Source organism: Bubalus bubalis, chromosome X, assembly GCF_019923935.1.
Source record: "Bubalus bubalis isolate 160015118507 breed Murrah chromosome X, NDDB_SH_1, whole genome shotgun sequence".
In the NCBI taxonomy this organism is placed as follows: Eukaryota; Metazoa; Chordata; class Mammalia; order Artiodactyla; family Bovidae; genus Bubalus; species Bubalus bubalis.
This window is the reverse complement of record NC_059181.1, coordinates 2,543,432-2,615,520: the sequence shown is the minus strand read 5'-3', so window position 1 is coordinate 2,615,520 and position 72,089 is coordinate 2,543,432. Positions and strand designations below refer to the sequence as shown.

The 72,089-nt window shown below is 42.4% G+C and overlaps 2 protein-coding genes across 2 annotated transcripts in view; one reads left to right on the top strand and one right to left on the bottom strand.

Annotated features, from left to right (window-relative positions):
* The window catches only part of LOC112582285 (odorant-binding protein-like), a 10,773-nt gene extending 502 nt beyond the window's left edge, over nucleotides 1-10,271 (bottom strand). The window contains exons 1-6 of the mRNA XM_044937103.2: nucleotides 10,049-10,271; nucleotides 9,413-9,549; nucleotides 6,730-6,800; nucleotides 2,931-3,041; nucleotides 1,909-2,010; nucleotides 1,434-1,477 (exon numbers count right to left, since the gene is read on the bottom strand). Of these exons, the coding sequence (XP_044793038.2) occupies nucleotides 1,458-1,477; nucleotides 1,909-2,010; nucleotides 2,931-3,041; nucleotides 6,730-6,800; nucleotides 9,413-9,549; nucleotides 10,049-10,126 (519 nt within the window). The 5' untranslated portion in view covers nucleotides 10,127-10,271 and the 3' untranslated portion in view covers nucleotides 1,434-1,457. The remainder of the gene's footprint in view (nucleotides 1-1,433; nucleotides 1,478-1,908; nucleotides 2,011-2,930; nucleotides 3,042-6,729; nucleotides 6,801-9,412; nucleotides 9,550-10,048) is intronic.
* Nucleotides 10,272-49,314: 39,043 nt separating this feature from the next.
* On the top strand, nucleotides 49,315-58,950 carry LOC112582177 (odorant-binding protein-like). Its single transcript, XM_045164472.1, has 6 exons — nucleotides 49,315-49,421; nucleotides 50,928-50,998; nucleotides 55,413-55,523; nucleotides 56,442-56,543; nucleotides 56,976-57,019; nucleotides 58,740-58,950. Exons 1-5 carry the CDS (start codon nucleotides 49,315-49,317, stop codon nucleotides 56,993-56,995), a joined length of 411 nt encoding a protein of 136 aa, XP_045020407.1. The 3' UTR covers nucleotides 56,996-57,019; nucleotides 58,740-58,950.
* Nucleotides 58,951-72,089: the final 13,139 nt, after the last annotated feature.

Sequence of the window (72,089 nt, the reverse complement as noted above, 5' to 3'; positions counted from 1 at the left end):
AATGTGGTTGAGTTACACTCTACTCCTAATTCCACAAATTTTATCTTTTGGGTCTTCAAGAACTAATTTTTTTTTTAATTTCATTTTGGAATACAGGGGATTACAATGTATTAATTTCAGGGGTACTGGAGCCTGATTAATGTATATATACATGTATTAATATCAATTCTTTTTCAGATTCTTTTCCAATTTAGATTTTTACAGAATATTGGATTTAGTCCCCTGTGCTATGCAGTTGGACATTGTTCTCTATCCATCTTGTTGATAATACTTTGCCTCTGCTGACCCAAACTCCCAATCCATATCTTTCCCAAATCCTTTCCCATTTGCAACAACATTTGTTCTCTATGTCTGTGAGTCTGTTTCTGTTCTGTAAATAACCTCCTCCATCTCTTATTTTTGATTCCATATATAACTGACACATATTGCCTTTGTCTATTTCTTTCTGACTTACTTCACTCAGTACAAAAATCTGTAGGGCCATACAGGTTGCTGCAAATGGCGTGGCTTCATTCTTTTTTAGGGCTGAGTAATATTCCATTGAATATTTGCAACTTATTTTTATCATATTCATCTGCAAGTGGGTGTTTTTCTTTGCATTTTTTCTTTCATTTTTTTTTCTCAACAAGAAATTAAAGCCACACTTTAGCTGACATCAGTGTCGTTTTCTGAGGCTGTCCTACTTTTGAAACCTTAAAGATCCCAGTAACAGAAATTACCCTCTAAAGGGGAATATGATTCACATGCATATTTCAGACAGTGTGGCTGGAAGGCATTTAAAAGGTTCTGTCAGAGTCACATGAGATTAAACACTGGTCTTGAGAAACTGTGGCCACTGTTCAATCCTGGTGTTCCTGGAGGACAGGCGTGTGTGGACAACTATCAGGTCAGGACTGACGGGAACACTGAGCAGTTTGCACCCACTTGTGGGGATTCCTGCTTCTCTCTGATGACTCTGGTCTGCAAGATTCCTGCAGGATGAGGCTCTCTCACCAAAGCTGCTCGGCAATAATCAAGCAAACAGTTTGTAATTTCAACTGTCTCAAGACAAGAGAAATTACCTAAGGTAACAGACAAAGCTGTCTAGTGCTAGAATGCACGTTATTGGGACAAATCATTGTTACGTGCAACGTTTGGCGTGTATGAAATAGGCGCAGGTGGTAAAGAACCCGCCGGCTGATACAGGCAATGTAGAAAGGTTTGTTCAATCCCCCAGTTGAGAAGATGCCCTGGGGAAGGAAATGGCAACCAACTCTAGTATTCTTACCTGGAGAATCCCATGGACAGAGGAGCCTGGTGGGCTACAGCCCATGGGGGTCGTACAGAGTCTGACACAACTGAAGCCACTTATTGGGCATTAGGCATAAAATGTCAATGTGTCCTTATTGATTAATCTGGTGGGGCAGCATTAATAATGAATTATGTTTACTTACAAAAAGTGTGGAAGTAAATTTTATTCACTCCTTTGGACAGTCATCTGTGGAAAAAAAAATGGGAGAAATAAAAGAGCCTCTGATTACTACCATTCCCCATATTTTTAAAATTTCTTTTCTTTTTTAAGTAAAGTATTTTTTAAGAGGCGCTTCTCTGGTAGCTCAGTCGATAAAGAATCTGCCTGCAGTACAGGAGACCCAGGTTCCATCCCTGAGTCTGAAAGTTTGCCTGGAGAAGGAAATGGCAACCCACTGCAGTATTCTTTCCTGGAAAATCCTATGGACACAGGAGTCTGTTGGGCTATAGTCCATGGACTTACAAGAGTTGGTAATGACTTAGAGACTAAACCACCATCAACCACCATTCTACATGAGATTGCTTATGGAAAAATAAATTTTAAATAAGTTGATTTGTTTCCTGATATTTACATACAAGGTGAATGATATAGTCAGGAAAAAAGTATAATTTCCTTACCATTATCAGAGAAATTCACGATATTTTCTTCTGGAATCCCTCTGTCCTCTGTCTCCTTTTTGAACTTCCAATTGTCTAGGTATGAAATCCGGTCACGTTTGCCTGAAAGTCACCATGCAAAAAGGAGAACACACAGAAATTTGTGAATATAGAGAACAAGGAATTGAATGTGCCAATCTGATCTCCACTTGTATAATTTAAGAGAGCCTCAAACAGTTCCCACGTCCCATGTTACACATGACTGCTGTCCTCAGATTTAATTTCCCTCTAACTCTGTAACTGAACCCTGCCAGCATCAGCAGCAGGACCCCCAAAGACTTGCAGGAGCTCCATGAATTTGAGACTCAACCCATCACAGTAGCAACTGACTTGCTTCTTTTTCAAACTTCCCAGAACCTGTACCTGTACTCGTGTCTTGCTCTGGACCCCAGTTAGGAAGCAGGGTTTTCCCATTGTGGAGACACATTAACCCCATCACACACCACTTGGGAGACAATTTACTCTTTAGCCAACCATTCTACGCAGTACCGTTTCTGAAATAGACATCTACTGTCACGATGGTACACTCACCTCAGTGTTTCTGTGTGGTCATTTGGGGTCATGTCACTGTTCATAAGAAGAGTGTATTGTGATAATTTAGCATGACGAAGATTTATTTTACAAGTTTCTGTTCCAGGAGTTATAATGCATGAGAAAACTGATATAAAATGATGTAATTCAGGCCATCCTCATCATAGCCATGGCTTGAGCTTAGTTGACATATTTTTTTAAAATACTCTATAAAAATAATTTTTTTTTAATATCAACAGGCAGAGACGAAGTTCTAATGTTTGAGAATTATTTTTGGCCCCTGTTTCTTAGTAGATTACCTTCCAGGATACTTAAGTCAGTGAACACGAATACGAAGACCTTGTACACTGGAGGGTGAATATTGTCAACACCTCGTGATTTTCTGAATGAAAGTTCTGGCATGGACACGTGGCGTGACAATGGCAATGGGAATTTTAGAATGCCATACATACCGATTATTGCAACAAAGACTGTCTCTTTTCCTTCTTCATCCACATTGTGAATAGATACTATTATAGCGTTACGTGACAGATGAAGAATTCTACCTTCGTTTTGACCCGCATCTGTGAGAGAGAGAAGAGATAATATGTACAACCCCGCGTTCATTTGTTGGCAGTGGGGTGTACTGTGACAGGCTGAGGGCATTATGAACGGCACGTGCGGCATTGACGGATGCCTCACTGCATAGGTGCACTGAATGCTACCGTGGTTACAACAGCAAGAGAAGCAGGCAAGACTTTCCCTCATTCTCACCTTTTCCTCTACTTAGCCAGCCATTCCCTGCTGTCCTACTGAGATGCTTTCTAGAACCTGTGTCCTAGTGAAACCAATAGATGTGTTTTTTAACTTATCTCATTTCAATTAATTGTTTGCTACTCTGAATCGTCGTCACTGTCCACAGATTTCTCTACTTGCGTTGACTTGGGGGCCACTCTAGTTGTGGAACACGGGCTTCTCGTTGCAGTGGTTTCTCTTTTGTCGACTAGAGACTGTAGGAGGCGTGGGCTCTGTCGTTGCTGCTGGCCGGCTGTAGAGCACCTGCTCAGTAGCTGTGCCACATGGGCTTTGGGCCCCAGGGTGAACAGGATCGGGCCAGGGATCCAAGCCATGAGTCCTACATTGGCCAGACGATTCTTATCCACAAGACCACTGGGGAAGTCCCCAACAGTGTTTTCAACAGCATGAGGGTGTTACCAAGCAGAAGTTCTAAAAGCCTTTGTATTCCTGTTATCCCAGCCATGGCACTGATTTCTTTCTCTGGACCAAAATCAGCCTACCATTCATACGCTTGTGTTCCTGAGTGCCTAGCTTGTGCCCGGCAACCTCCAGAAGACTTTACATTAATTACTCTGTTTCCTCTGCCCCCTCAGTCTGGGGTATGACAGAGCCCACTGCCTTGTCTGTTGTTCTGAAGACAGTTCAGAACAACAACAGTTTGGAAGATGGCAAACTATTCTGTTTCTCTCCCTTGTTATGCGCTCTGTAAAAATCCAGCTAAAAAGTATTAGAAAAACAAAGGAAACAATAGCAGTGGAAGCATTCATGATTCAGTCAAAGGAAAAAGTAATATGGGAATTATGATGCTGGGAAATATTGAAGGGTGAGGAGAAGGGGATGACAGAGAATGAGATGGTTGGATGGCATCACTGACTCGATGGACGTGAGTTTGTGCAAGCTCCGGGAGTTAGTGGTGGACAGGGAGCCTGGTGTGCTGCAGTCTGTGGGGTCGCAAAGAGTCATGCACGACTGAGCAGATGAACTGAACTGAAGAATATGAGAGCACAGTTTAAAAATTATCGACTATTCGAAATTATCCACAAAGTTTGCTTCTTTGCAGACGTTGCATTTGCAACTGTGCCAATACTTCGTTAAGACAAGGGTTGTGATCATATACGGAAATATTCACATTTTCATCAGTCCTGTACCTCTTCAGCCACTTAAGATTAGGAATGGTGCTTAGAGCCCTCATGGAGGACTTAAGGATATAAATTTTAGCCAGCACCCCCATTGCTTTGAACACGAGCTGCCTTTAAGATTGAACTCAGGATAGTTTCCTTGGATTTAAGTACTTCTACCAAAGTTTTGTCAGATTTAGATGTTGTAAGACCATTTTTTAAAAGTGATTGAAGCCAGTGTGCAAACTCAAGACAGAACCTTGAGACGTCGGTTCACAAGGCTCTTGTAAATTTTCTGTGAGAAACTTCTCAGTCTCAGTTGAGTCACTCAGTCATGTCTGACTCTTTGGGACCCCACGGACTGCAGCACGCCAGGCCTCCCTGTCCATCACCAACTCCTGGAGTTTACTCAAACTCATTTCCATTGAGTCGGTGTTGCGATCCAACCATCTCATCCTCTGTCGTCCCCTTCTCCTCCTGCCTTCAATCTTTCTGAGAATCAGGGTCTTTTCCAATGAGTCAGCTCTTCACGTCAGGTGTAAAAGTATTGGAGTTGCAGCTTCAACATCAGTCCTCCCAATGAACATTCAGGATGTTCACGGTGAGAACCGTACAAAATACAAATCTGACACCCGTGCTTAGTCTCGTTTTTCTCATTGTTTAGATGCTAGGTCACTTCCAACTCTTGGCGATCTGATGACTGCACCAAATCAGGCTCTTCTCTTCTCCACTATCTCTTAGTTTGCTCAAACTCATGCCCATCATGAAGGTGATGCCATCTATCCATCCCATCCTCTGGCCACCCCATTCTCCTTCTGCCTTCATTCTTTCCCGGCATCCAGTTCTTTTCCAACAAGCTGGCTCTTATCAGGTGGCCGAGGGATTGGAGCTTCAGGTTCACCATCAGTCCTTTCAATGAATACTCAGGATTGGTTTCTTTTAAGATGGACTGGTTTGATCTTCCTGCAGTTCAAGGGACTTCAAGAGTCTTCTCGAGCACCACAGTTCCAAAGTACCAATTCTTCGGTGCTCAGCCTTCTTTATGATCCACTCATCATGTGATCTTTTCGCCTCACATCCATACATGACTACTAGAAAAACCATAGGTTTGACTCTATGGGTTGTTGTCAGCAAAGCAACATCTCTGCCTTTAAATGCAGAGTTGAAGTTTGTCTTACCTTTACTTCCATGGAGTAAGCGTCTCTTAAACTCATGGTTGCCATCACCATCTGCAGTGATTTTGGAGCCCATGAAAATAAAATCTGTCACTGCTTCCACACTTTCCCCTTTCTATTTGCCATGAAGTAATGGAACCAGATGCCATGGTATTAGTTTTTTGAACGCTGTGTTTCAAGCCTGCTTTTTCATTCTCCTCTCTCACCCTCATTCAGAGGCTCTTTAGTTCCTCTTCACTTTCTGCCATTACAGTGGTATCATCTGCATATCAGAGGCTCTTGATATTTCTCCTGGCAATCTTGATTCTAGCTTGAGATTCACCTAGCCTGGCATTTCACATGGTGCACTCTGCATATGAGTTATGTAAGCAGGGTGACAATATACAGCCCTGAGGTACTGCTTTCCGGTTTGGAACCAATGCATTTTCCATGTGCAGTTCCAACTGCTGCTTCTTGATTCACATACAGGTTTCTTCAGAAACAGATAAGGTGTTCTGGTATTCCCATGTATTTAAGAATTGTCCACAGTTTGTGGCAAGCCTTTAGTCAAAGGCTTTAGCATAATCAGTGAAGTAGAAGTTAATGTTTTTCTGGAACTCCCTTACTTTCTGCATGATCCAGCAGATGTTGGCAATTTGATCTCTGGTTCCTCGACCTCTGCAAAACCCAGCTTGCACATCTGGAAATTCTCAGATCACGTGCTGCTGAAGGCCGGCTTGAAGGATTTGGAGCATAACCTGACTAGCATGTGAAATTAGTGTGATTGTGTGGTAGTTAACATTCTTTGGCATTGCCCTTCTCCGGGATGGGAACAGAAACTGCCTTTTGCAGTCTTGTGGCCAATGCTCAGCTTTCCAAATTTACTGACATATTATGTGCAGCATTTTAACAGCAATATCTTTTAGGATTTTAGATAGCTCAGGTTGAATGTCATCAGCTCCACTAACTTTTTTCACAGTAGTATTTCCTAAGGCCTACTTGACTTCACACTCTAGGATGTCTGGCTCTAGGCTTGTTGAGTAAACCTCGGTTGTGTGGAGACGGTCTGGTCCTTGACTTCTAATTGTTAGTAGGAGTAGAATGCAGGTGTATGGGGTAATTGAAGGAAGTCAAGACCAAGATTTCCACCCAAACACACTCCTCCCAGTGAAACACTCTTACATTCAACATCAAATACTTACATTCAACTTGATAAACGAAAAATTTTTGCTTTACTCCTGTGACTTGTTTTTTTACACATTCTCCGTCTGACCTTAAAGACAAAATATGTTCAAGTTGTGTGATTAAAATGGCAAAATTCACTATATAATTAGAATTTCTTTTTGTTCCACGCCCCAGATTATGCTTGTGCCACCTTAGTACCTGTGAACACTGTGAACAAAGAGAAGAAATATGTTGTCTAAGATCAAGCGACTATCTGCTGACTAGGATGGTTTCTCTCCACATTAGATCTGACTAGTAGTTGCAAAGAGAAACTTCAAATACAATATAGGCCTTGTTTAAAGCCAGTACACATGGAGACGTCTAGAATTTCAGGAAAGCCTAATAAGAATGAGCCTTTCCTTCATTTAGTTTCTGGAAACTGAGAGGAATAGCCATCATGACAGACCTCGGGCATTCTCTCAAAACCCTGGGAGTGATTCATTAGAGAATGTGAGAACCTAATATCACCAAGAGTTAGAAGAACATTTTTAATTTTCTCAAAAGGCACGCTCTTTATCTATCACAACACCATACAAGGATTAAACTTTAAAGACACATCTATGTATGTATACACATAGACACATACACACAAGCAAAAACACAAGTACACATGATATGCTTATATGCTATAAGGAAATTATACATATATAATATATGTAAAGTATATATTGTTTTATCTATAGTCCACCAAGCTCCTCCATCCATGGGATTCTCCAGGCAAGAATACTGGAGTGGGTTGCCATTTCCTTCTCCAGGGGATCTTCCCAAACCAGGATCGAACCCAGGTCTCCCGCATTGCAAGCAGATGCTTTAACCTCTGAGCCACCAGGGAAGCCCCTAGTATATATTGTCAGCTACGTAACAGCAGAGTTTGGGTGACTTCTCATATTGTCCTCTGTACATGTATGTGATTTAAAAAAAGGTATATTTGGCACATAGAATGAACAGGAAATAAATATTAAAATGGAAATAACTCATCAAGAATTGGGTTAAGTTTTGAACAGACTCCTTGTAAAGGAACATCCACAGTCAATTGAGTTTAATGTTTTCAGTCTTTAGGGAAATACATTGAAGTGACTGAAAAGAATTATAAGGTGGGAACAAAACAGTTTTCCAAAAGCTGCAAATATACAAAATTTTATCTATGCAAACCAAGCCCTTTCATGTGGTTGAAAACCACAGCTCCCTGTATATGCGGACACAAAGTTAAATTTTAAAACCATTGTGCTGAGTGAGAGAAACCAGAGAAAATGATGCAGAGTGCATAACTTTGTCGTCTGAAGATCCAGAAAAGGTGAGGATAAGCTGGTCGCTTCTTATCTGTTGCCCGAGGACTAGATGTTGAATAATGAGTGATGAAAAGGAGCTGTGATGGAGAGCTCCTTTTCGTCACTTATTATTATATATATATAATATATATCACTCCGTTTATATATATATGATATATATATTTAATCCTAATGTGTAGTATTGACTGCGCTGGGTCTTCGTTGCTATGCAGGTTCTTCTCCGGTTGTGGTGAGCGAGGGCTGCTCTGGAGTTCCCGCGCTCAGGCTTCTCACTCTGCAGCCTCTTTTGTGGAGCATGGGCTCTGGAACGCGCGCTCCGGAGCACAGGCTCAGCAGCTGTGTCGCAGATGCCTGGTCTCTCCGCAGCACGGGGGATCTTCCAGAGATGCAACTTGCGTCTCCTGCATTGGCAGGGGGATTCTTAACCGCGAGCCACCATGAAAGCCCAGAATTCTATATCTCGACTGTGGAGCTCATGGAACAGTTGTGGATATGTGAAAGCTCATTGAATTAAGACCTCGACAAAGGGCAGATTAAACATAAATACACTTCAGTAAAGCTGATTTCAGAAAGCGTGGCCACGTGAAAAGTTAAACACAGGGCACGAAAATTGTAAAGACGGCAGAGGACGATAATAGGTGTTCTAAAAATATTAGTGACAACACCCGTGCATACATGTGTGTGTGGGATATATATCTGTGTGTTTGTGTGAGTCTGTATCTGTATGTGGGGTTATACTTTGACTGTATGTATACTATCTCGGCTCAGTGGTAAAGAATCTTCCTGCAATGCAGGAGACCAGGGTCCCATCTCGGGGTCGGGAAGATCCCCTTGCAGAAGGGAATAGCAACCCACTCCAGAATTCTTGCAGGGAGAAATCCATGTTCTTTACCCCTACTACCAGCTGGGACGCTCATTTGCGGCTGTGAGGACTTCAGTGAATTCAGTGGTGATGAAATATCTCGTGAGGACGCCCCACAGAACAGAGCTCACTGTGGGCTCTCTCAGTACCCTCGGTTCTGGGCTCGGTGGGAACCGTCTCTTACGAACTCTGCAGGAAGGGTTGAAGCCCCTGGTTGGTTCCAGGACACAAGCCTCTTCCCGCTGCCGAGTCCCTCTTTCCTTTAATGAGTGGATGCCAGTGGAGCTTCTGGAACTCCCACCCTCTTCCAAGCAAAGACACCAGGACTTCCCCTGGAAGCTCACAAGTGAACTGCCCCCACCCCAGCTCGGAGACCCTGCTCATCCACAACTCATGGCATTACGCTCTCAACATTGTCCAGACAGTTCCCTGCAGATGGAGAAGCCACACCCTCCTCTAGACTCAAGAGCTTAGAGGTTTATTTTTTCCTTCAGGGTGACTTTTACTTACTTGACATAAAAGTCGATGTCAACTGTGTTATTTGCATGAAACTCAACATGACGTACGTACACGTGGAATGGCCCACCCTCAGTGATCTTGTCTTTGTTACTGGCTGCGATGTAATGGGTTTTCCATTTCCCTGAAAACTAAAATCAAATTCCTGTGAGGAAGCTTCGGCCATCTCTGGAAATTCTACCGACATCATCCCTCAGCAGTTTCCCTTGTCCTTTCACTTGGGCAGAAGTTACCTATCTTTATGGACACAGCCCTAGGTATAAAATCATGTGAAAACTCAACTCACATAAAGGAAGGACTGAGGTATTACTGGGATAGCTTGAGCTGTGTCAAGGCAGGAGCTGAGGCATTACTGAGATAGCTTGAGCTGTCTTGTCAAATGCAAGAGCCCTAGTCCAACAGCCGTGAGATCTTCTGTTTTACACGAGCAGGGAACAGGCACGAGAGCCAATGAATGGATGGCAGAGATGATACGGAGGCCATGCACAACAGGTATAGAGCCAGTGAATGCAGCAGCTTTGAGTTGCAGGGAGATGGCCAGACTTAGGGATCCACATGCCCAAACCTCAAAAGGGACACGCACACACGTCTACCCCAAGACCTCCTCCCAGCTTGCACCACCCCTGGTACCGGTTTGAGAAGTAGCTGAGCTTCACCGTGGCCTGCATAAAGCAGACCAAGGACAGCACTGAGCAGCAGAACCTTCATCTCGCCGTCTCTTCTTCTGCGGAAGCTGAGGGTGTCCCAGTGGTTGGAGAGGATGTGAAACCGGTGCCTCTTTTATAGCCTGCATCTGTTGGCGTGATGCATCACGAACCAATGGTTGTTCCTCAAACAACCAAAGTCACACAGATGTCATCTTCAGTTTCCTGGTTGGTAGAGATAAGCTTTTCTCGCACTCCGCCATTTTCATAATGAGATTAATCTTAAAAGAATCTTTCGTAGATGTGGTGTTCTGTCATTTTCATAATGAGATTTGTTTCAAGAGAGGCTTATGAATAAGTGAGAAATCACAGAACACGTGTGAAAATTTCAAAGTCAGGAATATTTACTTTATATCGGGAGATCCAAAATGGGATGAGCTGTCCAAGGTACATACTGCCTGTGCCCTCCCACTCCCCATGTTGCTCACTTAACAGAGGAGAGTGTTTAAAATTTATTATGTAAAAGTAAATATTGACTGTGTGCATTAGCCAAGGAAAATCTGTTTTGTGAGTGACCTTTGGAAAGTCTCCTGTTTCTCAAAAGTGAGGAGCATGTCAGCACAAAGCATCCCACAGTGGTCTCTTTCTTCCTAATTTCTAAGGGAAGAACCATTCAAATGTCCTTAACCTTATATGAAGAAGGGATGTCAACAATTCATTTTCATTACCCCTTTTCCGAACACCTTTTAACCACCTAATCTGTCATGCAGTAATTACTCAGTAACTCTGTGGTTTCTCTGGGTGTGTGAAAAAGCAGGATAGTAGTTCTTATAATTTTTAGAACTTAAATGGGAAAAGTAAATTTCCTGACTCCATATTTCTAGTTATTTTCCTAGCTTCATATGAAAGAATCTATTGTTTTGTATTTTTAATCAAATTTTTACTTATGTTCATCTTCATTGACAGTGATTTATCAAGTAAATACATTAAAAGATGAGATTTTTTTCTGAGTGTAGAAATGAAGAAACAGTGAGTTTCCCAAGTCAGCTGAGGGCAATCCCTGGAGGGCTCACCCAGTACAGGCTGCTCCTGGGACAAATCAGAGCGGAGACTCCTATGCTTAGATTGAACCTTGTCTGAAGAACGTCTTCGGCTCACGTCTTCGGTTGATCCTTTCCATCTTTCCGTGGAACAACAGTATTATCTTTTGTTTTGTCTTCCTTCTTTTCCTTTGGTTGCCATGTCATTTTTTCTCTTTTGTTCACACATCCCTCTGTATCGTATCCTGTTGTAGTTTTTGGCTGTGAAATCTGGGCGATTGAAGGCTTTCCTGTCTCAAAAGACCCTGAAATGGTTCCCTCTCTTTGGTCTTCAATCCAGATGATGATTTGGGTTTTTGTCTGTCTCTTTTGGCTGCACCCAGCAGCACGCAGGTTCTTAGTTGTCCAACCAGGAATAGAACCTGTACCCAGCGAAGCAGAAGTGCAGGATCCTAACCACTGGACCACCAGGAAGGTCTCTGAATCAGATCATTTCCAGCAGGGATGTGGTCCCAGCTATCGCCGCTTATCTGCCCATCATCACCCTTCCATCTCAACCCCTGCACTTCCAGCATTTTCAGGTCTTTCTTCCAGGTTCCCACCAACACGTGTTCCCTCGGAATGCATCCTAAGACCATCGCGTCTTAGGAAGGCCTCACTGTCTGCGAGTCCAGGGGACATTAATTGTCAGTTACTCTGACGAGTTTTTCACAACAGTTGTGAAAATCCTGCTGTCTCCCATTCATCTCACGCTCTCCTTCCCTCACTGTGTTCCCGAGCTGTTCTCTGCACCTGTGTCTCTACTGCTTCCCTGCCACGTTGCTCAGAAGTTCATGCCACACAGGGAGTCCAGCCACGTGCTCTACGACAACCTAGAGGGGGCGGGATAGAGCGAGTGGAGCGGCTCAAAGGAGAGGTGATATAAGGAGAGTTGTGATGATTAGCTTGCTGTACGCAAGGTGGGAAGAGAACATGGCAAAGCAATTCTCCACGAAAAAATAAACTAAAAAAACAAAATTGCCACTTGCAAGGGAATTCATTAAAAAAAAAAAAAAAAGAAATCCTATTGTTTTGTACCAAAATGAAGTCATACAGCCTTTAATACAAACTATGTCACAAATAGTGGTCAAAATGCAGATAATGTAATGATAAATAAAAAGAGAACCATCTGACTCAAATACTAACTCAGCAACCACTCAAAAATAATGCTAAAGCTAAGCTTGCTATGTCTTCTTCTTGAATTTATCCACGTTTCTGTAACTATGAAGCCTCTCTCTCCCAGTATATTAATTTTGTCTTGCTTGTCTGTTTTCTCTGTTAGCACTGATTTTACATCTTAGATTGCATAACTCCTATCTAAAACAGTGGAAGGAGGCTATTGAGATTGGCTACCCAAAACTCTCTGCGTTCCCTCTAGCATTCATGAGCAAAGTTCCAATGCAATTAGAATTTAATGTGACATAATAAACCACAAGCCCACTTTTTCTCAAAGAAAAAAATTGCATATATAGCTCATATTATAAAAAATATGTTTTTTACTATTTATTTATTTCCAGGTTTATTTATTTGTTTCAGGTCTTAGTTGCAGCACATGGAATCTTTGTTTCATTATGGCCAGTTTTTAGTTATGGTGCATGGATTCTCTAGCTCTATTACCAACAGGCCAATGAATCCGAGAGACGAGGTATTGAGGCAAGGAATATGACTTTATTCAGAAAGCTGGCTAACCGAGAAGATGACAGGCTAATGTCCCCAAGTAATCATCTTGTCAGGGTCCGGATGCCTGGTTCTTATACAGAGCCAGATGGAAAGAAGTAATGAGGGACTCAAGTTAAAAGACAGAACAGAGAGCAAGAGATAGTGAGGAAGGAAAGTAAAGAGGGTCTTCGGTCTTGTAAAACATCTCTCCCAAGCGCCGATCTTTGGAAGGGGTGTGTTCATCTCTTCCTTTCATTGGTGGGAAAGGTCACGTCGTCTCCCTGTGAGCTGAACACAGGCACTTTAGTTTAACAGCCAGGCCGAGGGCCGTGGTCCTCTGAGGCAGGCCATTATGTAGGACTATGATAGCAAATGGCAAGGGAAAGCAACTCAAAGGAAACAGTTCCAACAGGGAGACAGAGCCGGTTCTTCTCTATGACAATTTCCCCCATCTAAGTCCACTCCATAAGTCTTGTTGAAAAACGACCGTCCTGCTTTATCAGATTTCTCTTTCTGGGGGTGTCTCCCATTGCTGCTTAGTGTTAATGTGTCTTCTCTTGGTTCCTCTTTGTAAAGGGTCTAGAAGTCTAGACTTAGACTGCTTCAAACCCAGAAGGCAGCATCTCAAGTTGTGGAAGCATCTCAAGTTGTGTATGTGAAGATTGAAAAGCCATGGCTTATTGAAATGATTTCCTTGGTCTGTACCTCAGCCATCTGGGCGCCTGTAATCCTGCTTTCTCAGCATTTCCTCAGGGTTCACCATATACAGTGACTGAAGTCTGGTGACTGCTAAGTGGCAGGTATTCCTCTTGCTCGGGGCTCGCCGACTCATGTTCCGTTCAGTTCAGTCACTCAGTCGTGTTGGACTCTTTGCAACCCCATGGGCTGCACATTGGAGGGCTGCGATTGCTGGTTCCATTTCTCAGGTTCCCCTCTTGGTCATGAATGTGACCAATGTCTGCCGGACACTTTCCAATCAACTTTTGTCCCACTGTGTTGAGAGTCTCATTTCAGTGATTTTGTTTGTTTGTTTGTTTTTGTCCAGTCTAGTCATGTATTCTTTTTAAGCCACTAAAGGTGTTATGTTTTGTACCAGGGCCAGCAGTAATTTAAAAAATCCCTGGATTGTCTCTAACTATAATCCAGAAGACATTTTCCCATGTAGCTTCTTCCCATACCTAGAATCACACTGTTCCAATTATTTTATGCTACACATGTGATTTTCTCAAAATGTTTAGCCACAGAGGTATTTTGGATGCCTGATTACATATTGGTTACCGCAAGAGACAACAACCTTATAAATTAGACAGGATATAAGTCATGAAGCTAGTAACATAGAGAGTGATGTAGTTCAGCAGAGAAACAGGAGGCATGATTTGAAAACAAAGAACAAAGTTAAACAATGGTTCATATAACTAGTTTTAATCCAGTTGCGATAATCAAGTGACCCAAGGAGGCATAACTGATTTAATGAGCTATCTGCAGTTTCATTGTACTGGCCACGCACATTTTTACATGGCTTAATGGTTGAGACAAGTCTACACTGGCAGAATCAACTAGGTTGAGAGAAAAAGATAAATGTTTCCATTTTACTCACAAAAGTTATAATCTACCACGTTAGTATAAGTCATAATTATTTTAAGAGAACATTTTTCTTCCACCTGGAAAATACAGATTTAAACCAGTAATTTCTTTTATATAGAAATCATAAACTTTATGACCATATGTACTAGTTCACTCAGGTCTCTGTAAGTTTTTCTTTATGTTAACAGCTTTATGAAGCCTTCAGGTTTCCCATCAGAATTGTTTCATAATCTTTTTTACTCAGTTCAGCATTATGGTCTGAATGTCAGAAACTTGTGTTTATCCAAAATCCTTTTTTAATCACTGTCCTTGAAAGCATTTCTCCAAAGGCATAAGAGTGAAACAATAGCTGTCTATAATGAGAAAAGACTTCAGAAGTCAAGTTTAAATCTGATTACAAGGCAATTGACAAACCAATCCAGTTACTGCTATAACCTACAACACTTTCAGATAATAACTAGAATTATGACTAATAATATTCTACCAGAACATATCAGATTTTTAGGAATTCCATATAATCTCTAGACTATCTTTATCATTTACAATATAACTTAAGATTTATTACTAATCTGAAAACACCTCCCATGCAGTTTAACATATCAAGTGAACCTAATCAGGTCAATATCTTCCTTTGGGATGTTTTGGGGGCCCTTTGAAGCATCCCAAAGTTAGATAGAGGTAATTTGATTTGAGAATTTTGTCAAAAGAACTTTCAGAAGAAAAAAGATTTTAAAACACAACAGGCTCATAGGTCTCTGTGAAAGAAGTTATTTACTAAGCCAAAGTGATAATAAAAAAGTTCAAAGGCAAATACAGAAAGGCTGATCACTTAAAAAGGTAAAGAAACTTAACATTTGCTATAAAAAGCAACTGAACATCTTCAGAAAACTTGCCTTATTTTTTTTTAAACAAAATTACATTATGCATCTGCTTACTTTAAAATTCCGTTTATTCAAAAAAATAAAAAAAATAAATAAAAAAAATAAAATTTCGTTTATTCAATTAAACTTGTTTTAAATTTACTCAGTCCTGAGTGATCAAGTACAAAACCCATTTTGGAACCCTTTTCCAGAAATCTTTTGTCACATAATTGTTTCGGCATAATTTTAACTTCTAAATTGTGGAATATCTGGAGAGATCCTAAAAGGTGGAAGACTTTCTAAAAGTTCACTCAAAACTCCTGTTTCATTTGCATACTCTCCTCAAAAGTTTCTTCACATTGAGTTACTTTCCTTGCTGACAGATTTGTAAGACATATGATAAGATTTTATTTAGCTTCTGTTAAACATCAACACAATTCAAATATTATCAGTTCAGTTCAGTCGCTCAGTCATGTTCGACTCTTTGCGAACCCATGAACCGCAGCACACCAGGCCTCCCTGTCCTTCACCAACTCCCGGAGTCCACCTAAACCCATGTCCATTGAGTCGGTGATGCCATCCAACCATCTCATTCTCTGTCATCCCCTTTTCCTGCTGCCCTCAATCTTTCCCAGCATCTGGGTCTTTTCCAATGAGTCAGCTCTTCGCATCAGGTAGCCAAAGGATTGGAATTTCAGCTTCAGTACCAGTCCTTCCATTGAATATGCAGGACGGATTTCCTTTAGGATGGACTGGTTGGATCTCCTTGCAGTCCAAGGGACTCAAGAGTCTTCTCCAACACCACAGTTCAAAAGCATCAATTCTTCACCATTCAGCTTTCTTTATAGTCCAACTCTCACATTCATCCATGACCACTGGAAAAACCATACTTAAAGTTATGTCTAATGTTGATAATCAAGACAGGTCTCTATTAATTAGATCAACAAACTTAAACATTAATACCAGACACTAATTTAATATGGAATATCCCGGTTCATGTGAATGTGACATTCATTTGGCATAAATTTTTTTCTTTTACCTAGAATTGTTTGGTTTGTATGTTTGTGAGCACTTACATTCACTTAATTAAAGAGAGCTCTTTTATAAATCCACCGTGGCAGCATTATCCAAAGACAAAGATGCCTACACACAGCAACAAAGAGGCCTCAGTTTATATTTCAAGAATTCAGTCCTAAGTCAGGTAGAGCAATGTAAAAACCCATCAATTCGCAAAAGAGTTTAGATTCAAATGGGGTTTCTGAGAAATGGAACAAGTCAAGCTCACTTGGCTAGATGGCTGAATATTTGCAGGGAAAGAAATTTATAAGTATCTTGTACAAGCCAACTTCTAAATTACGTTGCACTCTCTTAAATTTAGAAGACCAGATGGGACATTTTCATCTCAAAACTACAGGCAAATTCTTCCTACGATGACTTTGTTTCCCTCTTGTTTAATATTCACAAGCCTCTTAAGATAAACGGGGAAAGATTTTGGAGTGGTAAAGGATTTTCAGAGCCACCCTTGGGTCCTGAAAAGACTACATTTGTAAAACAAAGATAGTTTGTTTTTCTGTTTGAGAGAATTGGAAACGGTTACCCCCATGAAATTGAAGGACTTGACATACCCATTACCTATGTTGGAAAGCTTCACTTTTACTCATTTAGCTTAGGGGAGAAGACCTCTAGGGAAGGCTCAGAGGCAACATCTAGGCTCCTATAAATCAATCTGGACTGAAGGGGAAAGAGGTGAAGGTACCAGGAAAGACAGAATGAGAAGTTTGCATAGTCCTGCCAGGAAGGCAGCAATCAGGGGGAACTGAGGTGAGTGACTTGCTTAAACCAATATGTGCCTCATTTGCACAGAAGTCCTGAGGACAAATAGGGTCTTGCCCAAATATTTTATGATCATGCCCAAAATATTTTATGGCTAGCCTCAAGCATCTATGCTCCTGGCTGGCTAAGGCAGATTTCTTACCAAGTCCAAGCTCCCTCTGGTCACCACACAACAGGCCACTGCATCTGAGAGACTAGGCACTGAAGCCAGGAATATGACTTCGTTTGGAAAGCCAAATGACCGAGAAGATGGCAGACTAACGTCTCAGGGCAGCTATCTTGTTGGGGTCTGGATGCCAGGTTCTTTTATAGAGTCAGATGGAGAGGAGCAATGAAGAACTTACACCAAAAGGCAAAACAGAGAGTGAGAGATAGTGAGGAAGTAACGTAAAGCGTGTCTTCAGTCTTGCAAGACATCTCTGGGAAGGACCAGCCTTTGGAAGGGGTGTGTTTATCTCTTCTTTTTTGTAGCCGCTCACAGGTGGTCAGGTTCAGATGATGTCTCTATGAACTGAAGAAAGGCACTTGAGTTTACAATCACGCAGAGGGGCAGTGTCCTTTGAGGCAGGTCGTTATGTATCATTGAGCTTTCCTGGTGGCTCAGTAAAGAATCTGCCTGCAATACGAGAGGGCCAGGTTCTTGCCCTGGTCGGAAAAATCCCCTGGAGCAGGGAATGGTTACTCACTCCAGTATTCTTGCCTGGAAAATCCCATGGATGGAGGAGCCTAGCAGGCTACACAGTTCATGGGGTGACATAGAGTCAGACATGACTGACTGACTAACAACTTTGACTTTGATTATATATGAGTATAATAACAGCAACAGTGAAAAGCAAGTCAAGGAAAGAGTTCCAGCCTGGGGTCAGAATAGTTACTTCTCTGCAGCAGTTAACAAGCTCAGTAGTGCGTCCTGTGGACTTAGCTTCCCTGGAGCGTGTGGGGTCGAAGTTCCCCATGTAGGGATCGAACCTGCGGTCTCCAGCCTTGGGAGGCAGATTCTTAGCTGCTGGATCACCAGGGAAGTCCCACCAGCACACTTTTTGAGATCTACCTTGGTGACCTTCTCTACACAGTGCTTCTCAAAGAGGAAGATGCTCAGTGACCCCAGACAAGGTGACACATGCCTGATGGAGCATGTTTAGTGTTGAGCCTGACCCTGCATTTCTTTTTTCTTTTGTTAATTATATTTATTTTTTCTTTTTTACTTTATATTTATTTTAATTGGAGGCTAATTATGTTACAATATTGTAGTGGGTTTTGCCATACATTGACATGAATCAGCCATGGGTGTACGTGTGACCCCATTCTGAACCCCCTCCCACCTCCCTCCCCATCCCATCCCTCTCGGTTGCTCCAGTGCAGCGGCTTTGAGTGCCCAGCTTCATGCATCAAACTTGGACTGGTGATCTATTTCACATGTGATAATATACATGTTTCAATGCTATTCTCTCAAATCATCCCACCCTCACCTTCTTCCAAAGAGTCCAAACGTCTGTTCTTTATTTCTGTGTCTTTTTTATTGTCTCGCATATAGGATCATCATTACCATCTTTCTAAATTCCATATATATGCATTAATATACTGTGTTGGTGTTTTGCTTTCTGACTTAATTCGCTCTGTATAATAGGCTCCAGTTTCCTCCACCTCATTAGAACCGATTCAAATGCTGAACCTGCATTTCTAACAAGCAACCCAGGAGATGCCATCACTTCTGGTTCCAAACCACACACTTTTCAGAAGGAGGTCTTCTCAAAGTTTGTCCCCTTTTTAAAAGTTCCCTGCCGTACCATTTCCCTGTGTAGATTTCTCTGTCCTTAACCAGCAGCTTTGGTCTGACCAGAAAGTTCTTTTCTAAGGCTGCTTCTCAACCAGGCCTGCTGTGGCTGCCAGGAGAGACACTTGTGTATGGTGATGTTTCTGGTTGTCACAGTGGGAGAGGTGGCTGTTGACACCTCCCATCTGGTCGATAGAGAGGAGTCAGGCTACTGAAGAGCCTGCAATGCGCAGACCAGTAGCTCACAGAGAATTCTCCAGTCGTGTCCATCACTGGGAGGCTGAAAATCCTGGATCACCTGAGTTAACCAGCTGCTCTGACCCAGAATGAAGCCTCAGTCCTTGTAGGAACCTGTAGATTTTCTAGAGGACGTGGTCCCCCCTCCAGTGTCAAAGACCCACACTCCCTAACTCCTTCCCCCTTCATCATCGCTTATTCTTTTTATAAGTGGTCTTCATTCCCTGGTGAGTAACTTCCACAATGTCATGGTCTTCGCGTTTGATGTTGGCTGAACCTCCGGTTCTAGAACTGGTGAGTGAGTGAGTCAGGCTGCTTCCTCGGAGGCTTTTGTTCTCAGCAGGCAAATTTCGGCAACCATGTGTACAAGACGGGGCATTTCTTGGTGAAAAGAAATATCACACAGACGTCAGAGAGGACAGGTTCCATAAAGGAAATTTCCATTGTGAGTCACCTCTGTGTACTTTTGGTGTTTTGTTAATGAACTGATATTTATCCGTTGGTGCCTGTTTGTTTCCAGTTCCGTGTGTGTGTGTTTGTCAATTCCTATGTGGGTAATTCAGGCAGTCAGCCTTTGGCTGTAGTCCTTGATCAATATGTCTCATGATTTATATCAATTGTATAGGAATTAAGATTCCCCCCCTCCGCCCTACTCTTATCATTGGTGTCTTGTCAGCTAATGCCAGGTTGGAACCCAAAGCCAGCATCAATAACAGTAAACCTCAGTTTTTGCCCTTCTCAAGGTGTGTGCAGCAAATGAGACAAAAGTTTCATTTTTTGCCGAATGTCTTAATTTCTCCTTTTCCCGACAGGAACAGACTAGAGATTGAGTTCACTACAATGCGCTGTAAACTTTTACCTACATGTACATCATAAAGAATGTGTGTTCTGTAGGATTCCCCCTCTCCATGCTTTGTCCTGAATTCAGCAAATACAGATTTAATGCCTACAACTGCCTAAGCCTGAGAATTTAGCAAGAAGCTGGCAGATTCAGTACATCATCCAGTGAGCAGCTTTGCTGTGAAAGGAGGCAGAATATATAAGAGCTTAACAAATAACTGGCTTTCCCTGGTGGCTCAGCTGGTAAAGAATCTGCCTATAATGCAGGAAGACCTGGGTTTGATCCCTGGGTTGGGAAGATCCCGTAGAGAAGGGAGACGCTACCCACTCCAGTATTCTGGCCTGGAGAATTACATGGACCTTATTGTCCACGGGGTTGCAAAGAGTCAGACATGACTGAGTAACTTTCATTAGTTCATTTCAGTTCAGTCACTCAGTCGTGTCTGACTCTTCTTGACCCCATGAATCGCAGCATGCCAGGCCTCCCTGTCCATCACCAACTCCTGGAGTTCACTCAGACTCATGTCCATCGAGTCAGTGATGCCATCCAGCCATCTCATCCTCTGTCATCCTCTTCTCCTCTTGCCCCCAATCCCTCCCAGCATCAGAGTCTTTTCCAATGAGGCAACTCTTCGCATGAGGTGGCCAAAGTGCTGGAGTTTCAGCTTCAGCATCATTCCTTCCAATAGCATGTGTTTATAAGCTGTGGGATGAAGAATACAGAAAGCTGGGAAAGGCTACTGATGAGCGTAATTACAGGGCAGGAATAGAGATGCAGAGATAGAGAACAGAGATGTGGACCCAAGGAGGGAAGGAGAGGGAGGGACAAAGTGAAAGGGAAGTATGAACATATATGCACTGCTGTGTGTGAATAGATTGTTACTGGGGAGCTGCTGTGTTGCACAAGTAGCTTGGCTGGGTGATCGGTAATGACTGAGAGGCCTGGGATGGCGGTGGGAGGGAGGCTCAAGACAGACACAATATGTGTACACATGTAGCTGATTCACGCTGTAGTACAGCAGAAACCAATCCAGCTTTGGAAACCAACAACCCTCCCATTAAAAATAAATTTAAAACAAGTAAATGCTGCATACACATTGGTAAGTAAAATATAGATGTTACGTAGGGAAAACAAACAAACAAAAAATGATAGGTGGAAACTCAGAGTGTGTTTGAGGTCTAATTTCAGAAAGAGGGAATATTTCCATTGGGAAGGTTTTGAGTGACCCTATGGGGATAGTTAGAGAAGGAAATGGCAACCCACTCCAGTACTCTTGCCTGGAAAATCCCATGAACAGAGGAGCCTGGTAGGCTACAGTCCATGGGGTCACAAAGAGTTGGACACGACTGAGTGACTTCACTTTCACTATGGGGATAGTTGGACGAGTGAGCTAAGCGTGACTCTGTGAGAAGAACACAGAGGACTTGAGAACAGGACATCCAAATGTGTTTTGAAAGGAACCCTTGGTTTGTTGCATCTATCAAAATTCTAGAAATGCATTTCATTTTTTTCTCAGTGCTTTTTTCATGTGGAGCATTTTTGAAGTCTTGTTGAATTTATTACAATATTGCTTCTGTTTTTTTGTTCTGTTTTGTTTTTTTGTTTTTGTTTTTGGCTATGACACGTGTGGATTCTTGGCTCCCAGACCAGGCATTGAACCCACTCCCCCTAAATTGCAAGGCAAAGTCTTAACCACCGGACCACCAGGGTTGTCCCCAGAAATACATTCAGTTTGATAAGAGATTCCATTTAAATAAATTATGAAACCATCGATACACATAAAAACCATTAACTGATTTGTTGATTGCAATGTTGGAACATTTAGAAATAAATTTAGCAGTCTAGCAGCTGTGACATGGTGATAGTGGAATATATAAGGAATTAAATTCATATATTAGTTCTTGATGAATCAATGTGATCTGTGAAAAGAACAGTACTTGAAATAAACAGAAATACAATTCTCTTTATATTTTAGTTCTCATGTATGTGCAAAGCAAAGACTGCTCTCCAGTATGTTAATATGTTTGTGGGTTAAGGGAAAAGCATGTGTACCTATATAGAATTTTGTAAAGATTTGTTGGAATATAGTTTCTTTACACTCTTGTGTAGTCTTTGCTCTGTAGCAGTATGAATCAGCTATACATATACATGTATGTCCACTTTTATGGATTTCCTGCCTTCTTAGGTCACCACAGAACACTGAATAGACTTCCCTGTGCTGTAGAGTGATGCTAAGTAGCTAAGTAGCCTCAGTTGTGTCCGACTCTGTGTGACCCCATAGACGGCAGCCCAGCAGGCTCCCCCATCCCTGGGATTCTCCAGGCAAGAAGGCTGGAGTGGGTTGCCATTTCCTTCTCCAAAGCAGGAAAGTGAAAAGTGAAAGTGAAGTCGCTCAGTTGTGTCCGACTCTTCACGACCCCATGGACTGCAGCCTACCGGGCTCCTCCATCCATGGGATTTTCCAGGCAAGAGTACTGGAGTGGGTTGCCATTGCCTTCTCCATGCTATAGAGTAGGTTCTCATTAATTATCTATTTTATACATAATATCAATAGGTATATGTGTCAATCCCAAACTCCCAGTTCATCCCACCCCCCTGCTTCCTTGGTGTCCATACATTTTTTCTACATTTATGGTCGTTACTTCTATTTTGAAAATAGATTCGTATGATTTATTTCTCTAGATTCCACGTGTGTGCATTATTATACAGTATTTGTTTTACTCTTTCTGACTCACTTCACTCTGTGTGATACTGTGTAGCTCCATCTGAATTTCTGCAAAAGGCTGAGTAATATTCCATCATGTGTATATATACCACTTCTTTCTCCATTCCTCTGCTGATGGATGTTTAGGTGGCTTCCATGTCCTGGTATCTTAAATAGTGCTGTTGTGAACATTCGGGTTCAGTTCAGTTCAGTTCAGTCGCTCAGTCGTGTCCGACTCTTTGCGACCCCATGGACTGCAGCACGCCAGACTTCCCTGTCCATCACCAGCTCCTGAAGCTTGCTCCAACTCATGTCCATTGAGTTGGTGATGGCATCCAACCATCTCATCCTCTGTTGTCCCCTTCTCCTCCTGCCTTCAATCTTTCTTAGCATCAGGGTCTTTTCAAACAAGTCAGTTCTTCACATCAGGTGGCCAAAGTATTGGAGTTTCAGCCGAAGCATCAGCCCTTCCAGTGAGTATTCAGGACTGATTCCCTTTAGGATGGACTGGTTGGATCTCCTTGCAGTCCAAGGGTTACGCTCAAGAGTTTTCTCCAACACCACAGTTCCAAAGCTTCAATTCTTCAGCGCTCAGCTTTCTTTATAGTCCAACTCTCACATCTATACATTGGGGTGCATACACATTTTAGAATTATGGTTTTCTCTGAGTAAATAGGATTTAAACTAATTTGTCAGAAGAACCTGATTCTGACTAGGAGATTAAATAACAAAATAAGATGGAAAATACTTTAATATGAACTTATGTGATCACATATCTATGTATGACTTTCTCAAAGTTTAGTGATATTTCTTCTTTACTTGTTTTATAGTTTTCAATTAAATATCCTTGACCTCCAACTTTATGGAATATTCTATTCAATTTCCTCAATACAGAAAAGACAGTGGAAGTCTTCTTGTTTCACCACGTCAATTTTAGTTCCATGTCTTTCAAGTACTGTGTCTACATTTCATCTGGGTTATTAATTCCAATAACATAAATCTGTTTCTAGTTACCCCGTGATATTTATCTGTTGGATTTGTGGTGATAACTTGTTTTTTCCTATTAATATTGAAAAAACAAATACACATATATGTATATATGCATGTATATATATGCATAGGATATTTCACAGTTTATGACTGGTTTACGCCAGGTCTTGACTTTCAATAGCCATTAAGATATTCACCCCATAACTGTTCTGTTGCCTCTGTGTCTATCCACCCATCCAATCCAGCATCTGCAGAAGTACTGTGAAGACCAGAGTCAGAGCTCCAACTGCATACACTCTGCTTTACAAGTAGGAGAATTTAAAGAAAGCCCTTGACCATCATTACTATGAACTAAGCCATGGAAACATTCATTCCTGGTACCTTTGACATGGACCAGTTGTAGCCGGTTTGGAGGTCATGACTATGTAGGAAGGAAAACATTTATTCTGTTACATATCACTAGGTCTAGTATTATTTACCTCGGACTTGGAGCAGATCTTTAAACTTTTGTCCAACCTTTTAAACAAGTTCTATATCTTTATGTTTTTGAGGGGGGAAAAAATAGTTGTTTGTTACTTTTGACTGCTCTGCATCTTAGTTTCTGCATTGGCTTTCTCTAGTTGGGGCGAGCAGGGGCTACTCTCTAATTGCAGTATGCAGGCTTCTCTTTGCGGTGGCTTCTCTACTTGGGGAGCATGGGCTCTGGGCACACGCGTTTCTGTAGTTGTCAGGCATGGGCTTAGTTTCACCGTGGCGTGCGGGATCTTCCGGGATCAGGGATGGAACATGAGGCCCCTGCAAAGCAGGTGGATTCCTTACCACTGGACCACCAGGGAAGCCCCATGAGTTCTATATCTTGAGTGCTCGCTAGATCTTTTGGATTCTAAATACCTCGGACAGTGTGCTCTGCCCACTGTCATGGGAATGTTCAGTCCCTGGAAATGCTAGTGTCTGCGGCTCGTAGAACCATAACTGGCTGGAAGATCTTCTTTAGATCCTATGAATGTGGATCAGTTACAGCTGCATCATTTTGCTCCCAAGTGTCAGCTGCTGCCCCATCTTTGATTCCTTCTGTTGCAGTCGTTAAGAAATATGAGTCCTTCAGCTCAGTTGCAGAAATGTTGGTGCTGTTGGAAGAGGATTTTCCCCTCAATTATGATCAACGTCCTCTGACATTTTCTGTGCGTACATCTTAGTAAATCCGAACACGAGTTTCTTTCCCTAAAATGAGTAAGATGCTTTCTGGGGACATCTTTCTTGACCAGAGTGCCTCCTCCTTCTACACTAAGAGCATCCATAACCTTGTCCCCTGTCCAACAATGGGTTAGTTTTTTTTTCTCCTTCTCCCCGGGACACCTCTAGGACATCTCTAGTTAATCCTCCTCAGAGTTGTCTTTGATGAATATCTCTCCTGAAAGTGAAAGTGTTGCTGCTCAGTCATGTCCAAGTGTTTGCAACCCCATGGACTGTATCCCATCACAGTCCTCTGTCCATGGAATTCTCCAGGCAAGAATACTGGAGTGGGTTGCCATTCCCTTCTCCAGGGGAACTTCCCAACCCAGGGATCGAACCCACATCTCCTGCACCACAGGCAGATTCTGTACCAACTGAGCTACCAGGGAAGCCCATCTATCCTCTTAAAGGCATATGTTTCTGGATAGTTAAATTTAATGCATATATTTGTGTGTTTTAGATCAAGTGACTTTTGCACAGACACACATGTGCAGGGATGATATTAAATCAATTTATACCCTCAGAAATCAAATACCACCAAGCAGGACATGATTCACTGACCGGTAGAGATGAGACGGGACAGGGAGTGTGAGTGTGAAGAGTGAAGGATAGTGTTACGTAGAGACCAGGAAAGTCATCTTCGTGTTGTTGATCTTGATTCCATGCAGACGAGGACGGGTCTGGTCTCAGGCACTCTTTCTGTAGGTGAGTAGAAGAGAACCAGAGGTTTAGTAGGGTCGACTCTGTGACGGCTGACAGGGGTGAGCCTCACGCAGTCGATGTCCAGGGTACAGGAGCTGGTAGCTGATCCAATGTCAGAATCCTGGTGGACCTCAGTACGCCACATCTCTGTGATGTTGGAGTCCCTGTGGAATTTCTCCCAGGATGTACATATGGTGGGACCTTTTATGTACCGGATGCAATCTAAGACTAATGATTTCAAAATGCACGTTCATGGGTATGGTTCAAATTAAGACGGTTTACAGACTCTGTGATTGGAGTAAGCGCGTCTGATTCCACATGTTTTGTCTTTGGGGGCTTCAAGAATCATTTTCTTATTTTATGTTGGATTGTAGTTGATTAACAATACTGTTTTACTTTCTGCTCTACAGGAAAGTTATTCACACACACATGTACATATGTGTGAGTATATACGCACACACATATATATATATTATTTTGCATATCATTTTCCATTATGGTTTATCCCAGGACGATGAATACAGTTCCCTGTGCTCTACAGTAGGTCTTTTTTGTCTATCCATCCTGTATGCAATAGCTCTTATCTCTCTGAATCTGACACTCCCAATCCTTCTCTCCCTGCCGCTTAGGAACCTCAAGCACGTGGTCTCTGTCTGTGAGTCTGTGTTTTGCAGATAAATTCATCTGTGTTGTATTTTAGAATCCACACATAAATGATATCATATGCTACTTATCTTTCTCTCTCTGACTTACATTACTTAGTATGGGCTCCCTGGTCGCTCAGATGGTAAAGAATCTGTCTGCAATGTGGGTGACCTGGGTTCAATCTCTGGGTCAGGAAGAGCTCTTGGAGAAGGAAATGGCAACCCACTCCAGTATTCTTGCCTGGAGAATCTTATGGACAGAGGAGCCTGGTGGGCTCCAGTCCATGCGGTCGCAAAGAGCCGGATAGAACTGAGCAACTAGCATTCAATATTCAGGTACTTAGGATGATCATCTCTAGGTCCGTCCACATTGCTGCAAGTAGTACTGTTTTATTCTTTTTTATGGCTGAAGAGCATTCCCTTGTACCTATGTGTTAACAGCTTTTCTTTTTACCGTATACACCTGGAAGACAGTGTTTTTATTTGCTTTATTTCTTCCATTTATCTCAACAGAAAAATAAAAGCCACACTTTAGCTTAGATCAGTGTCATTTTCTGAGGCTGCCTTATAGCTTAGAAAGTTTAAAGATCGAACTAAGACAAAAATCTCCTACTGAGGGGAAATACAAATGCATGTTTCAGACCATGCGGTAAAGGCCTTTACTGGTTCTATCAGAATTATGTGAGATTAAATAGTGGATTTGAAGGAAACGTGAGTTCTCCTTAATCCCAGTTCTCCTGGAGGAGGGGTGTGTGACCTCACACAAATGTGAGGTCAGGACTGACGGGAACACAAGTTTCCACCAGCTTGTGGGGATTCCTGCTTGTCTCTGATGACTCTGGTCTGCACGATTCCTGCAGGCTAAGGTTTTCTCACTGAACCTGCTCAGTATTAATCAGCCAACCAACTGGCTATTTAATATGACTCAAGAGAAGAGATGTTACCTGCGGAGACAGAGAAATTTCTCTAGTGATAGAAAGTAAGTTATTGGGACAAAAAAATGCTACCTGCTAAATTTAGCATATATGAAATCCACCATGTGTTCCTATTGATGTATTTGATGGTACAGTATAGCATGCAATGCAGGAGACCCAGGCTCAATTCCTGGTTGAGGAAGATCCCCTAGAGAAGGGAATGGCAGCTCACTCCAGTTTTCTTGCCTGGAGAATCCCATGTTCAGAGGAGACTGGCCGGCTACAGTCCATGGGGTTGCAAAAAGTCAGAGGCGACTATGCACAAACACACAAATATTAATTTACACTGAAGTTATTGTGAAGGCTTTTTCTTCTTACCCGGAGGACAGTTATCCAGGGGAAGAAATAAAAGATTCATTCTTTGCAACCATTCTCCAGTATTTCCAGTGTTTTTCTCTTTTTATAAGTTGGGGATTATGTAAAAGTTTATTCATGGAGAAAGAAGTTAAATAAATTCAGCTGTATCTTGATAGCATATTTACATGCTAAATAAATGATATAGTTAGGAAAAAGTGTAATTCCCTTACCACTTTTTTTGATATGCACGATATTTTCTTCCTTAATCCCTCTCTTTCTTGTAGACTCCTTGAACTTCTCCAAGGCTTCATCTTCAATATTACTTCCTTTCACTGAAAAATACCATGCAGAAAGGAGAATTTTTGCCCCTGAGAACCCAGAGAAATTTCTGAATACAGAACAAGAAGTTCAGTGTGAAATTCAGATCTTCACTTCTTATAAATTAAGCCTCAAACAGCAACCAATTCCCATGACTCAGATGTCTGCTGTCTTAACCATTAATTTCATGCAACTCTGTAACTAGACCAAACAAGTGTCCTGAGCAGGACCCCAAAGACTTGCAGGAGCTCCATGAATTTAGTATGGAACCAACCTGCTCCTTGACCAACTTCCTAGTATCTGTGCCTGCAACTCAGGACTTGTTCTGACCCTAATAAGTAGGGAACACGGCTTCCCCTGACAGATACAACTCACCTCATCACAAATAGTAATGGGAGATGGTTTAGTCTTCAATTAACCCACTGTTCCAGTCAATACCTTTTCTGAAACAGACATGTGTTGTTCCAGTGGTACACACACCTGTCAGTGAGTCTATGTGGGTATTTGGGGTGATGTCAGTGTTCTTAAAAACAGTGCATTTGAATAGTTGAATAGGATGAAGATTCATTATAAAAGTTTCTGTTCCAAGGGTTAGAATGCATTTTACAAATGTATAAAATGAGCTAGTTAAGGACAGCCTCAACCTTGGCTTGAAATTTGTTGGCATGTTAAAAAAAAGGGGGAAAAAAATCTCTTCTAGTAAAATTTCATTTTTTAATGCCAACAAGTGGGAATTATTTTGAAATGTTTGATGATCTGATACTGCCTCTGCTCTCCACCCTGAGCTACTCTTTCTTGGTAGATTAATTTCCAGGATTTGACTCAGTGAACATAAATAGATAGGCCTTGTAGACTGCATAATGGATATTGTTAGCACATACCGATTTTATGGGTAAAAATACTCACCATGGAAATATTCCATGGCAGTTCAGTTCAGTCGCTCAGTCGTGTCTTACTCTTTGTGACACCATGAAGCACAGAACTCGAGGCCTCCCTGTCCATCACCAACTCCTGGAGTCCATCCAAACTCATGTCCATTGAGTCAGTGATGCCATCCAACCATCTCATCTTCTGTCGTCCCCTTCTCCTCTTGCCCTCAATCTTTCCCAGTATCAGCATCTTTTCAAATGAGTCAGCTCTTTGCATCAGATGGCCAAAGTACTGGAGCTTCAGCTTCAACATCAGTCCTCCCAATGAACACCCAGGACTGATCTCCCTTAGGATGGACTGGTTGAATCTCCTTGCAGTCCAAGGGACTCTCAAGAGTCTTCTCCAACATCACAGTTCAAAAGCATCAATTCTTCGGTGCTCAGCTTTCTTTATACTCCAACTCTCACATCCATACATGACCACTGGAAAAACCATAGCCTTGACTAGACGGACCTTTGTTGACAAAGGAATGTCTCTGCTTTTTAATATGCTGTCTAGGTTGGTCATAACTTTTCTTCCAAGGAGTAAGCGTCTTTTAATTTCATGGCTACAATCACTATCTGCATCATTAAAAAAAAAAAAGATTTAATGATTAATTTTGGGCTGTGCTGGGTCTTTAATGCTCTCTGGACCTTCTCTAGCTCCAGGGAATGGGGGCTACTCTCTACTTGCAGTGACCAAGCTCCTCTTTGTGGTACCTTCTCTTTGGAGCATGGGCTCCAGGTGTGCAGACTCGATACCTGTGTTCCGTTGGCTTAGTTTTCTCTTGGTATGTGGGATCTTCCTGGATCAGGGATCGAACCCCTGTCCCTGCATCCACAGGCAGATTCTTAACCATTGGAACACCAGGCAACTCCCATAAGTTCTATATCTCGAGGGTATTCGATCTTGTCGATTGTAAACCACGAGGAGATCTGATCTGTGTGCTCTCCCCACGACAGTGGGAATGGCCTCTCTTTCAAACTACCAACACCTCCTTCAAACTGCTAACACCTCTTTGAAGCACAAGAGGCTGGAAGAAACATCTTCAGATGTTGTAAACAGTGACAGCTTCCTGCCTGAGCTGTCGATCGTCTTGTTCCTCCAAGCACTGCACTGAGTTCGTGATCCTACGAATTGACCAAGGTGCACATGCTGCCCAGCTTTGATTCCTAGTGGTCCAAGTCGTTAAGAAGTATCTTCAGCTCAACTGCAGACGTGTTGGTGTCGTCAGAATATACGTTTCCCTTACATTGCGGCCCATGGCATCTTATACTTTCTCTCTATGAAGATCAAAGACTGGAACACGGTTCCTTTCCAGGTAATGAATACGATGTTTTCTTGACATCTTTCTTGACCAGATTACCCTTTCTCACTGCAGTTAAGATGATCCATAACCCTGTCCCTATCCCATGTCCTTTCTCTCCTTCTCTAGGAAGGTGTCTCCTAGACACCTCTAGGAATCTCTATATACTCCTCCTCAGAATTGCCTCTGATGGAACACCTATCTTATTAAAGGTATACGTTTCTGGATACTTAAATTTAATGTGCATTTTTGGGTGTTTGAAAACAGGGGCTTTTGATACAAACACACATAACTTGACTGTAAATTGAACCAATTTATTTAAACCCTCAGAAATCAAACACCACCAGACAGGATGTGATTAGTGATCAGGAGAGATGAGATAAGAAAGGGAGTGTGAGTGTGAAGAGAGAAGGATCATGTTAACCAGGAACCAGAGAAGTCGTCTTTGTGTTGATCTTGATTCCATGGAAATGAGGACGTGTCTGGTCTCCATGACTGTTTCTGTAGGTGAATAAAACAGGGCAAAATGTTTAGTTGATAAAGAAAGCTGAGCACTGAAGAATTGATGCTTTTGAACTGTGGTGTTGGAGAAGACTCTTGAGTCCCTTGGACTGCAAGGAGTTCCAACCAGCCCATCCTAAAGGAGATCAGTCCTGAATATTCATTGGAAGGATTAATGCTGAAGCTGAAACTCCAATACTTTGGCCACCTGCTGCAAAGAACTGACTCTCTGGAAAAGAATCTGATGCTGGGAAAGATTGAAGGCAGGAGAAGAGGGGGACAATAGAAGATGAGATGGTTGGATGGCATCACTGACTTGATGGACATGAGTTTGAGTAACCTCTGGAAGTTGGTGATGGACAGGGAGCTGCAGTCTGTGGACACTCTGTGTCTGCAAAGAGCTGGACACAACCGAGTGACTGAACGGAACTGAACCGAACTGAAAAGTTTTGTAGAGTCGACTCTGTGATGGCTGATGGGGTGAGCCTCAGGCAGTAGGTTGTCCAAGGTACAGAAGCTGGGAGGTGATCCAATGTCAGAATCCTGGTGGACCTCACTACTCCACATCTTTTCCCCCGGATGTACATATGAGGTGACCTTTTATCTATATGACCCATTATAGGAGTAATGGATTCAGAATGCACATTCAGATTCTTCGATTAGAGTGCATTCTTCTAACTCTCCAAGTTTTGTCTTTAGGGTCTTCAAGAAATAATTTTTAAAAATTTAATTTATATTGAAGTATAGTTGATTAACTATGTTGCATTAGTTTTATGTGTGCAGCAAGCAGTTAGTTTATACATACGTATACCTATTCTTTTCCAGATTATTTTCTCATGTAGGTTTTTAAAGAGTATTGCATATAGTTCCCTGTGCTATACTTTAGGACTTTTTGGTATATCCATCTTGTATATTGTAGCTTGCACCTTCTAACTCCAAATACTCATTCCATCTCTTCTCCAGCCTTTCACCCTTGGCAGCCACAAGTCTGTTATTTAGGTCTGTGACCCTGTTTCTGTTTTCTAAATAAGTTCCTCCATGTCATATTTTGGGTTTCCCTGACAGCTCAGTTGGTAAAGAGTCTGCCTGCAATGCAGGAGACCGCAGTTCGATTCCTAGGTTGGGAAGATCCCCCAGAGAAGGGATAGGCTACCTACTCCAGTATTCTTGGGCTCCCCTTGTGGCTCAGCTGGTAAAGAATCCTCCTGAAATGCAGGAGACCTAGGTTTGATCCCTGGCTTGGGAAGATCCCCTGGAAAAGGGAAAAGCTACCCACTCCAGTATTCTGGCCTGGAGAATTTCAGGACTACAGTCCATGTGGTCACAAAGACTCGGACATAACTGAGTGATTTTCACGTCATATTTTAGATTCCACATATGTGTGACATCATGTGATACTTGTCTTTCCCTTTCTGACTTACCTGGTGGCTTAGAGGTTGAAGCGTCTGCCTGGAATGCGGGACACCTGGGTTTGATCCCTGGGTCAGGAAGATCCCCTGGAGAAGGAAATGGCAACCCACTCCAGTACTCTTGCCTAGAGAATCCCATGGAGGGAGGAGCCTGGTAGGCTATAGTCCACAGGGTCTCAAAGAGTCGGACAGGACTGAGCGACTTCACTTTCACTTTTCTGACTTCACTCAGTTTGATTATATCTAGGTCCATCCGTGTGGCTACAAATGACATTACTTCATTCTTTTACTGAACGGAATATTCCATTGAATATACGTACCACATCTGTCTTATCATATTTTCCTGGAAGCTAGTGTTTGTCTTTGCTTTTTTTCTTTCATTTTTTTTTTCTTTCTCAACAGAAAATTAAAAGCCACACTTTATCCTAGATGTGTGTCATTTTGTGAGGCTGTCTTAGGTTAGAAAGTTTAAAAATCTCACTTTAAGAAAATCATCTTGTGAAGGGGAATATAATTCAAATGCATGTTTCAGACCGTGTGACTGGAAGACCTCTACTGGTTCTGTCAGAATTATGTGAGACAACATGAGCACCCCTCAATCTCGGTTCTCTTAGAGGAGGGATGTATGTGGACAACCACGAAGTCAGGATTGAGGGGAAAACTAGATAAGCTTCCACCAACTCGTGATCATTCCTGCTTCTCCCTGATGACTCTGGTCTGCGATATTCCTGCAGGATAAGGTTTCTCATCAAAGCTGCTCAGGATGAATCAACCAACCAAACAGCAATTTAATATGGTTTGAGAGAAGAGGAATTACCTGTTGTGACAGAGATATTTCTCTACTGATCAAATGTAAGCTGTGGGGCCCAAAATAATTGTTATCCACAAAATTTGGCAGATATGAAATCACCATGTGTCCTTATTGATTTATTTAATGGAACAGTATTAGTAAAAGACTATTTTCACTTACACTGGTGTTTGTTTGGACCTTGTCACTCGGGGTGAGGATGGTCTTCTGGAGGAAAACCAAAGGGACAGGAAAGAAAGATCCACCTATTAGTATCATTCCACAGGATGTCCAAGACTTTTTTTTTTAAGTACCAGATTATATAAATAATATTTATGGAGAAATAGATATCAAATAAATTGATTTGTTTCCTGATAGTATATTTGCATATAAGGTGAATGATATACTTAGGAAAAAATAGAATTCCATTACCATTTTCGATGAAATTCACAACATTTTTCTTGTCAATTCCTTTGTCTTCCGTCAGCTTCCTGAATTTCTCCAAGTCTTCATCTTCAACATTCAGTTTAACTGAAAAACACCACATAGAAAGCAGAATGTTGCCCCTCAGAACCCATTCTGAATGCAGAACAAGAAGTGGAGTGTCCAAGTCACATCTTCACTTGATATAAATTAAGCCTCCAACAGTTACCATTTCATGACTCAGATGTCTGCTGTCTGTCTTAAGAATGAATCCCCACCCAACTCTGTAACTAGACCCCCCACCCCAGCATCAGCAGGAGTACCCACAAAGACTCGCAGGAGTTTCATGGATTTGGGGACTTCATCACACTATGGGATTGACCTGCTTGCTCACCTACTTCCAATTATCTGTACCTGCCACTGAGGTCTTGTTGTGACCCAAATAAAAAGCAGACAGAGTTCTCCCCTGATAGACACGCACTCACCTCATCACACATGCAAATGGGAGATGATTTGTCCTTTAATTAACCCACTATTCTGCTCAGAACCTTTCCTTACCTAGACATATATTGTTCCAATGGTGTATACTCGTCTCAGCGCTTCTATGTAGGTATTTGGGCTTATATCAGTGTGGCAATAGCAGTGTGTTTGAAAAATTGCACAGGAGAAAGATTAAAAATAACAGTTTCTGATCCAAGTCTTAGAATCAATTGAGAAACTAGTATAAACTCAACAAATAAGAGTAGTTTCCTTATAGACATATCTTGAAATTAAAGGGTTAAAAAAAAAAGACTAGAAACCAACACAATAATTTTCGTTCAATGAAAAATTTAAACAAAAAACTATTTCTACTAAAACTTATTGGCTATTTTTAATTTCAACAAATGGGAATTATTTAGAAATGTCTGATGATATGATCTCCTCAACCCCTGTGAGCTCCTCTTTCTTGGTAGATTTTGTTCCAGGGTCCTTATCTCCACAAACAGAAAGATCTAGGTTCCGTGGGCTGCATAATAGATACCATCACCACATAATGATTTTGTGGATAAGAGCGCTGATAATGGAAGTTCTACATGACAGTGTTGATGTGCATAGGAGGATGTCACGCATACCAAACAGTCCGGTCAATTCTGTCTTCTTGCCGTGTTTATCCACGTTGATGTTATGTGCTACCAGATGCGTTCTCGACACAGAGACAACTTTAAATACATTTCGACCCTCATCTGTGAGAGAGAGAATACGCATATATATAGGACTCCACCTTCGTGTATTTTCAGTTAGATTCATCATGGCAAGTTGAGAGTAAGAGCAATAGAACATCCTGTGCTGATGTGTGGGTGGGCTGAATCTTACAGCTGCCGTGGCAGCAAGGAGAGCAAGAACAGTCAAGACTTTTCCTTATTCCCACCTTCTCATACAACTAACCAGTCACTCTTTGCCCTCTTGCTCAGCTGTCTTCTACAACATGTGCTCTAATGAACCCAACAGTTAAAAAAGAAATAAAAACAGGAATGTATTATCAAATCCAAGATCCAAAATTATTTGTATTTCTGTTGTTCCAGCCATGGAACTGATTTTTCTTTAGGGTATATCAACTTAATGGTAAATCAACTGAAATGGTAAATCAACTTACCATTTCAGAGTGTAGCATGGACATGTATATACTACGATGTGTAAAACAGACAGCTAGTGGGCAGCTACTGGATAGCACAGGGAGCTCAGCTCGGTGCTCCGTGATGACCTTGAGGGCTGGGATGGGGGAAGGGAAGGGAGGCTCCAGGGGGAAGGGATCTATGTACACATAGACCTGATTGACATTCTACAGCAGAAACTAACATAACTTTGTAAAGCAATTATCCTCCAATTAAAAGTAAATTTAAAAAAAAAATGAAATTTGGGACAATTTGAGATGTTTTGTAGACCTGCTATTGAAATAATTAATATGCAATATTATCAAATTCTAAAAATAGTTAATGAAAGAAAAAAACTAATAGTGTGTGTCATCGAGTGCCTACACTGTGCCAGGCAGCTTTAGGAACACTTGATGTTAATTCCTGTGCTTCCTCTGCCCCTCAGCCTGGGGTATGACATGTCCATTGGTGTGAAGACAGTTCACCAGCTGGGAAGTGCAGGCAGTGAGCTCCGTCCCCGCCTGGAGGGCTGCCCCTCCTCTCTGCCCCGCCCGTCCACTCTGCCCCATGTATCTGGACAAGAAGCAGCTCTGACCTACTGTGTGTCACGTCTAAACTGTCTACATCCATTCTGTCTCTCCTGGCTTCCATCACACCTAATAGTAATCCCTAAGAAAGACGGGAGGTAAAACCACCCGCCTTTGTACCTGAAACATGCCAACGGCATTGCTCAGTGTCTGAAACACTGAAAATTATTAGTGTGATGGAGAAGGAGGAAAAATAGCAACCGAAGCAGCTTCATAGTCTCAGAGCCCCTAGATGTTACATGCAATGTGCCCAAGCCTACCATGAGTCTAGAGCCTGGGGTCACGCTGGGACAACTTAAGTCAGATGATGCAGGTCCTGAGATTATCAGTGACTGCCTGTGGTTGACCATGACTTCAGCAAGGTGGGCATTGCAGCATCACTGAATTGGCTGTGACGTTAATGAAGGCGACGAGACAGTGAGAGCCAACCTATCTTATGGGTGTCAGGTCACCATTAAGGCTTGATGTGGGTACACCTCACAGCCCCCAAAACACAGTTGGGGGGTAGCACTTGCTGGTCCCCAAGAGACCTTACAAGAAGGGGTTATAATCTATTTCTCCCTTCTTTAGTCACTCTGTAAAAACTGCAGCTAAAAAGGATTGCAAAACTGGAGAAAAAGCAAAGACAGCGGAAGCACTGAGATTTAGCCAAAGGAAAAAATATCAGAGTAAGAAAATAAAAACATAATTTAAAAGTTGTCAAATATTAAAAGCCATTCAGGAAATTTTCCAGGCACAAATGTCACTGATTTGTGTTCATCGTATAAGCATTGTGCCGCTGTTTCGTTTAGACACGGGTTGTTATCACATGCTGTACATTTAAATCACAGTCAAATATGTAGCCCTTAGGACGTTTACTGTCTGAGCTGAAACTCAAGTACTTTGGCCACCTCATGTGAAGAGTTGACTCATTGGAAAAGACCCTGATGTTGGGAGGGATTGGGGGCAGGAGGAGAAGGGGACGACAGAGGATGAGATGGCTGGAGGGCATCACCGACTCGATGCACATGAGTTTGTGTGAACTTTGGGAGTTGGTGATGGAAAGGGAGGCCTGGCGTGCTGCAATTCATGGGGTCGCAAAGAGTTGGACACGACTGAGCGACTGAACAGAACTAGGACTTTTAAAATTAGGAAGGTAGGTTTGGGCCATTATAAAGAACTTAAAAGTCTTAGCCAGCATCCCTACTGCTTTGATCAACAGTTTCCTTTATGGTTGAACTCAAGATGATTTCCTTGGGTTCAAGTTCATCCTCTGTACCTTGGATGGATTAAGATGTTTAAAATTGTTTGAAAAAAGTGACAGTGATGTGAAGACTCAAGATAGACCCTTGAGACATCAATTCCTAAGGCTGTTGTAAACTGTCTGAGAACCATATGAAATACAGGTCTATACATGTTATTCTCAGTGGCTAACACTACTGAGGAGAAGGCAATGGCAGCCCACTCCAGTACTCTTGCCTGGAAAATCCCATGGATGGAGGAGCCTGGTGGGCTGCGGTCCATGGGGTCGCTAAGAGTCGGACACGACTGAGCGACTTCACTTTCACTTTTCACTTTCATGCATTGGAGAAGGAAATGGCAACCCACTCGAGTGTTCTTGCCTGGAGAATCCCAGGGACGGGGGAGCCTGGTGGGCTGCCGTCTATGGGGTCACAGAGTCGGACACGACTGAAGCGACTTAGCAGTAGCAGTAACACTCCTGATTGGGAGGAGACCTCCAGGCTGTGTGTTTGAATCATTGTCTCATGACAAAGTGAAGTGCTTGAATATCCTAAGGACTGGAGCCTGCTCACCCCTCTAATTGTTAGTAGGAGTAGAATTCAGGTGTGTGGGGTTATGGAAGGCAATTGTGCCAAGATTTCTACCCGAATATTCTCTGACCAGTGAAGCAGTCATACGTACAGTCAACAACATAAGTACCATCGTCTTGCTTTGTTCCCTTGACATGTACATTCTTCCATTTTCCATTCCGCCTTAAAAACCAAACATATACAAGGTGTTTGAAGCAATGGAAAAAGTAGACATATACTTAGAATTTTATTTGCTTTATCCCCACAGGGTAATCTCGTCATCTGAAGTTCTAAGAGAGGACACAATAAGCAGACCCATTGTTAACTTGTGGCTCAGTGGGTAGACATCTAATTTTGAGGAAAAGGAGAGTTTGGGCAGAGATGGAGAAATTTTGTATCTGCGCAGTGGAGTTCATGAAAAAGATGTGGGCCTGTCAAAACATATTGAACTATGCCCTCCACAAAAGAAAGAATTAGTTGCTTGGTCACGTCTGACTCTTTGTGACCCCATGGACGGTAGCCTGCCAGGCTACTTTGTCCATGGGATTCTCCAGGCAAGAATACTGGAGTGGGTTGCCATTTCCTTCTCAAGGGGATGTTCCAGACCCAAGGATCGAACTCAGTTCTCTTGCATTGCAGGCAAATTCTTTATCATCTGAGCCACCGGGGAAGCCTTATGCCTTCCACAAAGCTGCATATAATAATTGCTCATGGGTTTCCCAGGAGGTGCAGGTGGTAGAACCCACCTGCCAAGGTAGGAGACATAAGACGTTCAGGTTCAATCCCTGGATTGGCAAGATGCCCAGGAGGAGGGCACAGCAGTCCTCTCCAGCATTCTTGCCTGGAGAATCCCCACGGACAGAGGACCCTGGTGGTCTACAGGCCATAGGTTTGCAAAGAGTCAGACACTTCTGAAACAACTTAACAAGCCACATGCTCACTTCAATCAAGTTGATTTCAGAAAGATTAGCCATATAAAAATTCAAAAGTGTGTTTGTGTGTGTGTGTGATAGTTGCTCAGTTGTGTCTGATTTTTTGCATATGTGTTTTCCTCCTTGGTTATTTGTACTTACTTGACGGAAAAGTAAAAGTCTATTGTGCCCTTTTCATCATCAAACACAAGTTTACGGAAGTAAGTCCTGAATGGTCCATTCTCCTGGATTTTCTCTGGGTCAGTGGATCCAATGTACACTGTTCTCCATGGTCCTGAAAGCTGAAAGCAAAATTCCCCTTAGAAAATGTAGTCCTTGTCTTTTTATTTCATCCAGCATCATGAGTCATGAGTTTCCCACCCCCAGTGCAAGTCAGCACACATTATCTACCTTGACTGGACAAAGCAGGATTTATGAAATAATGCAAAACTGAGTCAGAGCAAAAGAAGGAATTGAGACATTTCTGAGATAGCTTGAGTTCTCATGTCAACTACAAGATCTCAAAATCAACAGCTGTTTGGCTGATCCACTTTTTTCTGTTACAAGACTAGTAACAATGCCTTAGAGTTAATTAATACACAGTAAAGATGACACAGAAATGAAACGGAGCAGGTCTAGAGTCAGTTAATGGATCAGTATTGAGTAGGAGGGAGAAGGATCGGTTAGTGGGTCCACATATCAAAACCACAAAAGGGACACACACACACACACCCAAGGCCTCCTCCCAGATCAGACCATCCCTGGTACCTCTGAGAGATTTTGCTCAGCTTCCTCTTCTTGGGCAGCACAAACCACACCAAGGAGAAGAGTCAGGAACAGAACCTTCATCTTGTCTCTAATAGTCCTTCGTCTGTCAAGGCTGACTGTGTCCCAGTGGCTGGAGAGGACGGGAATCGTGCCACTTTTTACAGGATCATTATGTTGGTGTGACGTGTCATGAACCAATGGTTGTTCCTCCTAAGCCCAAGGTTACACAGAAGTCATCTTCCGTATCCTGTTTGGCAGGGATCGCCTGTCACATCAGTGTATTATCTTTATCATGAGGGTTGTTTTAAGAGAAGCTTAAGAGGATCTGGACATGTAACATTTAGAGGGAGTGAGATATCACAATGCACTCTGATGTTCCAAGGCCAGGAATATTTATTTACCTTTGTATCCTGAGATAAAGCTGGGATAAGCTGTCCAAGGTACATATCTCCAACTCCTCTGCTGTTTCCTTAACATTTAGGAGATAGTCTAAAATTTATTTTCTAAAGTTAAGTTGAGTGTGTGATTTAACAAAGTTAAAAAATATTTCTGAAGAGACCTTTGGGAAACCTCCCGTTTCTCTGAGGGGAGGGACACGTCAGCACAAAGTGTTGATCACCTCTTCCTGCCCCACAGCGGGCTCCGTCCTCCTTATAGCTAAGAGGAGGTTCCATCCAAATGCCCATTACCCTCATGTCTGAAAAGGCATGTGAGCAATTCTGTTCCTCTCTCCCCTTCAAGACATCCTTTATCCATCCAATCTGTGATATATCATTTACTCATTGACTCAGTTGTTTCTAAGGAAGTGAAAAAGCATGACTGTATTTCTTGTAACTTGTAGAATTTAAAATAAAAAAGGAAATTTCCTAACTCTATACATCTAGTTACTCTCAAGGTCCCTCAAACAGCCAAAGAATCTCTACTTTGTATTTTTTTTTTCCACAACCAGGGATCTTAGTTACCCAACCAGGGGTGGAATCATCACCTCATGTAGCGGATGTGTTGAGTCTTAACCCTTGGACGACCAGGGTCATCCTGATTCAGATCATTTTAACAGGAGTATGATCCCAGCTAACACCTCTTATCTATCCAGCATCACCCTTCTGTCTCTCCTTAGGCACCTCTAACATTCTCACATTTTCCTTTCAGATTCTTACCAACACGTGTCACCGGGGAGTGTGTTCTTGGACCATCCCATCTCAGGAAGACCTTTCTAACTGCCAATCAAGGGAGGATTAAACACAGTTTCTCCAAGAGGTTATTGCAGCAGGTTTTAGCAGTCCTGCTTGTTTGTAACTAAAGGAAGTCATAGGACCTTTAATCCAAAGTTTCCTTCCTAAATATTGACAAAAAATGTAGGTAGCAAACTGATAAACAAAGCAGAATCACCTTACTCAAACAAAAATCTTGTAATCCCCCAACAAATAATAATAAACCATGCTTGGTACATCTTCCTGGTGTCTCCTCGATTCTCCAGTTTTCTGGAACTACAAAGCCTCTCTTTCCAAGTGTATTCATTTTGTCTTACTTTCCTTTTTCTCTGTGATCACTGTTTCTATATCTTATATTACACAACTCCTATCTAAACAATGCAAGGAAACTTGTGACCTTGGTCACCAAGAACACACAGGTTCCCTCATGGACTCCTGACCAAGCTTCAACGTTATTAGAATCTAAAGTTGAAATAAAGAACCGCAAGCCCATCTTTAAAGGTCTGATCTTGGAGACACTCTCTACCTCGGTTTAGTTCAGTTGCTCATTCACATCTGACTCTTTGCGACCCCATGGACTGCAACACACCAGGCCTCCGTGTCCATCACCAACTCCCAGAGTTTACTCAAACTCATGTCCATTGAGTTGGTGATGTCATCCAACCATCTCATCCTCTGTCGTCTCCTTCTCCTCCAGCCTTCAATCTTTCCCATCATCAGGGTCTTTTCCAGTGAGTCAGCTCTTCACATCAGGTGGCCAAAGTATTGAAGTTTCAGCTTCAACATCAGTCCTTCCAATGAACACCCAGGACTGATCTCCTTTAGGATGGACTGGTTGGATATCCTTGCAGTGCAAGGGACTCTCAAGAGTCTTCTCCAACACCACAGTTCAAAAGCATCAATTCTTCAGCACTCAGCTTTCTTTATAGTCTGACTCTTATATCCATACATGACTCCTGGAAAAACCATAGCCTTGATTAGATGGGCCTTTGTTGGCAAAGTAATGTCTCTGCTTTTTAATATGCTGTCTAGCTTGGTCATAACTTTCCTTCCAAGGTGTAAGAGTCTTTTAATTTCATGTCAGCGGTCACCATCTTCAGTGATTTTGAAGCCCCAAAAAATAAAGTGAGGCAGTGTTTCTACTGTTTCCCAATCTATTTGCCATGAAGTGATGGGACCAGATGCCATGATCTTCGTTTTCTGAATGTTGAGCTTTAAGCCAACTTTTTCACTCTCCTCTTTCACTTTCATCAAGAGGCTTTTTAGTTCCTCTTCACTTTCTGCCATAAGGGTGGTGTCATCTGCATATCTGAGGTTATTGATATGTCTCCTGGCAATCTCGATTGCAGCTTGTGCTTCTTCCAGCCCAGCGTTTCTCATGATGTACTCTGCATACAAGTTAAATAAGCAGGGTGACAATATACAGCCTTGATGTACTCCTTTTCCTATTTGGAACCAGTCTGTTGTTCCATGTCCAGTTCTAACTGTTGCTTCCTGACCTGCATATAGGTTTCTCAAGAGGCAGGTCAGGTGGTCTGGTATTCCCATCTCTTTCAGAATTCCAGTTTCTCTACATGGTGCCTCTCAACTGAGTACATGCTCTGTGACCCCAGAGAAGGTTATTGTTGATGCTGGTTCAAATGGAGCATGTGCCCCGACACCCAGGAGAGACACGTGTCATGTATCGTTGTGACAGTGGGAGAGGTGGGTGGTGCCACCTTCCATCTGGTTGTTAGAAATGAAACAAGATGCTAAGCAGCCTTCAATAGGCAGGACAGCCCCTGACAGAGAATTGTCCCATCACATGTCCATCACAGGGAGGCTGAGAAATCCTGGATCTCCTGAGTTCCCTGCTGCCCTGACCCAGAACGTTGCCCCAGTCCTCATAGGAACTTGTAGATTTCTACAGGACATGGTTCTCTGTCCATTGTCACATCCCCACACTCCCTTACTCTTTCTCCTTCCCCACTTTATCATCCTCTGTTCTTTTTTAACCACTCTTCATCTACTGATGGGTAACTTCAACAGCGTCATGGCCTTTGCACTTTGGTGTTGGTTGAGTCCCCATTGGTACAGCTGGTGAATGAATAAGTCAGGGTGTTTCTTTGGGGATTTGGGCTTGTGATGGGCAAATGTGGGTTACTGTGTGTGTGTGTGTGTGTGTGTGTGTGTGTGTGTGTGTGTATGGCATGTCTTAGTCAAAACAAAGACCGAAGGATGTATTAAGGACTGGAATCCAGAGCCATTGTCCAAGGGTCATTAGACGCATGGGCATATGGTAGAAAGGGTTGTATTCAGCACTATCCAGTGGACAAGGAAGAAGGCTCTAGAAGGCCAGGGGGCACTGGCCCAGGTGTGTCTAGAAGTCACCCAGCACCCTGACCCTGCCACTGTGCGTGCTGAGAAGTGTGATATCAGGGAAAGACGTCAGGATTCAGTGAGACAAACAGGAATGTACAAAGACAGAAGGAAGACACATATGGTTCTCACGGGAGTGCCCACCCAGAAGCAGAGCAACCCAGAGTAGGGATCTCTGTAAATAGTTACCCAAGTTGTACAATTTCAGCATAGCTTCCAAAGGTGCCCTCTTAGTCTAACTCAGGAAAGACTGACCATTTTTTCCACTAAATGTCAGGGAAAGACTTTGAGGTGCGCACAGCCCAAGCAAATGACGGATAGCACTCAATGTGCATAGAGGATATAACATCTATACGTCACATCAAATTTTCGTGCTATAAATCCTCACCGCTTTCTTTAAGCTTCATTTGATATTGAAAATCTCTCAAAGCTCTCCAGCTGGAGAGAAACAGAGAGACCCGAGAAGAAGCAAAAGTCATGTATCCATGACCTTCCTAGTACTTGGGGAAAGTTTTAGGATTGCAGGTTGATGTGGACAGGACCAAATGTCCTACAGATACCAGAGAGGACGGGTCCCATAGAGAAAGGCCCATTGTGTCTCAGCACTGTGCACCTTTGTTTTCATGTTCCCGTACTGGTATTTATTAATCAGTCTCTGTTTTCCTTTCATCACACATGTTAGTCTGGCTGAATGGCACACATTAATTCCATTCTGCGCGTTTCAGTCCGTCGGTCTGTTGACATTGCTCTTGATGAAAGTGTGTTATTGTTAAGATCATTTGTATAGGAATGGTGAAGTTTCCTTGTCCACAGAACGTCTCGATTTCTCCTTTATCAGACAGGAACAGGCTAGAGAATAAGTTCAGTACAATGTGCTGTAAACATTTACCTACATGTGCTCATAAAGGATGCATGTTCTGTACAGTCCTCCTGTCCACGCTTTGGCATGAATTCAGTAAATACAGATTCAGTGCCAATAAGAGACTAAGCCTCAGGATTCATCAGAAAGCAGATGGGCCCAGTAATTCATCCAGTGAGATGTCTTCCTGTGGAAGCAGACAGATGCATACTAATAGCAGCTAACACATGATTGCCAATTCTGTTGTTGTTCAGCTGCTCAGTCACGGACGATTCTTTGTGACCCCATGTACTGCAGAACACCAGGCTTCCCTGTCCTTCACCACCTCCCGGAGCTTGCTTAAATTCATCCCCATTGAGTGGGTGAGGCCATCCAACCATATCATCCTGTGTTGTCCCCTTCTCCTCCTGCCTTCAGTCTTTCCCAGCATCCCAGTCATTTCCAATGGCTCGGCTCTTCCCATCAGGTGGCCAAAGTATGGGAGCTTCAGCTTCAGCATCAGTCTTTCCAATGAATATTCATGGTTGATTCTCTTTAGGATGGACTGGTTGGATCTCCTTGCAGTCCAAGGGACTCAAGAGCCTTCTCCAACACCACAGGTAGAAAGCATCACTTCTTCAGCACTCAGTCTTCTTTATGGTCCAACTCTCATATCCATACATGAATACTGGAAAGACAATAGGTTTGACTATACAGACTTTGCTGGCAAAGTAATCTCTGTGCTTTTTAATACACTGTCTAAGTTTGTTATAGCTTGTCTTCCAAGGATCAAGTGTCTTTTAATATCATGGGTGTAGTCACTGTTCTCAGTGATTTTGTAGCCCAAGAAAATAAAGTTTTTACTATTTCCATTGTTTCCCCATCTATATGCCGTGAGGTGACGTAACCAGATGCCATGATCTTGGTTTTCTGAATGTTGAGTTTTAAGTCAGCTTTTCACTCCCCTTTCCCTCTTTATATGCTGTAGGATGAAGTAAGGAATATTTCCATAGAAATGGTTTTCAGGAATGCTCTGAGGATAGTTGGATGAGTGAGTTAAGTGTGAATCTGTGAGAAGAGCAAAATATGACTTGAGATAAGAAAGTACAGATGTGTTTTGAAAGGTCCCCTTGGTTGGCTTATCTATCAAAATTCTATAACTCCATTCACTCTTTTTTTTTTTTTCCATTACATTCATTACATTACCACTAAGCAGCAATGAGAGACACCCCCAGAAAGAGAAATCTGATAAAGCAGGACGGTCGTTTTTCAACAAGACTTATGGAGTGGACTTAGATGGGGGAAATCGTCGTAGAGAAGAACCGGCTCTGTCTCCCTGTTGGAACTGTTTCCTTTGAGTTGCTTTCCCTTGCCATTTGCTATCAGAGTCCTACATAATGGCCTGCCTCAGAGGACCACGCCCCTCTGCCTGGCTGTTAAACTAAAGTGCCTGTGTTCGGCTCACAGGGAGATGATCTGACCTTTCCCACCAATGAAAGGAAGAGATGAACACACCCCTTCCAAAGATCGGCGCTTGGGAGAGATGTTTTACAAGACTGAAGACCCTTTTTACTTTCCTTCCTCACTATCTCTTGCTCTCTGTTCTGTCTTTTGACTTGAGTCCCTCATTACTTCTTTCCATCTGGCTCTGTATAAGAACCGGGCATCCGGACCCTGACAAGATGATTACTTGGGGACATTAGCCTGTCATCTTCTCGGTTAGCCAGCTTTCTGAATAAAGTCATATTCCTTGCCTCAATACCTCGTCTCTCAGATTCATTGGCCTGTTGGTAATAGAGCTAGAGAATCCATGCACCATAACTAAAAACTGGCCATAATGAAACAAAGATTCCATGTGCTGCAACTAAGACCTGAATCAAATAAATAAACCTGGAAATAAATAAATAGTAAAAAACATATTTTTTATAATATAAGCTACATATGCAATTGTTTTCTTCAAAAAAAAGTGGGCTTGTGGTTTATTATGTCACATTAAATTCTAATTGCATTGGAACTTTGCTCATGAATGCTAGAGGGAACACAGAGTTTTGGGTAGCCAAGCTCAATAGCCTCCTTCCACTGTTTTAGATAGGAGTTGTGCAATCTAAGATGTAAAATCAGTGCTAACAGAGAAAACAGGCAAGCAAGACAAAATTAATATAGTGGGAGAGAGAGGCTTCATAGTTACAGAAACGTGGATAAATTCAAGAAGAAGACATAGCAAGCCTAGCTTTAGCATTATTTTTGAGTGGTTGCTGAGTTAACATTTGAGTCAGATGGTTCTCTTTTTATTTATCATTACATTATCTGCATTTTGACCACTATTCATGACATAGTTTGTATTAAAGCCTGTATGACTTCCTTTTGGTACAAAACAATAGGATTTCTTTTTTTTTTTTAATGAATTCCCTTGCAAGTGGCAATTTTGTTTTTTTAGTTTATTTTTTAGTTGGAGAATTGCTTTGCCATGTTCTCTTCACACATTGCGTGCGGCAAGCTAATCATCACAACTCTCCTTACATCACCTCTCCTTTGAGCCGCTCCACTCGCTCTATCCCGCCCCCTCTAGGTTGTCGTAGAGCGCATGGCTGGGCTCCCTGTGTGGCATGAACTTCTGAGCAACGTAGCAGGGAAGGAGTGGAGACACAGATGCAGAGAACAGCTCGGGAACACAGTGAGGGAAGGAGAGCATGAGATGAATGGCAGACAGCAGGATTTTCACAACTGTTGTGAAAAACTCGTCAGAGTAACTGAAGATTAATGTCCCCTGGACTGCAGACAGTGAGGCCTTCCTAAGATGGGATGGTCTTAGGATACATTCTGAGGGGACATGTGTTGGTGGGAACCCGAAAGAAAGACCTGAAAATGCTGGAAGTGCAGAGGTCAAGATGGAAGGGTGATGATGGGCAGATAAGGGGTGCTAGCTGGGACCACATCCCTGCTGGAAATGAACTGATTGAGGGACCTCCTGGTGGTCCAGTGGTTAGGATCCTGCACTTCCAGTTTGCTGGGTACAGATTCTATTCCTGGTTGGACAACTAAGAACCTGCGTGCTGCTGGGTGCAGCCAAAAGAGACAGACAAAAAAACAAATTATCATCTGGATCGAAGACCAAAGAGAGGGAATCATTTCAGGGTCTTTTGAGACAGGAAAGCCTTCAATCACCCAGATTGCACAGCCAAAAACTACAACAGGATACGATACAGAGGGATGTGTGAACGAAAGAGAAAAAATGACATGGCAACCAAAGGAAAAGAAGGAAGACAAAACAAAAGATAATACTGTTGTTCCACGGAAAGATGGAAAGGATCAACCGAAGACGTGAGCCGAAGACGTTCTTCAGACAAGGTTCAATCTAAGCATAGGAGTCTCCGCTCTGATTTGTCCCAGGAGCAGCCTGTACTGGGTGAGCCCTCCAGGGATTGCCCTCAGCTGACTTGGGAAACTCACTGTTTCTTCATTTCTGCACTCAGAAAATATCTCATCTTTTAATGTATTTACTTGATAAATCACTATCAATGAAGATGAACATAAGTAAAAATTTGATTAAAAATACAAAACAATAGATTCTTTCATATGAAGCTAGGAAAATAACTAAAAATATGGAGTCAGAAAATTTACTTTTCCCATTTAACGTCTAAAAATTATAAGAACTACTATCCTGCTTTTTCACACACCCAGAGAAACCACAGAGTTACTGAGTAATTACTGCATGACAGATTAGGTGGTTAAAAGGTGTTCGGAAAAGGGGTAATGAAAATGAATTGTTGACATCCCTTCTTCATATAAGGTTAAGGACATTTGAATGGTTCTTCCTCTTAGAAACTAGGAAGAAAGAGCCCACTGTGGCATGCTTTGTGCTGACATGCTCCTCACTTTTGAGAAACAGGAGACTTTCCAAAGGTCACTCACAACATGGATTTTCCTTGGCTAGTCCACACAGTCAATATTTACTTTTACATAATAAATTTTAAACACTCTCCTCTGTTAAGTGAGCAACATGGGGAGTCGGGGGGTGCAGGCAGTATGTACCTTGGACAGCTCATCCCATTTTGGATCTCCGGATATAAAGTAAACATTCCTGACTTTGAAATTTTCACACGTGTTCTGTGATTTCTCACTTATTCATAAGCCTCTCTTGAAACAAATCTCATTATGAAAATGACAAAACACCACATCTACGAAAGATTCTTTTAAGATTAATCTCACTATGAAAATGACAGAGTGCGAGAAAAGCTTATCTCTACCAACCAGGAAACTGAAGATGACATCTGTGTGACTCTGGTTGTTTGAGGAACAACCATTGGTTCGTGATGCATCACACCAACAGATGCAGGCTATAAAAGAGGCACTGGTTTCACATCCTCTCCAACCACTGGGACACCCTCAGCTTCCGCAGAAGAAGAGACGGCGAGATGAAGGTTCTGCTGCTCAGTGCTGTCCTTGGTCTGCTTTATGCAGGCCACGGTGAAGCTCAGCTACTTCTCAAACCGGTACCAGGGGTGGTGCAAGCTGGGAGGAGGTCTTGGGGTAGACGTGTGTGCGTGTCCCTTTTGAGGTTTGGGCATGTGGATCCCTAAGTCTGGCCATCTCCCTGCAACTCAAAGTTGCTGCATTCACTGGCTCTATACCTGTTGTGCATGGCCTCCGTATCATCTCTGCCATCCATTCATTGGCTCTCGTGCCTCTTCCCTGCTAGTGTAAAACAGAAGATCTCACGGCTGTTGGACTAGGGCTCTTGCATTTGACAAGACAGCTCAAGCTATCTCAGTAATGCCTCAGCTCCTGCCTTGACACAGCTCAAGCTATCCCAGTAATACCTCAGTCCTTCCTTTATGTGAGTTGAGTTTTCACATGATTTTATACCTAGGGCTGTGTCCATAAAGATAGGTAACTTCTGCCCAAATGAAAGGACAAAGGAAACTCCTAAGGGATGATGTCGGTAGAATTTCCAGAGATGGCCGAAGCTTCCTCACAGGAATTTGATTTTAGTTTTCAGGGAAATGGAAAACCCATTACATCGCAGCCAGTAACAAAGACAAGATCACTGAGGGTGGGCCATTCCACGTGTACGTACGTCATGTTGAGTTTCATGCAAATAACACAGTTGACATCAACTTTTATGTGAAGTAAGTAAAAGTCACCCTGAAGGAAAAAATAAACCTCTAAGCTCTTGAGTCTAGAGGAGGGTGTGGCTTCTCCATCTGCAGGGAACTCTCTGGACAATGTTGAGAGCGTAATGCCATGAGTTGTGGATGAGCAGGGTCTCCGAGCTGGGGTGGGGGCAGTTCACTTGTGAGCTTCCAGGGGAAGTCCTGGTGTCTTTGCTTGGAAGAGGGTGGGAGTTCCAGAAGCTCCAGTGGCATCCACCTATTAAAGGAAAGAGGGACTCGGCAGCGGGAAGAGGCTCGTGTCCTGGAACCAACCAGGGGCTTCAACCCTTCCTGCAGAGTTTGTAAGAGACGGTTCCCACCGAGCCCAGAACCGAGGGTACTGAGAGAGCCCACAGTGAGCTCTGTTCTGTGGGGCGTCCTCACGAGATATTTCATCACCACTGAATTCACTGAAGTCCTCACAGCCCCAAATGAGCGTCCCAGCTGGTAGTAGGGGTAAAGAACATGGATTTCTCCCTGCAAGAATTCTGGAGTGGGTTGCTATTCCCTTCTCCAAGGGGATCTTCCCGACCCCAAGATGGGACCCTGGTCTCCTGCATTGCAGGAAGATTCTTTACCACTGAGCCGAGATAGTATACATACAGTCAAAGTATAACCCCACATACAGATACAGACTCACACAAACACACAGATATATATCCCACACACACATGTATGCACGCGTGTTGTCACTAATATTTTTAGAACACCTATTATCGTCCTCTGCCGTCTTTACAATTTTCGTGCCCTGTGTTTAACTTTTCATGTGGCCACGCTTTCTGAAATCGGCTTTACCGAAGTGTATTTATGTATAATCTGCCCTTTGTCGAGGTCTTAATTCAATGAGCTTTCACATATCCACAACTGTTCCATGATCTCCACAGTCGAGATATAGAATTCTGGGCTTCCATGGTGGCTCGCGGTTAAGAATCCCCCTGCCAATGCAGGAGACGCAAGTTGCGTCTCTGGAAGATCCCCCGTGCTGCGGAGAGACCAGGCATCTGCGACACGCGTTCCAGAGCCCATGCTCCACAAAAGAGGCTGCAGAGTGAGAAGCCTGAGCGCGGGAACTCCAGAGTAGCCCTCGCTCACCACAACCGGAGAAGAACCTGCATAGCAACGAAGACCCAGCGCAGTCAATACTACACATTAGGATTAAATATATATAATATATATATATATATAAACGGAGTGATATATATTATATATATATAATAATTAGCTCCATCACAGCTCCTTTTCATCTCTCATTATTCAACTCTAGTCCTTGGGCAACAGGTAAGAACTGACCAGCTTATCCTCACCTTTTCTGGATCTTCAGACAACAAAGTTATGCACGCTGCATCATTTTCTCTGGTTTCTCTCACTCAGCCAATGGTTTTAAAATTTAACTTTCTCTCCGCATATACAGGTAGCTGTGGTTTTCAACCACATGAAAGGGCTTGGTTTGCATAGATAAAATTTTGTATATTTGCAGCTTTTGGAAAACTATTTTGTTCCCACCTTATCATTCTTTTCAGTCACTTCAGTGTATTTCCCTAAAGACTGAAAACAGTAAACTCAATTGACTGCGGATGTTCCTTTACAAGGAGTCTGTTCAAAAATTAACCCAATTCTTGTTGAGTTATTTCCATTTTAATATTTGTTTCCTGTTCATTCTATGTGCCAAATATACCTTTTTTTTTATCACATAGATGCACAGAGGACAATATAAGAAGTCACCCAAACTCTGCTGTTACGTACCTGACAATATATACTAGGGGCTTCCCTGGTGGCTCAGAGGTTAAAGCGTCTGCTTGCAGTGCAGGAGACCTGATTCGATCCCTGGGTCGGGAAGATCCATCCCCTGGAGAAGGAAATGGCAACCCACTCCAGTTTTCTTGCCTGGAGAATCCCATGGATGGAGGAGCTTGGTGGGCTATACATAAGACAATATATACTTTACATATATTATATATGTATAACTTCCTTAGATCATATACGCATATCATGTGTACTTGTGTTTTTGCTTGTGTGTGTATGTGTCAATGTGTATACATACATAGATGTGTCTTTAAAGTTTAATCCTTGTATGGTGTTGTGATAGATAAAGAGCGTGCCTTTTGAGAAAATTAAAAATTTTCTTCTGACTCTTGGTGATATTAGGTTCTCACATTCTCTAATGAATCACTCCCAGGGTTTTGAGAGAATGCCCGAGGTCTGTCATGATGGCTATTCCTCTCAGTTTCCAGAAACTAAATGAAGGAAAGGCTCATTCTTATTAGGCTTTCCTGAAATTCTAGACGTCTCCATGTGTACTGGCTTTAAACAAGGCCTATATTGTATTTGAAGTTTCTCTTTGCAACTACTAGTCAGATCTAATGTGGAGAGAAACCATCCTAGTCAGCTCATAGTCGCTTGATCTTAGACAACATATTTCTTCTCTTTGTTCACAGTGTTCACAGGTACTAAGGTCACACAAGCATAATCTGGGCTGTGGAACAAAAAGAAATTCTAATTATATAGTGAATTTTGCCATTTCAATCACACAACTTGAACATATTTTGTCTTTAAGGTCAGACGGAGAATGTGTAAAAAAACAAGTCACAGGAGTAAAGCAAAAATTTTTCGTTTATCAAGTTGAATGTAAGTATTTGATGTTGAATGTAAGAGTGTTTCACTGGGAGGAGTGTGTTTGGGTGGAAATCTTGGTCTTGACTTCCTTCAATTACCCCATACACCTGCATTCTACTCCTACTAACAATTAGAAGTCAAGGACCAGACCGTCTCCACACAATGGAGGTTTACTCAACAAGCCTAGAGCCAGACATCCTAGAGTGTGAAGTCAAGTAGGCCTTAGGAAATACTACTGTGAAAAAAGTTAGTGGAGCTGATGACATTCAACCTGAGCTATCTAAAATCCTAAAAGATATTGCTGTTAAAATGCTGCACATAATATGTCAGTAAATTTGGAAAGCTGAGCATTGGCCACAAGACTGCAAAAGGCAGTTTCTGTTCCCATCCCGGAGAAGGGCAATGCCAAAGAATGTTAACTACCACACAATCATACTAATTTCACATGCTAGTCAGGTTATGCTCCAAATCCTTCAAGCCGGCATTCAGCAGCACGTGATCTGAGAATTTCCAGATGTGCAAGCTGGGTTTTGCAGAGGTCGAGGAACCAGAGATCAAATTGCCAACATCTGCTGGATCATGCAGAAAGTAAGAGAGTTCCAGAAAAACATTAACTTCTACTTCACTGATTATGTTAAAGCCTTTGACTAAAGGCTTGCCACAAACTGTGGACAATTCTTAAATACATGGGAATACCAGAACACCTTATCTGTTTCCAAAGAAACCTGTATGTGAATCAAGAAGCAGCAGTTGGAACTGCACATGGAAAATGCATTGGTTCCAAACCGGAAAGCAGTACCTCAGGGCTGTATATTGTCACCCTGCTTACATAACTCATATGCAGAGTGCATCATGTGAAATGCCAGGCTAGGTGAATCTCAAGCTAGAATCAAGATTGCCAGGAGAAGTATCAAGAGCCTCTGATATGCAGATGATACCACTCTAATGGCAGAAAGTGAAGAGGAACTAAAGAGCCTCTGAATGAGGGTGAGAGAGCAGAATGAAAAAGCAGGCTTGAAACACAGCATTCAAAAAACTAATACCATGGCATCTGGTTCCATTACTTCATGGCAAATAGAAAGGGGAAAGTGTGGAAGCAGTGACAGATTTTATTTTCATGGGCTCCAAAGTCACTGCAGATGGTGACTGCAAGCATGAATTTAAGAGACGCTTACTCCATGGAAGTAAAGGTAAGACAAACTTCAACTCTGCATTTAAAGGCAGAGATGTTGCTTTGCTGACAACAACCCATAGAGTCAAACCTATGGTTTTTCTAGTAGTCATGTATGGATGTGAGACGAAAAGATCACATGATGAGTGGATCATAAAGAAGGCTGAGCACCGAAGAACTGGTACTTTGGAACTGTGGTGCTTGAGAAGACTCTTGAAGTCCCTTGAACTGCAGGAAGATCAAACCAGTCCATCTTAAAGGAAACCAACCCTGAGTATTCATTGAAAGGACTGATGGTGAACCTGAAGCTGCAATCCCTTGGCCACCTGATAAGAGCTAGCTTGTTGGAAAAGAACTGGATGCCGGGAAAGAATGAAGGCAGAAGGAGAATGGGGTGGCCAGAGGATGGGATGGATAGATGGCATCACCTTCATGATGGGCATGAGTTTGAGCAAACTAAGAGATAGTGGAGAAGAGAAGAGCCTGATTTGGTGCAGTCATCAGATCGCCAAGAGTTGGAAGTGACCTAGCATCTAAACAACGAGAAAAACGAGACTAAGCACGGGTGTCAGATTTGTATTTTGTACGGTTCTCACCGTGAACATCCTGAATGTTCATTGGGAGGACTGATGTTGAAGCTGCAACTCCAATACTTTTACACCTGACGTGAAGAGCCGACTCATTGGAAAAGACCCTGATTCTCGGAAAGATTGAAGGCAGGAGGAGAAGGGGACGACAGAGGATGAGATCGTTGGATCGCAACACCGACTCAATGGATATGAGTTTGAGTAAACTCCAGGAGTTGGTGATGGACAGGGAGGCCTGGCGTGCTGCAGTCCGTGGGGTCCCAAAGAGTCAGACACGACTGAGTGACTCAACTGAGACTGAGAAGTTTCTCACAGAAAATTTACAAGAGCCTTGTGAACCGACGTCTCAAGGTTCTGTCTTGAGTTTGCACACTGGCTTCAATCACTTTTTAAAAATGGTCTTACAACATCTAAATCTGACAAAACTTTGGTAGAAGTACTTAAATCCAAGGAAACTATCCTGAGTTCAATCTTAAAGGCAGCTCGTGTTCAAAGCAATGGGGGTGCTGGCTAAAATTTATATCCTTAAGTCCTCCATGAGGGCTCTAAGCACCATTCCTAATCTTAAGTGGCTGAAGAGGTACACGACTGATGAAAATGTGAATATTTCCGTATATGATCACAACCCTTGTCTTAACAAAGTATTGGCACAGTTGCAAATGCAACGTCCACAAAGAAGCAAACTTTGTGGATAATTTTGAATAGTCGATAATTTTTAAACTGTGCTCTCATATTCTTCAGTTCAGTTCATCTGCTCAGTCGTGCATGACTCTTTGCGACCCCACAGACTGCAGCACACCAGGCTCCCTGTCCACCACTAACTCCCGGAGCTTGCACAAACTCATGTCCATCGAGTCAGTGATGCCATCCAACCATCTCATTCTCTGTCATCCCCTTCTCCTCACCCTTCAATATTTCCCAGCATCATAATTCCCATATTATTTTTTCCTTTATTATTTCCCAGCATCATAATTCCCATATTATTTTTTCCTTTGACTGAATCATGAATGCTTCCACTGCTATTGTTTCATTCGTTTTTCTAATACTTTTTACAGAGCGCATAACAAGGGAGAGAAACAGAATAGTTTGCCGTCTTCCGAGGGTCTCTTTCAGGAGCGAACCCCCAGCTGTGTTTGGTGGGGTGAGCTGTCTCACATCAGGCACAGCAGAAGCAGCGACCTTGACGGTGACCTGACACCCAGAAGATAGCTTTCCTCCCACTGTGCCATCTCCTTCACAGCCAGTTCAGTGATGCTGCTATGCCCACCTTGGTGAAGTCGTGGGAAAAAGCAGGTGGTCACTGATCATCTGAGGACATGCATCGTCTGGCTTAAATTATTTCAGTGTGATCCAAGGTTCATGGACTCATGGTTGGCTTGGGCATGTTGTATGTATTTTCGGGGTTATGAGACAATGAAGCTGTTTCAGCTATATATATATATTTTCTCCTTCTCAAGCAGACTGATGATTTTCAGTATTTTAGACACTGAGGGAAGGTGTTTTCATGTTTCAGGAACACAGTTGTGCAGTTTACATCCCATCTCGCTGAGTGATTGCAGGAGGGTGTGATGGAGGCCAGGAGAGGCAGAATGGACGTAGACAGTTTAGAGGTGACAGGTAATAGGTCAGAGCTGCTTCTTGTCCAGATACATGGGGCAGAGTGGACGGGCAGGGCAGAGAGGAGGGGCGGTGCTCCAGGTGGGGACGGAGCTCACTGCCTGCACGTCCCAGAAGGTGATTTTTACGGAGCAGATAACAAGGGAGAGAAACAGAATAGTTTGCCATCTTCCGAACTGTTGTTGTTCTGAACTGTCTTCAGAACAACAGACACGGCAGTGGGCTTTGTCATACCCCAGACTGAGGGGGCAGAGGAAACAGAGTAATTAATGTAAAGTCTTCTGGAGGTTGCCGGGCACAGGCTAGGCACTCAGGAACACAAGCGTATGAATGGTAGGCTGAGTTTGGTTCAGAGAAATCAATGCCATGGCTGGGATAACAGGAATACAAAGGCTTTTAGAACTTCTGCTTGGTAACACCCTCATGCTGTTGAAAACACTGTTGGGGACTTCCCCAGTGGTCTTGTGGATAAGAATCTGCCAGCCAAGGTAGGACTCATGGATTGGATCTCTGGCCCGGGACGATCCTGCACGCCATGGGGCCCAAAGCCCATGTGGCACAGCTACTGAGCAGGTGCTCTACAGCCGGCCAGCAGCAACGACAGAGCCCACGCCTCCTACAGTCTCTAGTCGACAAAAGAGAAACTGCTGCAACGAGAAGCCCACGTTCTACAACTAAAGAGTGGCCCCCAAGTCAACGCAAGTAGAGAAATCTGTGGACAGTGACGACGATTCAGAGTAGCAAACAATTAATTGAAATGAGATAAGTTTAAAAAACACATCTATTGGTTTCACTAGGACACAGGTTCTAGAAACCATCTCAGTAGGACAGCAGGGAACGGCTGGCTAAGTAGAGGAAAAGGTGAGAATGAGGGAAAGTCTTGCCTGCTTCTCTTGCTGCCGTAACCACGGTAGCATTCAGTGCACCTATGCAGTGAGGCATCCGTCAATGCCGCACGTGCCGTTCATAATGCCTTCAGCCTGTCACAGTACACCCCACTGCCAACAAATGAATGCGGGGTTGTACATATTATCTCTTCTCTCTCTCACAGATGCGGGTCAAAACGAAGTTAGAATTCTTCATCTGTCACCTGACACTATAATAGCATCTATTCACAATGTGGATGAAGAAGGAAAAGAGACAGTCTTTGTTGCAATAATCGGTATGTATGGCATTCTAAAATTCCCATTGCCATTGTCACGCCACGTGTCCATGCCAGAACTTTCATTCAGAAAATCACGAGGTGTTGACAATATTCACTTTCCAGTGTACAAGGTGTTCGTATTCGTGTTCACTGACTTAAGTATCCTGGAAGGTAATCTACTAAGAAACAGGGGCCAAAAATAATTCTCAAACATTTGAACATCGTCTCTACCTGTTGATATTAAAAAAATTATTTTTATAGAGTATTTTAAAAAAATATGTCAACTAAGCTCAAGCCATGGCTATGATGAGGATGGCCTGAATTACATCATTTTATATCAGTTTTCTCATGCATTATAACTCCTGGAACAGAAACTTGTAAAATAAATCTTTGTCCTGTTAAATTATCACAATACACTCTTCTTATGAACAGTGACATGACCCCAAATGACCACACAGAAACACTGAGGTGAGTGTACCATCGTGACAGTAGATGTCTATTTCAGAAACGGTACTGCGTAGAATGGTTGGCTAAAGAGTAAATTGTCTCCCAAGTGGTGTGTGATGGGGTTAATGTGTCTCCACAATGGGAAAACCCTGCTTCCTAACTGGGGTCCAGAGCAAGACAGGAGTACAGGTACAGGTTCTGGGAAGTTTGAAAAAGAAGCAAGTCAGTTGCTACTGTGATGGGTTGAGTCTCAAATTCATGGAGCTCCTGCAAGTCTTTGGGGGTCCTGCTGCTGATGCTGGCAGGGTTCAGTTACAGAGTTAGAGGGAAATTAAATCTGAGGACAGCAGTCATGTGTAACATGGGACGTGGGAACTGTTTGAGGCTCTCTTAAATTATACAAGTGGAGATCAGATTGGCACATTCAATTCCTTGTTCTCTATATTCAGAAATTTCTGTGCGTTCTCCTTTTTGCATGGTGACTTTCAGGCAAACGTGACCGTATTTCAAACCTAGACAATTGGAAGTTCAAAAAGGAGACAGAGGACAGAGGGATTCCAGAAGAAAATATCATGAATTTCTCTGATAATGGTAATGAAATTACACTTTTTTCCTGACTATATCATTCACCTTGTATGTAAATATCAGGAAACAAATCAACTTATTTAAAATTTATTTTTCCATAAGTAATCTCATGTACAATGGTGGTTGATGGTGGTTTAGTCTCTAAGTCATTACCAACTCTTGTAAGTCCATGGACTATAGCCCAACAGACTCCTGTGTCCATAGGATTTTCCAGGAAAGAATACTGCAGTGGGTTTGCCATTTCCTTCTCCAGGCAAACTTTCAGACTCAGGGATGGAACCTGGGTCTCCTGTACTGCAGGCAGATTCTTTATTGACTGAGCTACCAGAGAAGCTCCTCTTAAAAAATACTTTACTTAAAAAAGAAAAGAAATTTTAAAAATAAGGGGAATGGTAGTAATCAGAGGCTCTTTTATTTCTCCTATTTTTTTTTCCACAGATGACTGTCCAAAGAAGTGAATAAAATTTACTTCCACACTTTTTGTAAGTAAACATAATTCATTATTAATGCTGCCCCACCAGATAAATCAATAAGGACACATTGACATTTTATGCCTAATGCCCAATAAGTGGCTTCAGTTGTGTCAGACTCTGTACGACCCCCATGGGCTGTAGCCCACCAGGCTCCTCTGTCCATGGGATTCTCCAGGTAAGAATACTAGAGTTGGTTGCCATTTCCTTCCCCAGGGGATCTTCTCAACTCGGGGATCGAACAAACCTTTCTACATTGCCTGTATCAGCCGGCGGGTTCTTTACCACCTGCGCCTATTTCATACACGCCAAACGTTGCACGTAACAATGATTTGTCCCAATAACGTGCATTCTAGCACCAGACAGCTTTGTCTGTTACCTTAGGTAATTTCTCTTATCTTGAGACAGTTGAAATTACAAACTGTTTCTTTGATTATTGCTGAGCAGCTTTGGTGAGAGAGCCTTATCCTGCAGGAATCTTGCAGACCTGAGTCATCAGAAAGAAGCAGGAATCCCCACAAGTGGGTGCAAACTGCTCAGTGTTCCCGTTAGTCCTGACCTGATAGTTGTCCACACACGCCTGTCCTCCAGGAACACCAGGATTAAACAGTGGCCACAGTTTCTCAAGACCAGTGTTTACTCTCATGTGACTCTGACAGAACCTAAATGCCTTCCAACCACACTGTCTGAAATATGCATTTGAATCATATTCCCCTTTAGAGGGTAATTTCTGTTACTGGGATCTTTAAGGTTTCAAAAGTAGGACAGCCTCAGAAAACAACACTGATCTCAGCTAAAGTGTGGCCCTAATTTCCTGTTGAGGAAAAAAAAATGAAAGAAAAAAGGCAAAGACAAACACCAGGTTGCAGAGGAATATGACAAAAAAAAGTTGCAAATATTCAATGGAATATTACTCAGCCCTAAAAAAGGAATGAAATCATGCCATTTGCAGCCATGTGTATGGACCTACAGATTGTCATACTGAGTGAAGTAAGTCAGAAAGATATAGACAAATGCAATATATATCACTTATATATGGAATCAAAAATAAGAGATGGAGGAGGTTATTTACAGTACAGAAATAAACTCAGATGTAGAGAACAGACTTGTTGTTGCAAAGGGTAAGGGATTTGGGAAAGATATGGATTGGGAGTTTGGATCAGCAGAGGCAAATGATTCTCTACAGAACGGATAGAGAACAATGTCCAAATGCACAGCACAGGGGACTAAATGGGATATTCTATAAAAACCTAAATTGGAAAAGAATCTGAAAAACAATCAATATTAATATATGTATGTGTACTTTAATCAGGTTCCAGTAACCCTGAAATCAACACAACATTGATAATCACTTCTATTCCAAAATGAAATTAAAAATAAAACAAAAATTCGTTCTTGAGGACCCAAAGGATAAAATTTGCGGATTTAGGAGAGGAATGTCATTCAACCACATTGACGGTAAAGCACCTTAAGATGAAGCATCGCCATGAGCATGCATTCGGAAATCATTACTCCTCAAATCAATTCCAAATGGAAAATCTCCCACCTTATGCACATCTACGGGGAACCTGCCATCTCAGAGATGTGGAGTATTGACGTCCACCAGGGTTCTGTCCACTGCATCCCCTACCGGCTCCTGTACCCTGGACAGCCTGCTGCCTGAGGCTCATCCCTGTCAGCCATCACACAGTCACCTCTACTAAACTTTTGATCCTTTTTTATTCACCTACAGACTTACTGAGACCAGGCACATCCTCTTCTGCATGGAATCAAGATCAACAACACAAAGATGACTTTCCTGCTTCCTGATTAACAGGATCCTTCTCTCTTCACATACACACTCTCTTTCCCATCTCATTACTCCTGGTCACTGGTCATGTGCTGTCTGGTGGTATTTGATTTCTGAAGGCTTAAATAAATTGATTTAATATCTGCCCTGCAAATGTGTGTCTGTGCAAAAGTCACTTGATTTCAAACACACTATTTTCCACTTTAAATATCCAGGAAATGTGAAAGTCACTCTGTCATGTCCAACTTTTTGCAACCCCATGGACTATCCAGGCCAGAATACGGGGATCGGTAGCCTTTCCCTTCTGCAGGGAATCTTCCCAACCTAGGGGCTAACCCATGTCTTCATCATTTCAGGTGGATTCTTTACCAGCTACCAGGGAAGCCCCAGGAAACTGTGCCTTTAATAGGACAGGTGTTCATCAGAGGCAATTCTGATGAGCATTCGATAGAGATGCACTCAGGTGTCCAGGAGAGAGGGAGAAAAAACACTAAATAACCATGGAACAGGAGACGGGGGACAGGATCTTCCCCTGTTCTCTTAGATGCAATGAAGACTGCACTCCTCTTCATGTCTGCATATGCAAGGAGTCATGTTTTTCAAGCAATTGAAAGGACTTGTTTGCATAGATAAAGTTTTGTGTATTTTCAGTTATTGGAAAATTATTTTGTTCCCATGTCACATTGTTTCCAGTAACTTCAAAGCATTTGCCAAATGACTAACAAGAGTGAGTTCAATCCATTCTGGATATTCTTTCCCAAGGTATCCGTTCAAAAATTAATCCAATTCGTCTTGCCCTTTAACATTTGGTTTTGTGTGCACAAGTACTACGTGTCAAATAAGAACTTTTTTCATGTACCTGCACAGAGGACCCATAAAAAGTCACCCAAACTTTTCTGTTATATAAGTGACAATATACACTTCAGTTCCGTTCCGTTCAGTTCAGTCACTCAGTTGTGTTCAACTCTTTGTGACCCCATGAACCGCAGCACACCAGGCCTCCCCGTCCATCACCAACTCCCAGAGTTTACTCAAACCCATGTCCATTGAGTCGGTGATGCCATCCAACCATCTCATCCTCTGTCACCCCCTTCTCCTCCTGCCCTCAATATTTCCCAGCCTCAGGGTCTTTTTAAATGAGTCAGTTCTTTGCATAAAATGGTCAAAGTATTGGCGTTTCAGCTTCAACATCAGTCCTTCCAATGAACACTCAGGACTGATTTCCTTTAGGTTGGACTGGTTGGATCTCCTTGCAGTCCAAGGCTCACAAGAGTTATCTCCAACAGCACAGTTCAAAAGCATCTTTTCTTCGGTGCTCAGCTTTCTTCACAGTCCAACTCTCACATCCATACATGGCTACTGGAAAGATCATAGCCTTGACTAGACGGACATTTGTTGACAAATTGATGTCTCTGCTTGTTAATATGCTGCCTAGTTTGGTCATAACTTTCCTTCCAAGGAGTAAGCGTCTTTTAATTTCATGGCTGCAGTCACCATCTGCAGTGATGTTAGAGCCCAAAAAAATAAAGTCTGACAGTGTTTCCAGTGTTTGCCCCTCTATTTCCCACGTAATGATGGGACCGGATGCCATGATCTTAGTTTTCTGAAGTTTTAAGCCAACTTTTTCACTCTCCTCTTTCACTTTCATCAAGCGGCTTTTTAGTTCCTCTTCACTTTCTGCCATAAAGGTGGTGTCATCTGCATATCTGAGGTTATTGATATTTCTCCCGGCAATCTCGATTCCAGCTTGTGTTTCTTCCAGTCCAGCGTTTCTCATGATGTACTCTGCATACAAGTTAAATAAGCAGGGTGACAATATACAGCCTTGACGTACTCCTTTTCCTATTTGGATCCAGTCTGTTGTTCCATGTCCAGTTCTAACCGTTGCTTCCTGACCTGCATACAGATTTCTCAGGAGGCAGGTAAGGTGGTCTGGTATTCACATCTCTTTCAGAGTTTTCAACATTTTATTGTGATCCACAAAGTTTATTTCCAAGGCAAACCATTCAATATCACAGTAATCAAAGTCTATGCCCCAACCAGTAATGCTGAAGAAGCTAAAGTTGAACGGTTCTATGAAGACCTACAAGACCTTCTAGAACTAACACCCCCCAAAAAGATGTCCTTTTCCTTATAGGGGACTGGAATGCAAAAGTAGGAAGTCAAGAAACACCTGAGTAACAGGCAAATTTGGCCTTGGAGTACAGAATGAAGCAGGGCAAAGACTGATAGAATTCTGCCAAGAGAACGCACTGGTCATAGCAAACACCCTCTTCCAATAACACAACAGAAGACTCTACACATGTACATCACCAGATGGTCAACACCCAAATCAGATTGATTATATTCTTTGCAGCCAAAAATGGAGAAGCTCTATACAGTCAGCAAAAACAAGACTGGGAGCTGACTGTGGCTCAGATCATGAACTCCTTATTGCCAAATTCAGACTTAAATTGAAGAAAGTAGGGAAAACCACTAGACCATTCAGGTATGACCTAAATCAAATCCCTTATGCTTATACAGTGGAAGTGAGAAATAGATTTAAGGTACTAGATCTGATAGACAGAGTGCCTGATGAACTGTAGATGGAGTTCGTGACATTGTACAGGAGACAGGATTCAAGACTATCCCCAAGAAAAAGAAATGCCAAAAAGCAAAATGGCTGTCTGTGGAGGCCTTACAAATAGCTGTGAAAAGAAGAGAGGTGAAAAGCAAAGGAGAAAAGGAAAGATATACCCATTTGAATGCAGAGTTCCAAAAAAAAGCAAGGAGAAATAAGAAACCCTTCATCAGTGATCAATGCAAAGAAATAGAGGAAAACAATAGAATGGGAAAGACTAGAGATCTCTTTAAGATAATTAGTGATACCAAGGGAACATTTCATGCAAAGATGGTCTCAATAAAGGACAGAAATGGTATGGACCTAACAGAAGAAGAAGATATTAAGAAGCGGTGGCAAGAATACACCAAAGAACTGTACAAAAAAGATCTTCATGACCCAGATAATCACAATGGTGTGATTACTCAATAAAGCCAGACATCCTGGAATGCTAAGTCAAGTGGGCTTTAGGAAGCATCACTACAAACAAACCTAGTGGAGGTGATGGAATTCCAGTTGAGCTATTTCAAATCCTGAATGATCATACTGTGAAAGTGCTGCACTCAATATGCCAGCAAATTTGGAAAACTCAGCAGTGGCCACAGGACTGGAAAAGGTCAGTGTTCATTCCAATCCCAAAGAAAGGCAATGCCAAAGAATGCTCAAACTACCGCACAGTTGCACTCATCTCACACGCTAGTAAAGTAATGCTCAAAATTTTCCAAGCCAGGCTTCAAAAACACATGAACTTCCAGATGTTCAAGCTGGTTTTAGAAAAGGCAGAGGAACCAGAGATCAAATTGCCAGCATCTACTGGGTCATGGAAAAAGCACGAGAGTTCCAGAAAAACATCTATTTCTGCTTTATTGACTATGTCAAAGCCTTTGACTGTGTGGATCACAATAAACTGGAAAATTCTGAAAGAGATGTGAATACCAGACTACCTGACCTGCCTCTTGAGAAACCTGTATGCAGCTCAGGAAGCAACAGTTAGAACTGGACATGGAACAACAGACTGGTTCCAAACAGGAAAAGGAGTGCGTCAAGGCTGTATATTGTCACCCTGCTTATTTAACTTCTAGGAAGAGTACATCCTGAGACACGCTGGGCTGGAAGAAGCACAAGCTGGAATCAAGATTGCCGGGAGAAATATCAATAACTTCAGATATGCAGATGACACCACCCTTATGGCAGAAAGTGAAGAGGAACTAAAAAGCCTCTTGATGAAAGTGAAAGAGGAGAGTGAAAACGTTGACTTAAACTGAACATTCAGAAAATTAAGATCATGTTATCTGGTCCCATCACTTAATGGCAAATAGATAGGGAAACAGTGGAAACAGTGGCTGACTTTATTTTTCTGGGCTCCAAAATCACTGCAGATGGTGATTGCAGCCATAAAATTAAAAGACACTTACTCCTTGGAAGGAAAGTTATGACCAACATAGACAGCATATTAAAAGGAAGATACATCAGTTGTTAACAAAGGTCCATCTAGTCAAGGTTATGGTTTTTCCAGTAGCCATGTATGGATGTGAGAGTTGGGCTATAAGGAAAGCTGAGTGCCAAATAATTGATGTTTTTGAACTGTGGTGTTGGCGAAGACTCTTGAGAGTCCCTTGGACTGCAAGGAGATCCAAACAGTCCATCCTAAATAGGGAGATCAATCCCGAGTGTTCATTGGAAGGACTGATGTTGAAGCTGAAACTCCAATAATTTGGCCACCTGATGTGAAGAGCTAACTCATTTGAAAAGACCCTGATGCTGGGAAAGATGGAAGGCAGGAGGACAAGGGGACGACAGAGGATGAGATGGTTGGATGGCATCAGTGACATGAAGACATGGGTTTGGGTGGACTCCGGAAGTTGATGATGGACAGGTAGACCTGGCATGCTGCAGTTCACGGGGTTACAGAGTCAGACAGGACTGAGCAACTGAACTGAACACAGTCAAAGCCTTTGGCCTAGTCAATAAAGCAGAAATAGATCTCTTTTTGGAACTCTCTTGCCTTTTCTATGATCCAGTGAATGTTTTCAGTTTGATCTTTGGTTCCTCTGCCTTTTCTAAAACCGGCTTGAACATTTGGAAGTTCAAGGTTCACGTATTGCTGAAGCCTGGCTTGGCGAATTTTGAGCATTACTTTACTAGCATGTGAGATGAGTGCAATTGTGCGGTAGTTTGTGCATTCTTTGGCTTTGCCTTTCTTTGGGATTGGAATGAAAGTAATCTCTTATAAAATACATTACTTAAAAAAAAAAAAAAAAAAAAAAACAGAAAGAAACCTTAGAAATACTGTGGAACGGTAGTAATTTGTGGCTGTTTTATTTCCCGGTAGTAATTTGTGGCTGTTTTATTTCCCATTTTGCTTTTCCACAGATGACTGTCCAGCAGAGTGAACAAATGTGACTTGGACATGGACAATTTGTAAGTAAACATTGTCTGTTATCGATGCTGCACCACCAAATAAATAAAAAAGAACATACTGTTATTTCATGCCTAATATCTAATACCTTCAGTCCTGTTGGACTCTCGGCTACCTCATGCCCTTGGGTCCGCCAGGTGCCTCTGTCCATGGTATTCTCCAGCGAAGACTATTAGAATGGCTTGCCATTTCCTTCTCCGAGAGATCTTCCCAATGCAGGGATCGAACTTACATCTCCTACATCTCCTGCATGGGCAGGTTGGTTCTTTTCCACTACTGCCTATTTCATCCATGCCAAATTTTGCAGGCAGTTTTTTGCACCAATAACTCAGCATTCTGTCACAAGAGAACTTTGTCACATTAGGTAATTTCTCTTCTCTGGAGCCATATTAAATGGCAAACTGGTTGGTTGATTAATGCTGAGCATCTTTAATGAGAGCATGTCAACCTGCAGGAATCTTGCAGGCTAGACTCATCAGAGAGAAGCAGGAATCACCACAAGTTGGTGAAAACTATTCAGTGTTCCTGTCAGTCCTGACCTTGTGGTTGTCTATACATGACCCTTCTCCAGAAGAACCAGGATTAAAGACAGTTCACCTCTCCTGCAAGATTAGTGTTTAATCTCACATGATGCTCACAGACCCAGTGAATCAATTCCAACTGCACTGTCTGAAATAAGCATTTGAATTATATTCCCCTTCACAAGGTGATTTCTTTTAGTGGGATCTTTAAGCTTTCTAAAGTAAGAGAGCCTCAGAAAATGACACTGATCTAGGCTAAGGTATGGCTTTAATTTTCTGTAAGAATGAAACAAAAGAGGCAAAGAAAAACATGAGCTTGAAGGTGAATATGATTAAAGGAAAAAAAGATATGCTGAAAACATTCGATGGATTATTCAGTTCAGTTCAGTTCGGTCACTCAGTCGCGTTTGATTGTTGCAACCCCTTGAATCGCCGTATGCCAGGCCTCCCTGTCCATCACCAACTCCTGGAGTTTACTCAAACTCATGTCCATCGAGTCAGTGATGCCATCCAGCCATTTCATCCTCTGTCATCCCCTTCTCCTCCTGCCCCCAATCCCTCCTAGCATCAGGGTCTTTTCCAATGAGTCAATGCTTCGCATGAGGTGGCCAAAGTATTGGAGTTTCAGCTTTAGCATCAGTCCTTCCAATGAACACCCAGGACTGATCTCCTTTAGAATGGACTGGTTTGTACTTCTTGCAGTCCAAGGGACTCTCAAGAGTCTTCTCCAACACCACAGTTCAAAAACATCAATTCTTCAGCACGCAGCTAAGTCCAACTCTCACATCCATACATGACCACTGGAAAAACCATATATCACTCAGCCATAAAGATGAATGAGATCATGGCATTTGCAGCAACATGAATGGACCTACAGATTGTTGTACAAAGTGACGTAAGTCACAAAGAAAAAGACAAAAACAATACTTATCACTTATATGTGGAATCTAAAACAAGACTTGGAGGAGGTTATTTTCAAAACAGAAACACACTCACAGGAATAGAGAACAAACTTGTGGTTGCAAAGGGGGAGAAAGTTGGCTGAGAGAAGGATTAGGATTTTGAGATTAGCAGATGCAAAATATTATATACAGGAAGGATAGACAAAAAGATATTCCTATAGAATGCAGGGAGCTATATGCAACACTCTTTAAAAACCTAAATGGGGAAAAGAACCTAAAAAAAAAAAAGGCCCAGATATTCATATCTGTATGTATAAATCAATCACTTTGTTGTACACTTGAAACCAATACAACATTGTTAATCAACTCTACTTCAAAATAAAATTAAACTTAAACAATTAACTCTTGAAGGCCCAAGACAAAACTTTTAGAATTAGGAGAAGAGATTAATTCAGAAAATGCAAACTTTAAAACAGAGACTTTAAACCATCTTTAGAGGAACCATTCCAATGAACATGCATTTTGAAACCATTACTCCTAGAATCAATCCCCAGTGGGAAAGTTTTCCCCGAATGTGCATCCTGGGGAAAATTCCACAGGGACTCCCAACTACATCACTGAGATGCGGAGTGTTGAGGTCCACCCGGTTTCTAACACTGGATCACCTACCAGCTCCTATTCCCTGGACAGCCCACTGCCTGTCCTGAGGCTCACCCCTGTCCGCTGTCACACAGTCGACTCGACTAAACCTTTGGTCTCGTTTCATTCACCTATAGGAAGGGTCCCTGAGAAAAGACACATCTTCATCTCCTTGGAATCAACATCAACAATACGAAGACAACCTTCTTGGTTCCTGATTAACATGATCCTTCTCTCTTCACACTCACACTCACACTCCCTCTCCCATCTCATCTCTCCTGGTCACTAAATCACATCCTGTCTGGTGGTGTTTGATTTCTGAGGGTTTAGATAAACTGATTTAATTTTTGCCCTACACATGCATATCTGTGCAAAAGTCATCTGATTTAAAACACACACATGGGTTGATTATCCAGGAAACTGTGTCCTTTTTAGGACAGGTGTCCATAAAGACAATTCTGATGAGGATTTGATAGCCATGCCCTCACGTGTCACATGAGAGGAAGAGAAAGGACTAAACCATCATTGGACTGGGAACAGGATCCTCTTACTGTACTGGGAGTGGGGCGTCTGATCAAGAAAAAGTCCCTAGAAAGCACCTTATTCATGACAGGGCACTACAGGGAAAGGAACTTGTGCTGGCCCCACAGAGCTTCATAGAGAGAAAGTGTCAGATGCCACGGGCTGTACTGGAGGGCAAATGCCTATTCTGAGAGCACCAATACTTCTGATTGATGAAGGACTGATATTTCTTAACCATTGCTGTTTATCCGTTGTTTGCTAGAGCTGAGTGCACCTCAGAGCGTTTCCCTGACATTGAGTGGAAAAATGATCAATCTTTCCTGACTCACAGTAATGGGGCACGCTTGGAAGCTGTGCTGAAATGTACAACCTGGATAACTATTTCAGAGGAATCCCTACTCTGGGTCACCTGCTTCCAGGTGGAGACTCGCTAGAGAGCAGTGTGCATGTCTTGCTTCCATCTTTGTACATTCCTGTTTGTCTAACTGCAACCTGATGGTTGTGTTTCCCTGACGGTCACAGTTCTCAGGACAAACAGTCACAGAGCCCAGGTGCTGGGTGGTTCCTAGACACACCCAGGATGGTGACCCCCCACCCCCGAATGTCTAGAGCCTTCTAGCTTGTCCACAAAACAATGCTGTCCTAGATCCCTTCTCCTGAAGTCATACTGCCGTGCGTGTGACTAGGACCCATGGACATGCTTTTGGATTCTAGACTTTACCAGGTGCTTTGGTCTTTCTTTTCACTGAGAAATGCCCCTGAAGTACACACAGTTGCCCACATTTGCCACTCAAGAAAAAAATCCGCGTGAAACAGCCTTAGTTACTCACTCACCAGCTCTAGCACTGGGGACTCAGTAACACCAATATTCAGGACCATGACGATGTGGAAGTTACTCACTAGCACACGCAGACTGCTTATATAAACAACAAGAGATGATGAAGCGGTAAGGAGAAGGACTTGGGAAGCGTGGGGCTATGACATTGGACGGAGGACCACGGCCTGTAGAAAGCTGCAGGTTCCTACAAGGACTGAGTCTTCATTCTCTGTCTGAGCAGCAGGTTAACTCACATCATCCAGGGTTTCTCACCCTCCCCGTGATGGACATGAAGTGTGTTCCTGTGCACTGTAGTCTGTTAGACAGCCTGATTCATCTCCAGTGACCAGATAGAAGGTGTCACCTCTCACATCTTCCACTGTAACACCCAGAAACATGACCCCACATGACAAATGTCTCTCTTCAGAGGTAGACGGGTGTCTGCTTGAGAAGCAATACCCCACCAGCAGCCTTAGAAACCCTTCCCAGATTGGGACAAATCAAAACTTTTGGTTAAGGGAAAGAGTACCCCAGGGAACTCTGAACACAGATTAAGCTTTAGAAGACTTCCTGCTGAAAATTGTGGTTTGGAACCAGAAGCAATGACATCTCCTGGGGTGCTTGTTAAAAGTGCAGGTTCCAGGCTCAACACTACACATTAGAAACAAGGGCACCTGTCACCTTGTCTGGAGGTCACTGAACATGATGCCCTTCGAGAAGCACTGCGTAGAGAAGGTCAGATCTCAAAAAGTGTACTCGTGGGGCTTCCCTGATGGTACAGTGGTTGAGAATGCTGTGAAGAATGCAGGGGCCGTGGGTCTGATCTCTAGGATGCCACATGCCACAGGGCAACTAAGCCCAGAGGCTGCACGATGGAGCCCGTGCCCTACAACTCTTGCAGAGGAGCACCAGTTGGGACTACAGGTTGTAGCTGCTTCGTCGGCTTGCTTGCCCTTGCCGCTATCATCATTACACACAATCACCTGTCTCAAAGGATACTGCCCCTCTGCCTGAATGCAAACTAAAATGCCTTTGCTGGGTTCATAAAGAGGTGATCTGACCCTGCCCATCTGTGAAAAGAAGAGACAGAAGAGATGAACACTCCCCTTCAAAGGCTGGCTCTTCCCAGTGATGGGCCTCCCTGGTGGCTCAGCTGATAAAAAATCCGCCTGCCGTGTGGGAGACCTGGGTTCAGTGCCTGGGTTGGGAAGATCCCCTGGAGAAGGGAAATCTACCCATCCAGCATTCTGGCCTGGAGACTTTCAAGGACTGTATAGTCCATGGGGTCGCAAAGAGTCGGACACAACTGAGCGATGTTCACTTCACTCACTTCCCATAGATGTTTGCAAGATTTAGGACCCCTTTACACTCTTTGCTCACTGCCTCTCACTCTCTATTCTGCCTTTTGATTTTAGATCCTCACCGCTTCTCTCTCTGGTTCTATTCAAGAACCTTGTGTCCACACTGCAACAAGATGGTTATTTCAAGACATTACTCTGCTGTTTATTTGTCAACTGCCTTTCTGAATAAAGTCATATTCCTTGCCTAAGCACCTCATTATACATACCATTAAGTATAATACTTTCATTGTACCTAGGTTTAATGTAAGCTAAATAACATCTTATTATATGTCACCAATTTGTTATCAAGGAAAGTAACTCAATGTGAAAAAACTTTTTGAGGAATGAGTGCAAATGAGATAACAGTTTTCAGTGAACTTTTAGAAAAAATTATGTGTTTTAGGATCTGTCCAGATATACCACAACTTGAATGTTAAATTTGTGCTAAAATAAATTGAGTGATGAATGGTTTCATCATTTTCATTGAGTGGAAAATGGACCCCAAAAAGCGTCTTGTACCTAATCAATCAAGAATAACTACATTTAAAACAATTTTCATTGAGTCAATGAACCTTTAAAGTCAGCTCAGGCAAAAGGTAAATTTGGCTTTTTTTTTTAAATCTCAAGTTTTCTGAAGATGTTATGTTGCCTTGGATAACAGATTTTAAGTCTGTTTATCTTTTAAGTGGTCTGTTCAGTGTTTGCCTTTGAAATCTTTTATTGTCACTTTGCCTAAGTAAATAACTATTTTTCACAGTGATGTGTCATTTATTGTGCTGTAAAAGTTTTTTTTTTTTTTCTAAATGCTCTTTTGATACAACTTCTCAAATCAAAATACCTGTATCTAACTTTCGGATGTCTCAAAGAGTCCCTAAAACACTCCCAAAGGAAGATATCCAGCTAATTAGGTTCACTTGGTATGTTAAACTACACGGGAGACGTCAGATGAGTAATAAATCTTAAGTTACATTGTAAATGATACAGATATTGTAGAGATTATATAGGGTTCCTAAAAACCTGGTATGTCCTGGTAGAATATCATTAGTCATAATTCTATTTATTTTTTGAAAATGTTGTGTATCACAGCACTAACCGGATTGCTTTGTCAACTGCATTTTAATCAGATTTAAGTCTTGAATTGCCTCAAGTCTTTCATCATTATAGATACTTATGGTTTCACTCTGATGTCATGGCAAAAATGCCTCCTCTCCGAGACGATTTACAGAAAAGTTTTTGGATAACACAAGTTTCCAACTTTCAGACCATAATGCTGAACTGAGTAAAGAAATTATTGAAGAATTCTAATGGGAAACCTGAAGCCTTCATAAAGCTGTTAACATAAAGAATTAGTTACATAGGAATGAGTGAACGAGTAAATACAATTTTTATGCTTCCTATCAAAAACATTACTGGTTTAAATCAGTGTTTTCCGGGTATAAGAAAATCTTCTCCTTTAACTAATTTTGAGTTATACTAACTTGGTAGAGTGTGTGTTTAGTCACTCAGTCCTGTCCAGCTCCTTGTGACCCCACGGACTGTAGCCCACCTGGTTCCTCTGTCCATGGGATTTCTCAGGGAAGAATACAGGGGATCTTCCCGACGCCAAGATCAAACTCATGTCTCAAGCATCTCCAGCATTGACAGATGGATTCTTTACCATCTGAGTCAGCAGGGAAGCCCTGTATAGCAACCTGGTATGTTATACCTATTGTGAGTAAAATGGAAACATCTCTTTTCCTCTACCTGGTTGATACGGCCAGTAACATACAATTGTCTCAAAGATAAAGCCATGGATAAGTGTGCACAGCCAGGACAGTAAAATTGCAAACAACTCATTAAATCAGTTGTGGCTCCTTGACTCACTTGATTATTGCAACTGGATTACAATGAGTTATACTAATCATTGTTTAAAGTTCTTTTCAAATGGTGATTTGTGCCTCTCTGCTGAACTAAGTCATCTCAATGTTGCTAGTTTTGTTACTAATATCCTGTCTCATTTATAGGATTGTTGTCTCTTGAAGTTATTCATGTGTAATCAGGCCTCCAGCAAAAGTCTATGGCTAAACATTTAGAGAAAATCACATTTATAACATGAAGTAATTGTTACAGTGTGAATCTATGTATGGGAAGAAGAAAAAGGGATAATATCTCCTAGATTATAGTTAAACAAAACCCAGAGTATTTTTAATTATTGATGGGTCCTCGTCCAAAACTTAACACCTGGAGTGGCAAGTGAAGAATTTTCGCCTGGACCAGGATGAGCCTCCCAGTGCCATGGGATAAAAGTTAATCACAAAACGTCTCCCAAATGTTGGTCAATTTCTTGACCAAGAGGGGAAGACCTGAGAAATGGAATCAGAACTGCGGACCTCCAGCATGAGCTGGTTAGCCCTGAGGAAGGAGAATACTTGCCATCTAGCAGCCATCAGATTACAGCGACTCCCTATGGTGAACCCACAGGAAACGCTGAGAACATGGGATCACAGGCCCTCAGATGGCTGAGGTAATAGCAAGAAAATATTTGTAATGAGCCCTGACTCTTGCACCTTTCCATACATGGGAAAGTGCTAAAGTCCATAACTTGAAATTCTGCCTCCTGGGTTTCAAGTTCAGTATTTCTAAGTTGACAGCTATAAAGCAGAAACTTTACAGGAATGAACAAAAGAAGAGAAATCCAACAATATGAAACACTGGCACCGATGGGAGACACTTGCAGAAAGATCCATCTGGCAAAGCAGAAAGGTTGTTGCCCTCTTTTTCCACAAGATTGTGGAATGGGTTTTGACAGTAGGGAATTCTTCTTCTTCTCTTTAATTTATCTATTTATTTTAATTGGAGGCAATTACTTTACAATATTGTAGTGGTTTTTGCCATACATTGATATGACCCAGCCATGGGTATACATGTGTCCCCCATCCTGAACCCCCCTCCCACATTCCTCCTCATACAATCCCACAGGGTCAGCCCAGTGCACCAGCCCTGAACACCCTGTCTCATGCATGGAACCTGGACTGGCGATCTATTTCACATATGGTAATATATATGTTTCAATGCTATTCTCTCAAATGATCCCACCCTCGCCGTCTCCCACAGAGTCCAAAAGTCTGTTCTTTACATCTGTGTCTTTTTTATTGTCTCGCATATAGGATCATCATTACCATCTTTCTAAATTCCATATATTTGCATTAATATACTGTATTGGTGTTTTTCTTTCTGACTTACTTCACTCTGTATAATAGGCTCCAGTTTCATCCACCTTGTTAGAACTGATTCAAATGCATTCTTTTTAGTAGCTGAGTAATATTCTCTTGTGTATATGTACCACAGCTTTCTTTTCCATTTGTCTGCCAATGGACATCTAGGTTGCTTCCGTGTCCTGGCTTTGTAAACAGTGCTGCGATGAACAATGGGGTACACATGTCTCTTTCAATTCTGGTTTCCTCAGTGTGAATGCCCAGCAGTGGGATTGCTGGGTCATTTGGCAGTTCTATTTCCAGATTTTTAAGGAATCTCCATGCTGTTCTCCATAGTGGC

Excerpts from the sequence above, each read along its gene's own strand:
- LOC112582177 (XM_045164472.1), top strand. The coding sequence starts at position 49,315 with ATGCAGGAGACGCAAGTTGCGTCTCTGGAAGATCCCCCGTGCTGCGGA. Across the intron at positions 50,999-55,412 it reads TTTCGTTTATCAAGTTGAAT|ATGCGGGTCAAAACGAAGTT; the intron begins GTAAGTATTTGA and ends TCTCTCTCACAG. Across the intron at positions 55,524-56,441 it reads AGTCTTTGTTGCAATAATCG|GCAAACGTGACCGTATTTCA; the intron begins GTATGTATGGCA and ends GGTGACTTTCAG.